A 50,632-nucleotide genomic window follows, 5' to 3' on the forward strand; every position below is an offset into this window, starting at 1 on the left:
GGATGAGCCGACACGGATAAGAGGCTCTGTAGTGTATAATCCTAAATCTTCCATACGAGGTGGTTGTTTCACAAAACAGCAAACCCACCCTTTCTCTTATTGACACATCATCAAAAATCCAATGGGATGATCTTTTGAACAGCTAACATGTATCCATGTCCCGCCTAATGTTTGAAACTTAATGTTTTTTGTAACAAACAAAATGGAAATTATGGTTTTCAGGTTTGCAATTGTGGAGCATATTGGATTGCAGAACTATAGGCAAAATAAGTCACATATTTTTAACGGAGGGAGAAGTTTACAACAGTGCTGCTGATTCGCTCCGACGTCGCTTTGATCCTCCCAAACCTTCCAAATTCTCACCTCCAATCGCTAGCTGCTGCCTAGCCTGCCACCTCGCAGGCTAAGACTGACTCCAATCCAGGAGCCAAAAGGCAAATGCATATTGCCTTCCATTGCGCACTGTAGCAGCAGCCATCCAACTCCAACCGAGTATGCATACCGGTCATGCAAAATAACTCCAAGAAGAGAGACAGTGCAAAATGCAGGGCTCTCCACCGCGATACAAATCACTCCCGTACAAACGGTCAGTCCACGGGAGAGTTGGACATCCCCACCGCGATGCAGGCGCCAAGAACTTTGGACGGGCTAGTAAAAGGCAAATTGCCTGCGCGCGTTGAAGAACAGCCCATGCAAGCTGGACCGCCAAAATACCGGAGCCATGCATCTCACTGGTCGCCTCGCTATGCATCACGCCGATTGGAGTTACTCTAGGGCCTTCAAATCCTGTCTTACATCGCTGTCGGCACCCTCCCCAGTTCCCACACAATGACACAACCCTACCCCGCCCATGCCAATTATTGCTTCTCCAACGAGCACTGTCTTAATCCTCAAGGGCCGGGGAGACTCGCGATCTCCAACACCGACAACCTACCTCGCTGTCGCCATCACCACCCGATCTTATGAACTCTTCAAATAGAGTAGCTCGCCCGTGATCTTGTTTCTTTGGCAGGGCTCCTCTCGTGCCAGACCATTAATCAGAAAACGTGGGGTCTCTCTCGTCTCTTGTTCGTCGGAGCGTGGATGTGTGCATACTGTATAGCAGGCCCAGGCTCACATGCATGCTCTGTAACATGGGCCAGCTCCGTCACGTTTTCCTTCTGACACAGTACGCGCGTGTCTCCGTCCATCCGGGGTCGTACGATAGTGCCGTCCATGAGAACAGCATAGTGTGTGCACATGATTTATGACTTAAGTCTTATTAGTTAGTGTTGTTGTTAGGTTCGCGCCTCTAGCTTGTTTGTAGCTATGTGCATGATTCTTCACGCACCGTTTGTTCATCCATCCTTTATTTTGTGGTAAGATACATGCATCCGAATGTACTGCAACATTTGTACTGGCAGCTATATATTCTAGGCGCCGTTCGCAGCCGCGAAATGTCAACGTGCCAAGGATAAACTAGCTATAATTAACGCCGTACGCCTATCTGCGGCATGCACCTACAGTTGTTTAATTTTCGTTTTTGCTTTTGTAGACAATGGACACAGAGGTTGGATCTCTTGCTGCCCGCTGGCCCGGCACTGGTCCTGTCGCCATCTGGTTTCTTGATCTCGCTAGCACCTGTCGCGATCGATGATTTTCAAGTTTTTGCATAGCAACGTACGCCAGCTCAAGCACGGCCTAGATCTATCCTCGCTCAGCAAGACGAGGCTAGCAAGGTAGACGAGCGTATATCCATTTGCGATTAGGAGTAGTACTGTGCTGTACAATAACAGCAATTAATTGCCTAATCTTCTTCACAAAAGGAACAACGTAACGATTGTCTATCTAGATCGAGCTGACGTACGCTATGGTGACGGAAGGGATCCCAGCTCAGAGATCATGATGCATCAATTAGTTATGTTCCGTCTCGTGCATGCATGTGTACCTAGATGTATAATTTAAATACAAATTTAGGGGTCATCTTGGATTATTTTAATAGTGACAGAGACGAGTCATATGATCTAGTAATGTGCAAATCTAAGGTACTACTTTACATATTTTTAATAATAATATAGGTGATCAGAAAAGTAGCTACTTCACTGTTGGTAAAAATCTCAGGCAGAGAGACCCTCTCTCCCATCTTCTCTTTAATTTAGTTGTTGATGTCTTTACCAGAATGTTAATTAAAGCTGCTGATCAAGGCCTTATTCAAGGGCTCCTACCTGAGATATATGATACTGGAGCAATTTGCAATTTCGCCATCATCAAAAGTAGGTTTCGCTGGAATACCATCCCACGTATGGGTTTCGCCGGTATTGCTATATTATGAAACTAGGATCTCCTACTATAATGCCTTTTCTGTCTTTTCCATTTCACTAAAACATTATTCACTTATTTTCCCATTGTACATTCCTGACGGAGGCTTTTTCTTCTTCCGCTCCTCTCCTCTCCTAGTTCTTGGCCCTAGCCGCAAGTCTACAAGGCCGGCAGCCACCTAGCGCCGCAAGACCCTGCCTCGGGTGTAGCAAGTCGGAAGCCCTCGACCTCGCCATCCGCCGCTTGGCCCCAAGACGCCGTCTGCCACCACGAAGCTGCCGCCGCGAGGTCGCGCGCCTCTCTTCGCATTGCCCTGCATGCCGGACCCCAATTGTCTTGCGGCTTCTGCTGCCGATTTGGCACTTGTGTACTGCAATTTTGGCTCGGCCACGGCCAGGGGAAAATGAAGTTGGAGAGGATTCGACTATGCTGGCTGCTTGGACTTTTGGAGAGGGGCTGGAATCGAGATGCCATGTCATTGCTAGCGCCCGCTGAGGTGCTGATTGCCGTGCAGATTTTTTTTCTTTCTTTGCTTGGCTCGGCTGATACGAGGATGCTAAGTGCAACCATTAACACTGCGCCAAAGCAACTTAATTTCGTGGACCACATCTAATTTCGTCGGCTAAATGCAAGCCGACGAAAATTACAAAATTATTTCGTCAGCTTGTGTAAGCCGACGAAATTAGAAGTGTTTTCGTTGGCCTGGCACGGGCCAATGAAACAAAACCTATATTTTCGTCGGCTTAGCACGGGCCGACGAAACAAAGTCCATATTTTCATCGGCCTGTCCGAGGCTGACGAAAATACATCTAATTTCGTCGGCTCAAATCTGACCGACGAAAATATCAGTAGCCTAAGTAACTGCCTCCCTTCGATTTGGTTGTCTTGCTTACACCGCCGCCCCCGCCCCGCCGCCCCCGCCCCGCCGTTGCGGCCCCCGCCAACCTGCGGCCGCCACGAGATCCCACGCCGCAGCACTGCAGCCCGCCGCCGCCCCCGAGGCCCCATGCAGTGCCCCCGCAGCCCGCCGCCGCCCCACAGGTCCCACACCGCGGCCCCGCGGGCCCTCGCCGCCGCCCGCAAGGTCCCACACCGTGGGCCCGCGGCCCGCCGCCGCCCCGCGGGCCCCCGCCACCGCACCTGAGGCCCCACGCCGTGCCCCCGCGGCCCGCCGCCGCCGCCCCCGAGGCCCCACGCCGTGCCCCCACGGCCCGCCGCCGCCCCGCGGCCCGCCGCTATGCTTGCCCATTCTCTTTCCTGCTAGTTTCGAACTGACCGAATAACTATTAAACTTAGTGATGCATTGTTATCCATTGCTCTAAGGCCAGAAACTGTATTACTTTAAAAATATTTATGTTACATATGCTTGATAATTTTTGTTTGCTTAGTATCGTTAATGAAGTAACATTTCTCACTTTCATTATAAAGTAGCTAGTTTGAGAAAATGAGAGATGATCGAAGTTGGATGTATGATGGTTGGATAAGTAACATAATGCCTACATGAGAGTGAATGGTCAACACACAAGCTTTTGTTGATCATATACTTTCCATGTCTCCTGGCGGTGGTTTGGTAAAGTGTCCATGTAACAAGTGTCAGAATTGTTCTCATCAAGTCAAGATTGATATGGAGCGTCACCTATATAAGTTTGGTTTCATGCCAAATTATGAGAGGTGGTACGAGCATGGCGAGTCACAGGAGCAGGAGCCATACAACCTAGTTGATAGCTTTGAGGAAAACGAAGATAGAATGGATGCAATGATGGATGATTTTGTCCAACAGGTTGAGAATGTGTAACATCCCAATTTTCATCACTTTGAAGAAGATGCAAGGCAACTCTCTAAGACCTTCTCCATTAAGCAAAAGCGAGATATTTTCAAGGCAACTCTCTAGATCCTTAGCCACTAAGCAATAGTGAGATATTTTCAAGGCAACTCTCTAAATCCTTAGCCACTAAGCAATAGTGAGATATTTTCAAGGCAACTCTCTAGATCCTTAGCCCCTAAGCAAGAATAAAATATTCTCAAGGATCCTTCTCCACTAAGCAAGGGGGAGATATTTTCCATGGAAGACTCTAGAAATAGTAATAAATAAAATTTTGAAAATGTTAAGATATTTTGGAATTCTCTAGAAGAAGGACACTTGTCCTAATACCATGGCTTCCCTTGACCTATAAATAGAGCCACCTTCTTGCCATGACATCCACCCATAAGCAAGGTAGATAGGTTGTGGTAGGGCTAGGAGGGTTAGTGCTGGACTAGCCACTTAAAGGCGCGTGTTCCTTAGGAACTTTGCCGCTCCAATAAGGTAAGTGTTTTTATAAGCGTTAGTCTCCTAGTTAAACTTAAGTACTTAGTATATAAGTTGTGATTCAAAAGGACCCGGTACACTAAGTAACCAGAAGCCTCTCAAGTCACCGCACCACGCCCTAATTCTCAGATAATCATAACAGCACCTACTTCCTTCGCAATAACTTCATCATCCCCCGGAAACCACAAAGTACTCACACCATTGACCTTGGAATAAACCGTCATGCACAGTGCCGGCCGAGAAATTTTTCCGCCGCGCACGCTCGCGCCTTCAGCACCGTCACTGTTTGAGTTGACGGCGAGCTGCCGCAGCCCACGCCGTCGCCCGTCCCCGTGCGACGCCGCTGCTACTCCCCTCGCCTATAAAAGGAGCGAGGCCGAGACGAACTCCATCACCAGCCCAAGCACACCGAGCCGCTTCACTCCGCTAGCTGAACCACTCCCCACGAGCCCAGCTCACTCACGAGACGAAGCCCCAACAATTGACCCTATTCCTCGAGCTGTTGCACGCCAAGGTGAGATGGCAGGCAGCCCCGACCATTAACTCCGCAATACTAATAAAGACCCAAAACATCCACCAGGCCGTGAGCACCTAACCCAAATCATTCTATTTACCAACCAAAACTATAAACCCAATATCTCCTTCATATCAATTCCTATTGTCATTTTCATTTGAGCTTGTTTTATAGCTTGCTTGTGTTTGTTTGCCGGTTGTGCCGTTTCCGCCCGTAGATCATGGAGTGACCGAGGAGGAGCCTGCCAGGGAGCCAGAAGACCCATACCGCGAGCAGGAAGCCACCGCCGATGACGCGTACATAAGCGAAGGCAAGTTTCATCGACCCCTATGTGAGCGGTTGCATCCATGTGAGGACGTCTAGTTGTAGCTCTGGTTTAGCATCAATTACATATACCGGTGCTTGAGTGATTGAGTGTGCTCATACATGCATGTGAGTAGTTATGCATGTCCAGAGTTGAGACTAGGATATGAAGGGTTCTGGTTGAGGCTAGGGCAGCTGGGTATGCTGGAGCCGGCGCTACCGTGGTGGTAGACTGGCAGGTGAGCGCTACCGTGGAGGTAGGCTCGAGTTGACATGTTGAGGAATGGTTGCTGCCCTGGTGAACCATAAGGACCGAGTTGTTTTGACATCTTACCTAGCTTAATTTAGTACGACCACAGGTTCCGTTATGGGCCGGACTTAGCCTAATTCCACTGGTTAGCCTGACGGTCGCAGGGATGGTTCACGGGTATAGACCATTGGGGTCAGGGCCCGAGGGTTTGTGCGGCCGGGCTGGGGCGTGACCACGGCTGGGTGTCGGCTATGTCGGTTGTCCGTTCGGGCAGTCGAGCTTGTGGGTACAGTGTACGACCTCTGCAGAGTGTAGAATCCATTCGAATGGTCCATGTCCACGGAATGGACAGGCTACGGTGTGGTCCTAACAACTAGTGAGCTACCTACTGTGGGTTGTGTCGGGAAGAAGTGCGTACCATGAGTTGCATTGCATATGCATTGTAGTTAATGTGTGTCATGCATGTCATTCCCCTCCCGTAGGGTGAGGTGGAACTTGCTGAGTACTTTTATACTCAACCCTTGCTGATTTTTTTCCAGAGGATCCCGACTTTGTTCCAGAAGACTGTGAGTAGATCGTGTCCGCACCCAAGCTGGTCGAGTGGAGTTGTGATGGATGAAGAGCTAGTCCTCCATGCCGTCATTATAGTCACTATCCTATGTTTGAGTTGTGTAGCTCTATGTTGTCGCATTACCCCTCGTGTATTTGTTGAATAAAGCTCTGTATGACTCTGGACTCCACTTGATGTAACATGTATTATGCCGGAGACTTTATTCGGTAATTAATACATGGTTTAGCCTTGATCTTCGGGTCGGGGCGCTTCATGTGGTATCAGAGCCATGCTTGGCTGTAGGACACGAATCGGTAGTAACGAGGACCGTAGGAGCCCTAGGATGGTCAATTCTTGAAACCCTATTACTCCTTAAAACTTCATCCTTATTATGCTAACCCTACCTTTGTAAGTTAGATGGCGGATGACTGGACCACCACCTACTGCATCAACGAATATGGATTCCCCAGGGTGCTTTATGCTGCCACGGTGCGACTAGGTATTCCGGAACGACCGGAGTACGTGGGTCGCGAGTTCATGGAGCATGGCACCGAAAGCTGTGAGGTCACCGTTCATATTGGCGCCAGCGATAAATACTTGGAGATGCAACCCTGGAGTGTCACCACCACTGGAGCCCGTATGCCTGACACCATTCAACTTGCAGCTCGCAAGGCACTGCGGCACCTGTGCCAGATGTTCGAATGGCACTTGGGTTCCACTCCCATGAAGTACTTTCCACCGTTGGATCGTAACCGTCCTGCTTGGGCGGCAAGGATCCGCAACCTAGAAAGTCCTGCTGGGACAGAGAAGAACCCCACAGTTGTCGCTATGTCGGGCTATTTGCTTAGCCTCGATGATTTGTGCGACCAACTGCATCAACGCGTGAGAAATTTGATCCAGCGTGCTGAGAGAGCGGAGTCCCGTTGGCATAAGGCTAAGCTGGCCTTAGCGCAGGCAGAAGCCCGAGCAGCTGAAGCAGAGAGCCGCCTCGCCATGGCCGAAGAAAACCTTAGGGAGCAGGCAGACCGCCATAGCCAGCTTCTTAGAGGTGTCTACCTAGTAGATCGCGCCAAGCGTAAGGGACACCATCCTGGGACTGCCGCTGAGTCAACCATCCTAGAGGGGATCCCACTATACCCTTTGTCCCAACCGCGCAGGAGGATTTGCGAACCAGTGCCGCCCACGCCTCCCGCGTCTCCCCGAGATCCCGAAAACAGTGATCCCGAAGACCGTGTTGTAGGGATCAGTAGTCGAGTCATCCCGGCTGACCCTTAAAAGTCGAGCCGCGTTATTGTAATCCGTCGTGGCATGTATCCCTGCTTGTTTGAATGAATGCTTGTGTGGTGCTTGAATGACTTGTTGATATTGTGTGCTGTTATGTATTTATATACATGCAAATCTACCCTAGTAATAAATAGGGAGAGCCACCTAATTTTATCCTATCCCTCCTTGACCGCAGATGTCCCGTCGTTCGAGCCGAGTCCAGGGACTCCATGCTCAGGAGGACGGTGACGAGGTCAATCCGAGGAACCAGGCCCCTCCGAATGTAGCTCCAGAAGAAAATGGACACCTACCGCAGCTACCTCCCCGTGCCCCCGCACCCATTGACCTAGCAGCCATACTACAGCAACAGAACCAACTCCTTCAAGTTCTTGTGACCACCCTCACAGCTCAAGCTCAAGGCAATCTTGGCAACAATAGACCTGCAATGCATCAAGGCAATGGCAGCAGGATTGCAGACTTCAACCGCTTGCAGCCACCTAAGTTTGGAGGATCTGACAACCCGATTGAGGCTGATGACTGGATCAGAGAAATCGAGATAAAGCTAGAAGTTGTTCATGCTGATGACCGTGATAAAGTGTTATTGGCCGTCCACCAACTGAGAGGACCAGCTTTAGCATGGTGGCAAAGCTACAGAGAGATGAATGAGGATGCTAACACCATGCTTTGGGACAGATTTGTCAAAGTGTTTAAGGAGCATCACATTCCTAGGAGTGTGATGAAGCTTAAGTTGGAGGAGTTCATGAGTCTCCAGCAAGGGAATCTGTCAGTGACAGAGTATCTGCATAAATTCACGGAGCTGTCCCGTTATGCCTCAGAAGTGCTGAAGATAGATGAACAGAAGCAAGATGCCTTCCTTCGTGGTTTGGATCCGGAGATAAGGACCCTGCTTGGAGTTTCTATTTACCCGGATTTCAACACCCTAGTTAACAAGGCCATCACTACTGCGAAGCACAAGAAGGAAGAAATGAAGGACAAAAAGAGGAAGTTTGAAAGCAAGAAGGTGTTTCACCAGGAGAAGGCCTAGAAAACTCAGCACCCAGCTTATTCTGGACCGAAGAGTCATAGTGTGGTGTCTTACAAGGTGCCTCCTGCATCATTCAGGCAGCCATCTCAGTCTGCACCTGCTAAGACTCAAGGTATTAACCACACTCAGTCAGCCGGAGGGAGCCAGCTGACCAACCCGAAGGCTTGCTTTAACTGCCGTGAGACAGGGTACTTTATTGCCAACTGTCCCTATAAGAACAAGCCAGCACCGTCTGTCTTCTCCAACTCAGTGAATGGACCAAAGCAAGCATCTGGAGCCAGCCGTGGAGCACCAGCAAAGAGTCAACAGTCATTTGGAAAGGCGAAGGTGAACCACGTCTACGCCGAAGAAGCTGAGGATGCCCCAGGAGTGATACTCGGTGAGTTCCTGGTCCAATCAGTACTTGCAACTGTGCTTTTTCGACTCCGGTGCATCGCATTCCTTTATCTCGTCAAGCTTTGTGGAAGCTAATAATGTTGATACGGTAGCCCTTAAGAGGCCATTAATAACTCAGTCCCGGGAGGCCACATACCTTGCCACTTAGGAGTTATCGGCATCCCTATTAACCTAAGTGGGGTAGTGTTCTTAGCCAACCTAGTGGTACTCAACTCCCAAGGGATAGATGTTATCCTCGGGATGGATTGGTTAACCAAGCACCGAGGAAGCATAGCGTGTGCAGAAAGGACTGTGACCGTGACCAATCATCATGGAGAAACGGTCACTTGCCATGTTAAGGTCAGTAGACCAGGCCCCATGCTGCACAACCTAAAGGCTGAAACACCGAAGGAGGTACCGGTAGTAGCGGAGTATATTGATGTGTTCCCTGAAGAATTACCGGGAATGCCTCCAGAGCGTGAAGTGGAATTCGCCATTGACCTAGTCCCCGGTACAGCCCCTATTGCTAAGAGACCCTATAGGATGGCAGCCCCAGAGCTAGCCGAGTTGAAAAAGCAATTAGATGAGCTTTTGCAAAAAGGTTTATATAAGACCTAGCTCATCGCCGTGGGGAGCACCTGTCCTTTTTGTCAAGAAGAAGGATGGAAGCATGAGGCTATGTGTGGATTATAGAGCCCTGAATGAGGTCACCATCAAGAACAAGTACCCATTGCCTCGGATAGATGATCTGTTTGATCAGCTGAAAGGAGCCAAGTTCTTTTCCAAGATAGACCTGAGGTCAGGCTATTACCAGTTGAGGATTAGGCCAGAAGATGTGCCTAAGACGGCTTTTGTGACTCGTTATGGTCAATACGAGTTCACGGTAATGCCGTTCGGTTTAACCAATGCTCCTGCTTACTTCATGAACCTCATAATAAAGTGTTCATGGAGGAGTTGGACCAGTTTGTCGTTGTTTTTATCGACGACATACTAGTCTACTCTCGGAGTGCCGAAGAGCACGAGCAGCACCTTAGAGTAGTTTTGGGCAAGCTTAGGAGCCACCAACTGTATGCCAAGTTCAGTAAGTGTGAATTCTGGCTACAGAAGGTAAGCTTCCTTGGGCATGTCCTGACTGCTGAAGGAGTAGCAGTGGACCCGGAGAAGTAACTGCGGTGTCAGAGTGGAAACAGCCAACCTCCGTCTCAGAAATCCGAAGTTTCCTTGGATTAGCTGGCTAATATCGGAGATTCATTGAAGGATTTTCTAGATAGCCAGACCAATGACGGAGCTGCTCAAGAAGGACAAGAAGTTTGTCTGGACAGAAGCTTGTAAGCGGAGTTTCCATGAACTAAAGGAAAGACTAACTACCGCACCCGTGTTGGTCTTACCTGACATTCGCAAGGACTTTGTTATCTTCTGTGATGCTTCCAGACAAGGCTTAGGCTGTGTGCTTATGCAAGAAGGGAGAGTTGTAGCCTATGCCTCTCGTCAATTAAGGTCCCATGAGCAGAACTATCCAACTCATGATTTGGAGTTAGCAGCGGTAGTGCATGCTCTGAAGATTTGGAGGCACTATCTGATTGGGAATAAGTGTGAGATCTATACGGATCATAAGAGCCTTAAGTATATCTTCACCCAACCGGACCTTAATCTCAGGCAAAGGAGATGGTTGGAGTTAATTAAGGATTATGATCTGGAGATTCATTATCATCCGGGTAAAGCAAATGTAGTGGCAATGCTTAAGCAGAAAAGCTTATTGCCACCACTTGGTTACCCAGGAGCCACGGTTACGTGAGGAAATGGAGAAGTTGAACCTAAGTGTTGTACCCCATTCCTATAATTACAACCTTAGTGTCGACCAGTCCTGGATGACCAAATCAAAGAGGCTCAAAAGGATGATGAGAAGCTAATGGAGATCAAGGCGCAAACCGGAGAAAACAAGGCCCCGGATTTCAGGGTGGATAAGGATGGAGTTCTATGGTTTAAGAAGCGGCTGTGTGTGCCAAAGCAAGGTCATTACCGTCAAAACCATTTGGATGAGGCACACAACTCAGCTTACTCTATTCACCCTGGTGCCACCAAAATGTACTTGGACCTTAAGGAAAAGTACTGGTGGAATGGAATGAAAAGGCGATATAGCTAAGTTTGTGGCATACTGTGATGTATGTCGACGGATAAAGGCTGAGCATCAGAAGCCTAGTGGATTACTCCAACCGTTGCCAATTCCAGTTTGGAAATGGGATGAAGTTGGTATGGACTTCATTATTGGCCTGCCCAGAACCAAGAGTGGTAATGATTCCGTCTGGGTAGTGGTTGACCGCCTCACAAAAGTTTCCCACTTCATACCTGTGCGCACCACTTACGGAGGTGACAAACTAGCTAAGCTGTACATCGACCGTATAGTGAAGTTACATGGAGTGCCCAAGCGTATAGTCTCAGATCGAGGGACCCAGTTCACCTCAAGGTTTTGGAGGAGTCTGCATGAAGCACTCGGCACTAAGTTGGATTTTAGTTCGGCTTATCATCCTCAAACAGATGGCCAAACTGAGAGGATCAACCAGATCCTAGAAGATATGCTGAGAGCTTGTGTCCTCACTTATGGTAAGGATTGGGAAGATAGTCTGCCATATGCCGAGTTTTCCTATAATAATAGCTATCAGACCAGCCTCAAAATGTCGCCGTTCGAAGCCCTCTATGGAAGGAAGTGTCGGACTCCGCTGATGTGGTCTGAAGTTGGGGATCGCATCGTGGAGCGACCGGATTTTATTGAAGCAGCAGAAGACAAAGTGGCCGAGATAAGAGCAAATTTGAAGGCAGCTCAGTCGCGCCAGAAAAGCTATGCAGATAAGAGAAGGCGTGAGCTCAGCTTTGAGGTTGGAGATCATGTGTACCTTAAAGTCTCTCCAATCCGTGGCACGCGCAGATTCCAAGTGCGTGGGAAGCTGGCCCCAAGATTTATCGGTCCTTTCCCGATCTTGAAGAAAGTGGGAGCCGTAGCTTATAAGATCCAATTGCCGGAGGAGATGTCAGATGTGCACAATGTCTTTCATGTGTCCCAGCTGAGAAAATGTTTAAGAGTGCCAGAAGAACAAGTGGTACAGGACACCATTGATCTGCAAGATGACTTGAGGTATCAAGAGATGCCCGTTAAGATTTTGGACACTGTGACTCGTAAGACCAGGACGTCCACCGTCAAGCTTTGACGAGTCCAGTGGAGCAGGCACTCAGAAGCGGAAGCGACATGGGAGAGAGAGGAAGCGCTGAGAGTCGAGTTTCCCCAACTTTTTCAGGACCCACCCGAATCTCGAGGACGAGATTCAACCTAAGTGGGGTAGGTTTGTAACATCCCAATTTTCATCACTTTGAAGAAGATGCAAGGCAACTCTCTAAGACCTTCTCCATTAAGCAAAAGCGAGATATTTTCAAGGCAACTCTCTAGATCCTTAGCCACTAAGCAATAGTGAGATATTTTCAAGGCAACTCTCTAAATCCTTAGCCACTAAGCAATAGTGAGATATTTTTAAGGCAACTCTCTAGATCCTTAGCCCCTAAGCAAGAATAAAATATTCTCAAGGATCCTTCTCCACTAAGCAAGGGGGAGATATTTTCCATGGAAGACTCTAGAAATAGTAATAAATAAAATTTTGAAAATGTTAAGATATTTTGGAATTCTCTAGAAGGAGGACACTTGTCCTAATACCATGGCTTCCCTTGACCTATAAATAGAGCCCCCTCCTTGTCATGACATCCACCCATGAGCAAGGTAGATAGGTTGTGGTAGGGCTAGGAGGGTTAGTGCTGGACTAGCCACTTAAAGGCGCGTGTTCCTTCGGGACTTTGCCGCTCCAATAAGGTAAGTGTTTTTATAAGCGTTAGTCTCCTAGTTAAACTTAAGTACTTAGTATATAAGTTGTGATTCAAAAGGACCCGGTACACTAAGTAACCAGAAGCCTCTCAAGTCACCGCACCATGCCCTAATTCTCAGATAATCATAACAGCACCTACTTCCTTCGCAATAACTTCATCATCCCCCGGAAACCACAAAGTACTCACACCATTGACCTTGGAATAAACCGTCATGCACAGTGCCGGCCGAGATATTTTTCCGCCGCGCACGCGCGACACGCCGGCCCCATGACTGGACCGCGCACTGCCGCCGGCACCGCGCCGTGCCGCCCACCTCCGTGTCCCCACCTCGCCCACGCCACCGCAGCGTCCTCGCCGGCTTTGCCGCCTCGACGCTCGCGCCTTCAGCACCGTCACTGTTTGAGTTGACGGCGAGCTGCCGCAGCCCACGCCGTCGCCCGTCCCCGTGCGACGCCGCTGCTACTCCCCTCGCCTATAAAAGGAGCGAGGCCGAGACGAACTCCATCACCAGCCCAAGCACACCGAGCCGCTTCACTCCGCTAGCTGAACCACTCCCCACGAGCCCAGCTCACTCACGAGACGAAGCCCCAACAATTGACCCTATTCCTCGAGCTGTTGCACGCCAAGGTGAGATGGCAGGCAGCCCCGACCATTAACTCCGCAATACTAATAAAGACCCAAAACATCCACCAGGCCGTGAGCACCTAACCCAAATCATTCTATTTACCAACCAAAACTATAAACCCAATATCTCCTTCATATCAATTCCTATTGTCATTTTCATTTGAGCTTGTTTTATAGCTTGCTTGTGTTTGTTTGCCGGTTGTGCCGTTTCCGCCCGTAGATCACGGAGTGACCGAGGAGGAGCCTGCCAGGGAGCCAGAAGACCCATACCGCGAGCAGGAAGTCGCCGCCGACAACGCGTACGTAAGCGAAGGCAAGTTTCATCGACCCCTACGTGAGCGGTTGCATCCATGTGAGGACGTCTAGTTGTAGCTCTGGTTTAGCATCAATTACATATACCGGTGCTTGAGTGATTGAGTGTGCTCATACATGCATGTGAGTAGTTATGCATGTCCAGAGTTGAGACTAGGATATGAAGGGTTCTGGTTGAGGCTAGGGCAGCTGGGTATGCTGGAGCCGGCGCTACCGTGGTGGTAGACTGGCAGGTGAGCGCTACCGTGGAGGTAGGCTCGAGTTGACATGTTGAGGAATGGTTGCTGCCCTGGTGAACCATAAGGACTGAGTTGTTTTGACATCTCACCTAGCTTAATTTAGTACGACCACAGGTTCCGTTATGGGCCGGACTTAGCCTAATCCCACTGGTTAGCCTGACGGTTGCAGGGATGGTTCACGGGTATAGACCATTGGGGTCAGGGCCCGAGGGTTTGTGCGGCCGGGCTGGGGCGTGACCACGGCTGGGTGTCGGCTATGTCGGTTGTCCGTTCGGGCAGTCGAGCTTGTGGGTACAGTGTACGACCTCTGCAGAGTGTAGAATCCATTCGAATGGTCCGTGTCCACGGAATGGACAGGCTACGGTGTGGTCCTAACAACTAGTGAGCTACCTACTGTGGGTTGTGTCGGGAAGAAGAGCGTACCATGAGTTGCATTGCATATGCATTGTAGTTAATGTGTGTCATGCATGTCATTCCCCTCCCGTAGGGTGAGGTGGAACTTGCTGAGTACTTTTGTACTCAACCCTTGCTGATTTTTCTCCAGAGGATCCCGACTTTGTTCCAGAAGACTGTGAGTAGATCGTGTCCGCACCCAAGCTGGTCGAGTGGAGTTGTGATGGATGAAGAGCTAGTCCTCCATGCCGTCATGATAGTCACTATCCTATGTTTGAGTTGTGTAGCTCTATGTTGTCGCATTACCCCTCGTGTATTTGTTGAATAAAGCTCTGTATGACTCTGGACTCCACTTGATGTAACATGTATTATGCCGGAGACTTTATTCGGTAATTAATACATGGTTTAGCCTTGATCTTCGGGTCGGGGCGCTTCATGTGGTATCAGAGCCATGCTTGGCTGTAGGACACGAATCAGTAGTAACGAGGACCGTAGGAGCCCTAGGATTGTCAATTCTTGAAACCCTATTACTCCTTAAAACTTCATCCTTATTATGCTAACCCTACCTTTGTAAGTTAGATGGCGGATGACTGGACCACCACCTACTGCATCAACGAAGATGGATTCCCCAGGGTGCTTTATGCTGCCACGGTGCGACTAGGTATTCCGGAACGACCGGAGTACGTGGGTCGCGAGTTCATGGAGCATGGCACCGAAAGCTGTGAGATCACCGTTCATATTGGCGCCAGCGATAAATACTTGGAGATGCAACCCTGGAGTGTCACCGCCACTGGAGCCCTTATGCCTGACACCATTCAACTTGCAGCTCGCAAGGCACTGCGGCACCTGTGCCAGATGTTGGAATGGCACTTGGGTTCCACTCCCATGAAGTACTTTCCACCGTTGGATCATAACCGTCCTGCTTGGGTGGCAAGGATCCGCAACCTAGAAAGTCCTGCTGGAACAGAGAAGAACCCCACAGTTGTCGCTATGTCGGGCTATTTGCTTAGCCTCGATGATTTGTGCGAGGGTTTGGAATTAGTTCTGGGTACTTTTTTATCATAACTTGTCTAACTTGTATAACTACTATCTATTTAATTTATTTATAAGTTGTCTAACTAATTTATTTTTATTTTTAGGAGAGATATGTTTGCCGGAGGGGGAGGAGCAGTGCCTAAAAGCTAGGGCTCATTCTGTGTTTGACAAGGCAGCGATGAAGGTGGTTCGGGACATGATGTCCAATGCTCGTATACAGTGTGTTTGCTTATACTACAAGAAAATAAAGCTGCAAGATATGAATAAGAAACTGTACGCTTCTGAGATATATCTTCGAAAGGATGAGTACCTTCATGTTCATATTAGCGGTTTGCCTTGGTTGAGAAAGTGTCCAGATGCTTGGCGAGCATTTTGTGCTTATTAGGTTTCACCTAGCTTTGTGGAAAAATTCAGGATGAAGAGTGTTAATCGTCAAGCAGGACCACGGGTTACACAATGATATGGGGCTGATGGACACCTTGGTTTGGCTCGTCGAATGGTAGGTGTTTATTATTTCAATTTGATTATTATGTAGTTACTTGCAATATCACAATTTTTTATTTGCCAAGAGGCACAAAGTGGGGTGGCCCTAAGCTATATTGAGACATACAATCAAGGCCACCACGGCGCAGATCCTACACAACCAGAGTTGCTTTGCAGTGAGAATGACACACAGACTCTGCATAGAGAGACGATGCAGAGGCAAGAGGAGTGGGTAAGGCAACAACACAAGTACATGTAAGGTTTTTTCGCTCAGCAACGATAGATTCAGGTACTATGCAAGTTTGATATTTTTTCAAGTCCTTGTTGAAACGAACCGGATTCCCGAATCGAGGATTCCGACTCCCTATATCATCGTGATAGTCCCTGAATCAAGCGCTATCACATACAGAACTCATTTCAGGCATAATATCACAGTCATACTCATTATAAGGTCAAACACGGGTTTAATTATTACATAAATCCAAAAGATATGTAATACGGAATTTATTACAAGCCTCTTAGCTAGATCGAACAAGCAGAAGGCGCAAAACGGTAGCTAGGTCTTCGGCCGTTCATCATCTTCGGGAACCTCCCTCACAGGCGACTTGAGCGTAGCTCGGGCCTCAGTCGTACCATCCGTCGTAGTTGGGGTCGAATTCCGGATCGGATCCTGCATCGTACCAGGCTATCCCCAAGGGTTGGGATAGGTTCACGTCACCATCTGTATGCAAGCTTATCGTAGTCTATACTACGGATATAACAGAGTTCAAGAGGTAAGGCTGGGGCTTCCCTATGCATGCAATATATATATATATATATATATATATATATATATATATATATATATATATATATATATATATAAGGATACACATCTCCTTTCATTCCCAACTCGGCCCTTCCGGCATCCCGGACTCCCGGTCACACACACCTTCCAAAACCACCAAGTCGATGCGAGGACTCCCTCTCCTCGCATCTCAACTGCCCCCTGGCAGTAAGTTATTCTAGAGGGAGGTAGAGATCATGAGTAACACTAACTAATAAGAGCAACAGAGGAGTAGGGATGTCCATAACCGAGGACGCGGCTATATGTATAGTTTTCACCCTGCAGGGGTTGTACACCTGGACCCACTCGAATCGACATTAGCCGGAGATCAGCCGACTAATATACGAAACACCGGTCTACTGAAACGGAATTAGGAGCCACGGCACCATCCGGCTTTCCCGGGTCTTGGGCGCATCCTCCCACGGGAGGTCGCCCCGGGACTGTGAAGCCTCCCATGCATCTCGGGAAACGTGAGGTCAGCACCTCCTTCCCCTGCACCGATACTCGATCCTCCTACCGGCTTGGTACCGCGCTTGCTAACCCCGGACCGGGCCTACCCTCATAATGGCTAAGTGGTGTGCACGCTTAACAAATTCCCACAGATCATAGTTACTCTCACCCGGTCCTTAACTGCCGAAGCGGGCATCTTCGTCAAAGCGTATCCACCACGGTGGTCCGCGACCGCACCCTTAACGGGTGCCTCAAACACCTCAAATACGTAACCAAAGTTGTACCCGCCACAGATACTCCGTAGGGTGTGCCAAGATACACTCCCCAAACCCTCGATCCACGATCGAGTTAGGTTGCCCACTCCCGGCTAAAACCCTAATCACCAACTCCTGAAGAGAACCACTTCACACACGCCAAGACTATCCATCCATATCCCACACATACACATTCAAGAATTGACAAGGCATTTCATATAATAAACAAGTAAGATAGGTTGGCAAGGAGCAAGGTACATAAAAGGGGCCATGCAGGTTGATCTCGATATAAATACACATATAGCGATAGCATATCTACAAGCAAATGCCTAATAGGGATTCATGTCGTAGATGGGCGTAAACTTGGCGTCTCTTCGAACTCCTCCTAGGCCTCCGGGTAGTCCTGGCCGTCGGTCAACTCCTCGTGGTCGGGTCCTATTCGTAATTACGAGTAAGAGTAGGGTCCAAAGTGCAAATATGCACAAAACTCTGCAAATAAGATCCAAATCACCACAATGCCTACTCTACCGGGTGGTTCATGATTTTAGAAGAATTATGGAACTGGTTTCATAATTTTTGGAGGTCCGGTTGATTTATTATGAATTTTCTAAGGAAAAACCTATTTCTGAAATTAATAACAGAATTTCGGAAAAGAAAATCATTAAATAGTGACACGTGGCAGCACCAGGGCGTGCCACGTGGCATGCTGACGTCAGCATGACGTCATCAGGGGGGTCCGGGTCTGCTGACGTCAGCAGTGGGCCCTGCTAACGTCAGCGTTGACCGGTCAACGGTCAACGGTCAAGGTGGGTCCACGGTCAACGGGCCCCACTGGTCAGCCTCGCCCTGAGGCTGACAGGTGGGCCCCTCGGGTCAGGTCTGGAAAAGGGAAAAGAAAAAAAGGGCTCGGCTTGGTTCTGGGCTTAATTCAGTTGAGCCGGCTTGGTTGGCCCAACAAGGCTCGGCTCGGCTCGTGGTTCAGCTGAGCCGCAGGTCGGCTCGGGCAGGTGGGCTAGCTGGACCTGCAGACCGGCTCGGCTTGACTCCCTCGCAGGCCGACTTCTCTCCTCTTCCCGCGGGCTGGGCCTTCTTCCTTCTCCTCCTCGCGGCCCAGCGGCTTCTGCTCTTCCCCTTCGCGCTGACAGGGCGGTCCCACGTGGCGGTCTCGGCAGGATCAGGTGCGGCGAGGCTGGATCCGGTGCGGCAGAAGGGCGTGCGTGTGTGCATGTGAGCGCCGTGGCGCGTGTGCGAGTGCGGACGCCCGAAGGGTGCTCGGGGAAAAGCCTCAACGGCTTGGCCGCGACGCGAACGCGACGTCGCGGGGGTGGACGCGCACGACGAGGCCGTGGCGCGGGCATTCCAGGGCTGCGGCGTGGCCGTGCCGTGCGCGGGGCACCGGCATCCCGGGCCCGCGGCACGACGCGGCGACGGTAGGGCGACGGCGGTAGCGGGGAAAACGGCGGCGCGTCGGCTCCTGCACAAAAGACGGCACGGCGGCTGGAAGGGGAGTGGGGGTCCCTAGGGCTTGCTACAAAAGGCTCCTTGGCATCGCCGGCAGCATAGGGGGGAGGAAAAAGGGACGGCGGCGGCGGCGCTCACCGACGGGGCTGAAGAAGAGGGCGCTCGGGGCTGCGGAGAGGCGAGGCCGGTGGGTCGGGGCCGTGCAGGAAGGGCTGCGGCGTAGATGTCATCGTACGGGTCGCCGGCCTGGTGGAGCTCCGGTGGTGGCGCCGTCCTCGCTCGGCTCCGGGTCCTCCTCCGCCTTGCGCTGTTCCTCCTCCTCCTTCCCTCTCTCTCTCAGGTGCGGCGACGGCGGAAGGGGAAACAGGGGCGCGGGTGGCTAGGGTTTGGGCGGCAGCCGTGGGGGTCCTTATACGCGGCGCCGGGGCTCGAGTGCAGCTGCGGCCGAGGCTTTTTGGCGTCCGCGCCAGGACGCGTGGCGGCAGCGCGGCGAGGCTAGGTTAGGGTTCGCGGTGCGGGCGGTCGGGGTGCGGGCGGTCGGGGTGCGGGGAAAAGGGCGCGCGCGGCGGTTGCGCTGCGCTATCGCGGAGCGGAGATAGGCGCGCGCGGCTGGCAGGTGACGCGAGGGAGCGGGGCCGCGACGGGGGAAGAAAAGAGGAAAAGGGAGGCGCGGCGGTTGGAGACTCTGTCGCGGAGCGGGCGACGCGGCGGAGGCGAGCGAGCGGGAGAGAGCCGGGGTCGCGGGCGGTCGGGAGGAAGGGGAAAGCTGACGGGTGGGGCCCGCCCGTCAGCTGCCCCGGGCGGAAGGGAGGCGAGACGTCGCGACGGATCGCGAAGCTGGGCTGGGCCGGTGGTGCTGGGCCGGCTCGCGCGGGCTGGCGCGCGTGCGGGGGAGGAAAGGGAGGAAGGGAGAGTGCAGTTTGGGCTTGGGTCGCGTGGGCCGGTGGGTTGGTGGCCCATTAGGGGTGTTAGAGGGTAGGGTTTGGATTTGAATTTGATTGGTCTATTCAAATTCAAATCTCACACATTTAAAATAGCAAAATGGGAAATTCCCAGCAAGTAAAACCCATCAACCAATTCAAATCAAGCTAATCAGCAAAAAGTTTTTGAAATTCACAAATTTTGCTATCTAAACACCCTAGGGTAAAACATGGAATGTTACACTTGTGCACTTTTTATTGCTATAAGATATTTGATCTATTATCGATTTTTAGGAAATGCTAGCAGCTACCTTGGATCACAATTTAATTTGCCACCTCTTCCTTCGCCTCCTCGACCACTGCCGACTTTTGTACCATACGTGCATCTACCATCTTCACAAGTGGTAATTCTTTCGTATAACTGGCAATGCTCAAATTTTCTTATATATATATATACTGTATACATTTAACTTTGTCTTAATCAGGGTTCGACGAGTAGTCATCCTCGAGTAGTTTCTACCAGCCCGCCCACGCCACCATCAACAGCGCGTAATATTTCTGGAGGTGACGGCTGCAGCGGATATAATATTACCCCTCGTTGATTTGTGTTTTCGCGTTTCGTTGACATATATATATCATTTAGACTATGGATTTTATGATTGTACTTATTGGATGTATTTGATGATTTTTGTGATGATGTATTTCATAATTTTGCTTATGGATATGTTAATTAACTGCTTATGGATGATTGCGTTTCATCATTGCTATTATATGCAGCTGTTTTTTTAGCAGGATCCCAGTATATTTATCGGCCAGGTGGCCGACGAAAATATTGGAGCCTATCTAGTACTTTCGTCGGCTTGCGGAGCCGATGAAAATATCTACCATGATTTTCGTCGGCTCCACCAGCCGACAAAAATATCTACCATTGTTTTTGTCGGCTGGACAGGCCGACGAAAATATCTACCATCGTTTTTGTCGGCTGTACGGGCCGACGAAAATAGTTTTATTTTCGTCGGTTTTATTCCATCGGCTATTTTTAACGGCTTTCGGGCTATTTTTGACGGTTTCTTGCCGATGAAATTATGCTATTTTCTTGTAGTGTAATAGCCCATTTATTTTACACACATTGCTAAGTGCAAGCAAGCAAACAAGCTCACCATCGAGAAAGGTAGGCAACGAAAGTCTCGCTTGCCGAGAAGCAGTTGGAAACACTCATTCCGCGGTATGGTTAGGTCAGGCTCCTGTGTGTGTCACTGATCTAATTGCCGCCGATTGTATCCAGGAACAGTCTAGTTAATAAAGCTTTCTCTTTACCAAGAAAAAAAAAAGAGAATTACAAAATCTAGAGGCGGTTTAATTCAGAGCGTTCAAAATATCCACGGCATGGTATTATAAATGGTCTGGCTCGGGCTCCTCCACGCGGTGCGGTGTTCCTCAATTGCACAAGCTCGATCGTGCCTTGCGTTGGTACACAGAGAGGCATGGCCAGCGTCGGGAAGAAGCAGGGCGGCGTGCCGGCGCTGGGGTGGTGGCTGATGGCGGTCGGCACCGTCCGCCTCGCCTTCACCTGGTCCTGCCTCTTCGGCTCCGGCGCGCTCTGCTCGGCAGCCTACCCCCAGGCCCAGGGTGAGTCAATTACTGACTTGTTGCCGGCCTCTTCGTCTTGCTGGCCGTCTTGGACCCCGGCCGTAACTTAGAAGAGTGTGTTCAATTCAATAATCCTGGCTGGGTAGTGCAGTGAGCAACGTCCATGGTCGAACGGTGGGTGTGTGGACGCTGCTGTCGTGCACGTTGTGCTTCCTGTGCGCCTTCAACCTCGGCAGCCGGCCCATCTACGCGGCCACCTTCCTGTCCCTGGTCTACGCCTACGGCCATTTCCTCGTCGAGTACCTGCTCTACCGCACCGTCCGTCCGGCGAACCTCGTCGGCCTCGGCGTCTTCGCAGGTACGTCGTCGGACAGATGGTTTGTTTCGTATCACCTGTGGTCGGTCCTGCCTGTGGTGCTCTAGCTTTTTCATTAATTAATCTCCAAAGATCATAGCAATCCGAAAGTAACTGTTGACTAGAAAAGAAAACGCAATATGCTCCATTAGCGTTGTTACTTCAAGAGACTGCGTGGTGCATACAGTATATGCGAAACAATGGTCGTAGCGGCAATTCAGAAGTAATTGCTGACTAGAAAGACAATTATTGGATTGACGAATGGCAATAAGCACTTGCTAATTACTGAGTACCATTTATGCATCGTTTTGTACGCAGTGCCGGCGATCGTGTGGATGCTTGCTGAGTGGAACACCCATGGGCTTCGGCTCCGTACTGCTGCCACTGCCAAGCAGCCCTGAATCCCTGATGAAGGGCCGCCTGTTAGCGTGTCAATGAATTAGCTAGTAGGCGTGAGCCCTTCAAGAAAAATCTGTGATGGCGCCTTCGACCTAGTATATATTATGGACCGAGATAATATAGAGGACATCGTAAAGCATGCAAACCTGTAGATCGATCTTAGCATCTCCTGCTGCTGTTCTTCCTTCATTTGCAGAGAGTACATATACATACATACATACATACATACATACATACATACATACATACATACATACATACATATATTTATATTTATATATAGCTGTTGCCAATCATGCATCAGATCCATTATTAGCAACTTCATATTTCGTGGCTTGTACGCTTCGATCTCAAGGCACTTCTAAATTCTTTTTTTTTTTTGAGACGAGGCACTCCTAAATTCTACAGTTACTGGTGAACGCGATTCTGTTCCTCACTGGCATAGTAAAAGCTAGCTAATCACTGGGCTGAAAGCCATTACTACTTTCTTTGCCGGGATGCTAGCTGATACTCGAATTAGCTTTCGTGTTAACACGGAAATACAGAGAGAGCACTGCAAAATGGGCACGCATGCGATGCGAAGCAGAAAGGAAGAGGTAAGGTCAGAATCGGAATGTTTCCCGTGCTCTATGGTGGGTGTGTTGGGGGAAGGAGGAGGGAAGGTTCCAATCCGCCGCTCCCCTGTTTCTTCTTCTTCTTTTGCCGGGCCCTACAAACTTCTAAGTTCTAACCCTGACAATGTTGAAATAACCATTTCCCATCCCACTGAAGTTGGCTCTGTTTTATCTGCCAAGTTCATGCATTCTTCGCATTTTCCACCAACCACGCCTCTACCGAACACTACTAATCATAGGACTACTGCTATGTGTATCATCCGTGCCATCATCCATGCATGTGATGCGAGGAAGTTCCATACGCCATGACGCCGGCCAGGCCAATAGCCGGTGCACATGCGGACAGACGGGACCTTCCGTCACGGAAGGAAATACATACAATGCCGTGTGCACATCTAGGACCGACCGCTACGTGCAACTGGCCTAGCTAGTTTACCAGTTTAGTGTGGCCGGAGAGAATCTAAGAGAGATCGGATCGGAGAGACCGTCATAGGAAAATATAAATGGGGGGATGCATGTAGCAGCCGGTGTGTCGTGCGTGCGCCTATGCATTGCACCTAGTATTAGTCAGTATTAGGTGACCTGCGGTGCTACCTGCCACGATGCCCGGCGACGGCCCAGCAGCCAATGAAACGCGAAGCGCTCGCAGCACAAGGACACACACCCGGGCCTGGCTAGAGCTCGCGCCCTCCACCCTCCGATCTAGCTCCTCCGGCCTCTCTCCGGTGTGTCCACGCAGGCAGCATTGTTAGCCGCGCCCACCATGGCCGCCGCGGGGAAGAAGAGTAGGAGGCAGCAGCATGCCGGCGCTGGGGTGGTGGCTCATGGCGGTGGGCGCCCTCCGCGTCAGCCTCACCTGCTCCGGCTTCTTCGGCGCCGCCACCTACGCGCAAGCAGAGAGTACGCACGCAATCGAGTGATGAACTAGCTAGCTCTTTATTCTTATTATATCAGCCTCATCAAGAAACTAATAAAGCATGCATTGTTTAACAACACTACTACAAAAGAGTTTTTAGAGTCAGGTAAAAAAACATATTTTTAGGGTTATCCGTCCCTACTTCTCGTAGCTAGAAATACTAACTTTAGGGGTGGGTAATGCGACCCGCCCTTAAAAATAATTAGAAATTAATTTCCTACGAATCAATTTCCAAAAAAGAAAAAATTAAAAAAAATTAAAAACAGCAAAATGAAAAAGAAAAAATATTGTGCTATCGAGTTACAATTTTTTTGACGAAATATGCACACTTAAGTCACCCAGGGTTCGAACCGTATACCTCAAGCCTCACGCGTACCTTTCTCTCCACAACACTACGGAGTCACTGTGACTATATAGGGCGTGTTATTCTTTTATATTAACTCTAAAATTGATTTGTAGAGACAGGTGACGCCATCACCCGCCCCTAAAAGTCATATCTGGGGGGTGATGCCACCACACACCCCTAAAAATATGTTTCTACTTTATTCCGAAAAATTTTATTTAAATCTCTACATATAGCCAAATGAATAAAAAAAGTAAAACTTCTATACTATGGTTATTGTAAACTCTAGATTAAAAAAGTAAGATAAGTATATTTCAGTATATATAAAGATTAAGATTGTGGAAATCTCAAGTATAACTTAAGTTGTATGAGATACGTATAGTCATAGCTATTAGACAACTTATAATTATTTTTTGGACTATTAAATAACTTTAAATGAAAAGTTATCAACTGTAGAATTGTAGGTCTCGTCAATATCTACAATTTTAGTATAAAGTTTGATTTCATTCAAGATTATATGAAAAAAGTTATAATTTTTTTTGCGTGGAACTATATGTAGGGATGGGTGACGCCATCACCCACCTCCTAAAAATGTATTTCCAGATATGGGTTAATTGCTACTGTAAACTCTGCTCTATTTGTTCTATTTGTAGAAATGAGTTATATTTTGACCCGTTCTTAGAGAAAAATGGAATGGTGCTAGAAATTTTTTTCAGCAGCGCTAACGACGTGCGTGCGTGCAGTGACCGGCGTGCACGGGCGCACGTTCGGGGTGTGGACGCTGCTGTCCTGCACGCTCTGCTTCCTCTGCGCCTTCAACCTCGGCAACAGGCCGCTCTACGCGGCCACCCTCATGTCCTTCGTCTACGCCTACGCCCACTTCATCCTCGAGTACCTCGTCTACCACACCTTCACCGCCGCGAACCTCGGCAGCTTCGCCCTCGTCGCAGGTACGACGTACTGTGTACTACTACTACTACCCCGGCCCGTTGGTCGTCGATCGTTCACCTCGTGTCCTCGTGGGAAGATGACTGATCGTTCGTTTGGATATGCTGCCTGCTGCAGTGGAACTCCCACGCTCCCCGTGCTGCTGCCAAGCGGGCCTGTGAGCTTCTCCTACCTGCTCTATCTGGATACCAGTCTTGGCCTGTGCCGGCCGTACAGATGAAACACCAAATAATGCTTCGACAAATTTGTTGCTCGAGCCCCGCAGTCTCACAGCTGTGTGAATCTGTAATATTACTGTTCTCTTTTTCTAAAAACATGAAGGACCGAAGGCACGCATGACTTCTCCATGATCAAGCAAGACACCATCATTACTGTAATAATACTCGACGTTTCCCTTAGCTTACCTCTCTTTAGTTTTTGAAAATAATAAAACTGTAAAACCGTTGATGAGCAGAGGTACTATTGGGCCCTACTTCTAGCCTAGGTGTGGGCTGATGGACTAGCTGGGCTACTATCGGGCCATACTTCTCGTGCCGCGCCATGCTGATTGGAATGAAGATTTGCGTATGCTCTTTTTCAGCATGCCAATCAGGCAATGACTCCGCCGCACTTGCAACGTTCTCTGGAGTCTAGACCTTTCCCTCCCCTTCGGCCGTGTGCGGTGTACCTGCACACATGCTTGGAAACAGTAGTGCAGTAGCGTTTGATTCCTATTCCGGTGGAATCGACATGGATACAAATTAAGAACAATAGAACGTCTGAAATAACAGACTTAATTAGGATGGATAACCTTTTGATCAAGTAGTTGTTCCCTCGCATGTAACTAACCGTTGCAACGGATGGGTATTAGTATGGCTAGTATGTACATTCTAGTAAGCTGCCATGATGTCAATTTGGTGTGGACTACGAGTGCTTGAAGCTTCTGAATAGAGAGAGAGAGGTGGAAGCGGCGAGCCACTGCGCCGACGCTTTCCAATAAGTAGCCGGTCCCGGGCTCGCCCAATCCACACACCCACGGTGCAACTCGGATCATCTCTTTGCCTGGTCATTCTCCCGTGCACCTCCGCCATGGCCAAAGCCAATAAGCAGGGCGGCGTGCCGGCGCTGGGGCGTGGTGGTTGATGGCGGTGGGTGGGCACCGTCCGCCTCGCCTTCGCCTGGTCCTGCCTCTTCGGCTCCGCGACCTACCCCCAGGCACACGGTGCGTTGCTAATCACCGACGTGCATTATTGTCCCTTGGTCTGCTTGGATCCCATGACTTCGCAGAGTGAACACTGAGCCGAGCTCAACAAATCCTGGGGTTGCAGTGAGCGACGTCCATGGTCGCACGGTGGGTGTGTGGACGCTGCTGTCGACCTGTCGTGCACGCTGTGCTTCCTGTGCGCCTTCAACCTCGGCAGCAGGCCCATCTACGCGGCCACCTTCCTGTCCTTGGTCTACGCCTACGGCCATTTCCTCGTCGAGTACCTGCTCTACCGCACCGTCCATCCGGCCAACCTCGCCGGCCTCGGCGTCCTCGCAGGTACCACGACGACTGATCATCACTTGCATTAACTGCTCCTGGTGAATTATTCCATGTTTTTTTTTGTTTGCAATCCGGCGGCACTGATCACGTTGAAAGCAGTCGGCCGGGGTCACGTATGCACCCGGCCCGTTTGATCTTGTCGCTAGTAACTGGCCTTTGTCTCTGCTCTGCAGTGCCGGCAATGGTGTGGATGCTGCCTCAGTGGAACTCCCATGCTCCCCGCCGTGCAGACAATAATAAGCAGCCATGATCACGGGCTAACAGGTCTTGCTTTGCCTCTCATCAGAGATGAATAATCAAGTAATGTTTCGAGAGACTTGCTGCCTTACTGGTAGATAGGGGAGCACAGTTTGGTTTGCAACCTGAAAATCAGAAAATATCCAATGTTACTATTCTGCCAGATGTTATGATACTCCAGACCATTGTGGGCTGCCCGTCTATCTGAGATTAAATATCCAATGTTTCTTTAGAATTTTGTTCGCTTGGAAAGCTTTGCATGCAAGCATTTGTTACCTAACAAATTTGGGCCGAAAGGAAGAGCCCTCCTGTTGGGCCGCACACTAATCTCGTATGAAAATTTGGCTATTGCCGCAGCATGCTTGGCCCAGATGGACCAGTGCGCCAGTTGCGGTCGCAGGCTCGCAGCGTTGCAGGTGCTCAGCCGCCCACGGCCCACCGAGGAGATCGTCACGTGTCCTAAAAAAAAATGGAAATTGTCACGTACTGGCGGTACCGCTTCGTGTCTCCGTTTCGGAACCTAGTCTCTTTTTTTTTCTCACCCTGACACGACACTGTTGAACTGGCTGTAGACTGTTTCTGTGGTCTGCACACAGTGTTGTTACTCATGACTCTGTACACTGTTTTCCCGTTGTTTGAAATCATCGTTCCATCGAGATACAGATACAGTACTCTGAAGCGTACATGAATGTGTAATGTAATTGTGTACACAGCCAGTCAGCCAGGACGGGCACCTGGCGGGCGGTGTCCGGCACTCCGGCGTGCCGGCCTCCGGCAGGTGGCAACGGTCGACCGCCTGGGGTGTCTGAGGCGCCCTGGCCCGCCTCCGCCTGGCAGCAAGCACACCCGAGTACCCGGCGTGCCAACGGATGGGAGCTAGCGAGTAGTGACGCGCGTCCACCGATCCGAAAGCCTCAACGGCTTCAAAAAAAAAAAAAGCCCCAACGGTCACAAGGACGGATCGCGAGCACGGTATAAGAGCCAGCTAGCCGTTACATATCGGGAAACAGATCCCCTTCCCTTCCCTCGCTGCCGCCTCTATTTCTCCCCCAAAATCTCCGCATCCTCTCTGCTCCCTTCCCCATAACCCACGCCCCCCCTTCCCAAATCGAGCGCGCGCAGCAGCCCCGGATGTCGGTTGCGGCGGCGAGGTCCCCGTCCCCGGGCCCGGCGGCGAGGCCGTGCTGCGGCCTCAGGCGGAGCGCCGACTCCAGCCCCTTCAGGCCCGCCGCGTCCCCGCTCGGTATGCACGTCTTCCTCCCCTCGCCGCGATTCGTGGCTTCCTCCTTCGTTTTCTACCCCGATCTGCTGATTCCTTACAGATTTTGGGGGTGATTCGCTCGCAGATTCTCCGCAGAGGAGCTCCTCCGTCTGCAAGAACGGCAGCGGCCGCGCCTCGCCGCGGCCCTTCTGCGCAGAGAAGGAGAACGACCCGCGGGAACCTGCGAGGACGCACAAGGTCCGTTCCAGCGGTGTCGGCGGCGGCGGCGGCGGCGCGAAGAGCTTCATGGCGCCCACCATCTCCGCGGCCTCCAAGGCCGTCGCGCCGTCCGCCTCGCCGAGGAAGAGGATCCTGGGGGAGCGCAACGACCCCGTCCCCTCGTCCCCGGGCGACCTCGCGCACTGCGCCAAGCCCAGGGGCGCGCCTCAGCACGATGCCGCTCCTCTGGGCGCGCCCCACCGCCTGCGGCTCTCGCTAGACGGGGCGCCCGCGCCTCCCCCCGCGGCCGCGCCGCCCGCCTCGCGCTCCTTCGGCGGCGACGAGGAGGCGGGGAACCCCGTGTGCGAGAGCCGCCAGGACGGTGGCTCGGCGGCCGCCCCGTACGACCCCAAGACGAACTACCTCTCGCCGCGGCCTCGCTTCCTGCGCTACAAGCCCAACCCCCGCGTCGAGATGTACCGCCACAGCGGTGGGGGCGGCGTGCGGCGGCTCGAGGAGGGCTTCGCGTCCGAGAGCAGCAGCGACACCGCCACCACCACAGAGGAGGACGTGTCCGAGGAAGAGCGAGAGCAGACGACGCTGTCGTCGGTGCTAGATGACTTCACGGAGGAGGAGACGTCGGCTCTGGCTCCTGCACCTGAGCCCGGAGTCGAGCCTGCTGCTTCGGCCGTGGCTGGCGTCCTGCAGCCGCATCCCGCGCCGGATTCGCCACTAGCTCGCGTGCTGACAACGGAGCAGATGGAGTCCCCGCGAGCTGGTGGCGTGCTGACACCTGAGCAGGAGCCTGCAGCGAGCCCCGCGCCCGCTCGTCCCAAGAAGAAGAAGAGGTCTCCGCTGAGGTTCCTGCTTGCCCCCTTTGCTCTAGTTCTGTTCGTGGCTGCAGCGTTCATCTGCATGCCACCGCCGCCGGGTTCCCCGGTCATGCTGAACACCTCCCATTCGAAGGTGTCAGACTTTATTTTAGTTCAAGAATTGCATCCTGTGGAGTTGGCTGCTAGGCTCAAGCAATGGTCTAGCAGTTCGTTGGACTTTGTCACGTCCTACTGGGAGGCTCTTGCGCCTTCCCAAGAACAAGAGGTCTTTGGTCCGCACTTTGCAGCCAATTTGAGTGCTGCACCTGCGGTAGATGCAGATCATGCTGTTGGTTTCTATTATGGTGCTGCTCAGACAGGCCCAATCAGTGTGGAGCAGAAGTTGGAGATTCAGGAGGTTGTTTCAGAGAGTGATACTGAGATGATTGCAGAGCCTGATGTAGAGAAAATGGCAAACTTTGGTGATGCTGAAGTAGAAGAACCTATTGATGATGCTGAAATGGAACATGAATCTGCAGTACCAAGTCTCATTCAGGAGCCAAATGACTCTGTTGATGCTGAAGTAGAAGAACCTATTGATGCTGAAATGGAACATGAATCTGCAGTACCAAGTGTCCTTCAGGAGGCAAACGACTCTGTTGATGCTGAAGTAGAGGAGTTTAACACTGAGATGGAAGAAGAAGTTTCAGGTAGTAGTGGAGAAGAGATGGCTCAAGAAGTTTCAGGTAGTGTTAGTGAAGAGAGGGCAGCCTTCATTCAGAATTCAGACATCCCTTCTCAATCTGCTGCTGAGCCTGAACAAGCAGAGGACAAGGCCAAGTCTTCCTTGCAGCAAGATGTTCAGACTGAGGACTCTGAAGGTGATCATGCTGATGGCCAGGAGGATCAGGATGCGCACCAGGGCGAGAAGTTGGGATCTGATATGTGGTCAAGTTACTTGGACAAAATCTCAAACCCTGCTGCACTTGGTGCTGCTCTTGCTGCCATTATTGTTCCAGCTGTTCTGGCGCTCCTTTATATAAGGCAGAAGCAAGCTCGTGTTGCCTTGGACTCCAATGAACCAGCTGAGCAAGTTGAGCTGGTTGAGCAAGTTGAAAGTCTTTCTGGTTCAGGAAGCAGCGAGGGGTATGCTGCGGCCAAGAGTTCACAATTTCAGAATCCTGTGGTAGAAGAATCTGAGAAACTTGGTGGCTCTGGTGCCTCACAGTATAGCAGCAGCTTGTCTTCTGGGCTTGGCAGGAGGAGAAAGGCCAGGGAAGAAGTGAGTTTAGGCCTTGAGCCGGTGGTGTCGAGGAGGGATTCCACAGCACAATCCACAGCATCTTATGGTAGTTTCACCACATATGAGAAGATCCCTGCCAAGAAGGTAAGCTGTGCAATTGCTATTTTTCCATCAGTTATTTTCATTTAGCTTGCTGTATTTCTTGTTAACTTCTGCCAACCTTGTTCAAATAGGGAAACAAGGAGGATGAGGCCATGACCCCAGTCCGGCGTTCCAGAAGAAATGTAAAACCACCAGAAGCCTAAGACGAGGGCAGCCGGTCCTCTTAACTACTTCCTAGAGGATCTAACTCTTTAGATATAGCATACTTGCCACTTTGCTTAATGTCATGGACATGTTTTAGTATTGGACAGATGTCAGATGTGTATGGCGTGATAAACAGCTCTCTGCTGTTTTTCCTTCAAAAACGATTAGGACTTGTGTGTTTAGCATAACTGCATAAGATTTCATAATTGATTGTTAACTTGCTTGTTGTACTGTTCTCTAATTGAGACGAACCATCTTCATTTCTGTGTTTCCTACTTGAATGAATGGTGATCTGAATGCATGGTATGTTTCTTGTCATCTTCCCAACTTGGATGTTTCTAGCATCTTTGCAACATGCTTGAATGAATGAGTGCTTTGGATTACTTTTCCTACTTTTACAGCCAAAATATTTTTCTAGGATAGCATCATCATTGTATAAAGCTTTCTTTTTGGTTCGTTTTACTTGGTGCTGTATTCGCATTTTCGCATTTAAGCTATTACTCCTTTCACCGTTGAGATGCAAATAATATGGGTAGTAGCAATTTCATGAATACCATGCCAGTAGAACTAATTCAAGCTTTAACCCTTTTTACATCAATAAAATCTGTATAATCTAGACGCACCCATCAATAAATCCTATTTTCACTATCAACGACTTGAACAGAGGTATCTGGATATCTAGAATGTCCCTTTCACTGTTAAAAGCATGCTGCATGGGTGAACTTCACAAGAATCGTTTGGTGGTGAAGAATTAATTCAAGCTTTAACCAAATAAAGTTTGCAGCGGTTATCCATTGACAAATTCTGCACAGATACAAAAGTTTAAATCTGCTGCAGCTTATGATTTTTAAAAAATAAATTTTAAATAACCGGAGAGACCAACAAGAGTCAAGAGGCGGGAAAGCAAATAAAGAAGAACTCAAAACAACAGCTAGGCCCACGGATCCCACACGTCAGGGTGTATACTGGCCAATCGGGCAGCTTCCAGCTAGATTGGACCCACATGTCATTGCCTACAATCCTTCTGCAAGCAGCAGCACAACAACTACTCGCGGAAGTGGTCTTCCCTCGCATCATCCGCCGGCCCACCACCTCCGCCGCCTCCTCCTCTGCCCCTCCGCCGCTTTGCTCCTGCCCCGTCCCCGGCACCGCAAACCCTAACCCTAATGGCCGCCAACGCCGGGACCACCAGCTCCTTCCCGTACCTAGTCGCCGGTTCCTCCCCGGCGGCCCGCCGCCACGGGGCCGCACACCGGATCCGCGCCTCGGCAGCGGGGACGACAGGGGAGGCGGCGATGGACGTGGTGTCGGAGGCGGAGCTGCGGGAGAAGGGGTTCATGGGGATGCGGAAGACGAAGCTGGTTTGCACGGTGGGGCCCGCCTGCGTGGAGGCGCTGCCGGCGCTGGCGCGCGGCGGGATGGGCGTGGCGCGGGTCAACCTCTGCCACGGCGGCCGCGAGTGGCACCGGGCCGCGATGCGCGCCGTGCGGAGGCTCAACGACGAGGAAGGGTTCTGCGTCTCGCTCATGGTCGACACCGAGGGCTCCCAGCTTCTCGTCGCGGACCACGGAGGCGCCACCTCCGTCAAGGCCGAGGTAGGTCGCTCTCTGCCATTCTGCATTACTTCTCTGCTGGCTGTTGCCCTATTGTGTCCACGAGGTCCCGGGCGCCACATCTGATCATGATGTTGAAGTGAGTTGAACTCGCGGCATGTAGGAAATTAGGGAATAGGGACACGATTTTTTGAACCAACGGAATAGGGACACGTTCTGTCTCTGTTGTTGTGCAGTGAACTGGTTGTAGTAAGTATTACCACACTGCTTTAAATAGGTCAGAAGCATTCAATTTGGTGTTCTCCTGTGATGGAAGCAACCATTGCTTTGTGATTAATTGCATTGATCTGATGGAATCCATACTCATTTTAGTGCGATTGTAATGTAATCATCCTGTTTAGATATGGTTAATTGTTGGATATTTTATGATTGTCTTTCTTTGCTACAAGACAATAAATTGATAATAATATAGTCCGAGTCTTCTCCTGTTTCAATCGCTTTGTGATTAATTGCATTGATCTGACGGAATCCATATTCATTTTAGTGCGATTATACTGTAATCATCTTTGTTGTTTACATAGGATGGTTTGGATATTTTATGATTTTTTTGCTTTGCCACAAGACGATAAATTGATAATTATATAGTGCGAGTCCTCCTGTTTCAATTATTCTGATTTGATGTATGATCGGATCAGGCTGTTGGTCCACCTGATTGTACAAGAATCACTTATATGCTGGATGATACCTGGACTTCTCCTGTTGATTGTACAAGAATCACTTATTCAAACATAATAAAAGGAATTCTCGTTTCTGTGCGTGTGCAATAATGAGATATCTGGACTATGACTGATTGACTGGATTTCGTACCAGAAAGGCTGCTAGTGATATGTCCAGCGAGACATTGTCATTGTGCTGAGGTGCTTTCATGTTATTTTGGAGTAATAGTCCTTATGGCTTCATATGTATTAGTCTAATATATTGGTCTGCCTTCATTCTTATCTGCTTGATCGTATGTGTCTATGTCTGAACCATGACAATTAGTGGGGAAATAGCAACCTGCTGAATACATATACATGTCACAATAATACAATTGGTGCTGCCACACCAACCACCTGATTGGTCACTGCAATGGCACTAGCACCAGTCCTGAAATCATTTGGTCTTACTACATAGCTTTGGCTGTCAGGATGTATCTATTTGCATGTGGGTTAGTATAAGCTCTGACATTTCCTGGAATAATTGATCAATGTGGGTTAGTATTTGCATATGGGGTGGTGAAAGTAGGTTGAGCTGTTGTTACCTGTATGGCAAAATCAATTGAGCTGTATCAAGAGTGTGCTGTTTTTTTTTCAGTCCTTAGAGAATAACATGATTTCCTCCAATACCAAGATATATGGGAGCTGTATCACTATCTAATGTGTCATGATATTGACACTGTAGTAAACTAAAGTATTGAGATAACATAGACCCTTGTCCCTGAACTATAATAGTTCACCCATCAAGGTTTTGTTTAAACGATACGCTTCACTCATTTGTCAAACCATCTTGGTTTGTGAATCTTGTAAGTAGTAGTAAAAAGCTCATAGTTATAGGTCTTTGTATCTGTAGTGGTATCCTGTATCTTCTGGAGAAGTCATCCTAGGTTTTCCTCTTTTTGTGATATACTGCAGGATTACTCAGAGTGGCTATTTACAAACAAAAAGACTGATGAAGCCCATCCATTCACGATGCATGTCAATTTTGAGAAGTTTTCTGATGGTCTGAAGATGAACAGGCTTTCTTTGTTGGCTGTCCATACTGAGTTCTAAACATTGCTCGTGAAAGAAATAATATTCTACAAATTTCAGGCATTCTAGTTGGTGATGAGCTTGTGATAGATGGTGGAATGGCAACATTTGTAGTTACTGAGAAAATTGGGAATGATTTGCGCTGTAAGTGCACAGACCCAGGTTTGCTTCTTCCTCGAGCCAAGTTGTCATTCTGGAGGAATGGAAAATTAGTTGAAAGGAGCTTTGGCCTTCCTACATTGTCGGCAAAGGTTAATTTATTTGAAAGCAGTACTTTGTATTATTTCAAATTTGTAGTTCCCTTCTAAAGCAACATTTTTTTGGCCTATTAAGGATGTATCAATCTTGACATATATGTTTGATTATGCTTCTTTGATCAATCCTGTTGAGTCTCGACATGATGAAATTTCTGGCTATGTATTTCCTGCTTGCTGACTGCTTGCATTATCTTGTAGGATTGGGCAGATATCGAATTTGGGATAGCAGAAGGAGTTGATTGCATTGCTCTATCTTTTGTAAAGGATGATAATGATATAAAGCAGCTGAAGGCTTACCTCTCCAGAAGATCATTAGAGTGAGTAGATAACTACCATATGAAGTCATTTATTGCTGTTCCTAATATAACTTACTGCCCACTGTTCTAAAATATCGGTAGAGTTTTGTAGCTGTAGTTCAAAGTATATGTACAGATATATAAAAATGTATATGTATGTTATCCGGATGCTGAAGGGAGAAATGCTGTTGCAATTTCAAAATAAACAAAAGTCATGGAACAAAATGCCAAAATGAAATCTTAACAAAGAAAAGTAGAACTTACCAGCAGCAGGGTTCTCCAGTTTAGCCATTGATATTGTACAACTTCCAATAAGTACTTGATCCATTTTGTATGTAGTGAAACACTTCCTCTAATCAGGAATATGTGAAGCTGATGTAGCAATATTTAAAAATATGCAAGCGAGTAATGATTTTTAACTTTTGTCAGTGATACTAAGTTACTAATGCGTTTTTGTCAGACTTAGCAAGTGAAGCAATCTCTTTAATAGAACTCAAAAGTATGGTTGTAATGATATTACTCTTTATTATATTAATTTTGAAGCTGCCAATCTTATGCATTGTGGTGTGACAGGCACATCAAAATTTTTGCGAAGATCGAGAGTCTGGAATCTCTCAAGAACCTGAAAGACATCATAAAGGCATCTGATGGAGTTATGGTAGCACGTGGGGATCTTGGAGTTCAGATTCCTCTGGAACAAATTCCAGCCATCCAAGAGTCAATTGTTACTCTGTGTAGGCACCTGAACAAGCCTGTGATAGTTGCTTCACAGCTTCTCGAATCAATCGTTGAATATCCAACACCAACTCGAGCGGAGGTAACCTAACTATAATACTTCAGAAGCATAGCTGCATAGATCTCATAACATGTTTCATTTCATCTAGTCTTTTCATTCATCAGTCCACGTGCCTGAAACTTGAACTAGAGTTTAGATCTATATCACTATTGATGTCTTTTAATATTTCATTTAAGTTTTTCCTTTTTGTTAGTGGCTCTTGTTGGGTTTCATCTCTAGCCTACCCTATCTTGCTAGGGACTGAAAGGCTCTGTTCTTGTATCCGACTTTTAACTATCTACTCTCCAATGGTGTGTCACTGGGTACTTCTTTATGTAGGTGGCTGATGTTTCTGAAGCAGTGCGGCAATATGCAGATGCTGTGATGCTATCAGCAGAGTCAGCTATAGGTGCATATCCCCAGAAAGCTCTATCTGTCCTCCGTGTGGCCAGTGAGAGGATGGAATCATGGAGCCGTGAGGAGAGCATGCAGAAACTTCTTCCACAACATCAGCTTGCAATCGCTCTGCCTGACCGGATCTCAGAGCAAATTTGCAACTGTGCTGTAGAAATGGGTAGTTTATTATTTTCTTGTTTGATACATTGTAACCAATCTTTTCTCTTGAATTCTCACAATGTTACTTTTTCTGCAGCAAACAACCTTGCTGTGGATGCCATATTTGTTTACACAAAGCATGGTCACATGGCATCACTTCTATCACGCAACCGGCCAAACCCTCCCATACTTGCGTTCACTGATGATGCCCATTCAAGAAAGGGCATGAACCTCTACTGGGGAGTGATACCGTTGCATCTTCCATTATCTGATAGCATGGAAGATAACTTTAAGAAAACCATCACCCTGATGAAGTCAAAGGATTCTGTGAAACCTGGAGACACGATCTTGCTGGTCTCAGACTCTGATCTAAACCGACCTTGTGCTGCCACATCTGTGTTCCAATCCATTCAGGTCCGGTTAGTGGACTAGGTTAGGCATAATTGGACAAATAACTGTTCCAGGATGTTGATGGCTTTTTACAAGTACAGGGGTTGCTGCAAATGTATTACTGTACCAGACTGCATAGCTTGTACATTTCTCCATGGATTACGTGTGTCCATTCTCCAATAAGGAGCTATTTAAAAAACTGCTAGCATTTTGGTACATTTGTACATGAAAATTACTCTTGTTAAAGGATAATTGAAAGGGGTTGTAATGTTTAAGGTGAACGGCCAGCATTTTAGTAAGTGGTTTACAATCTCACATGAACGCAAACGGAGTATGTGCTGGTGATCGTATTTTGGTATGTAAATATGTACGGAGTATGTTTTTCATGCAAACCACGCAATGAAAGCATGGAAAGTTTGAGTGCGTATCTTGGCAGACTGGCAGCATGTACGCAACTCTGGATCTCAACATGAATTTTGGAGCGAACAAATTTAGCGTTACAATTTATTGTTTGAAACTTCAGTTTGATGCCTACTAGAAAGCCCTAGGCGCGGTGTTGCCGCACCATCTTTGAGCTAGCCACCTAGGGAACAATTGCAGGCTGTAAAAGCATGTATGTTCATTAAAATTATTACGTACCATCAACAATGGTTGCAATATGTAACATAACTTTATATATATAGAGGTACCTATCCCAAGAGGATTCATGTCTCCATATGTAGATTGAACTCTCTTTTCATCATCCTTTTTTATTCTTTAAAATGGCGGTGCTTTAATGCCTAGGCCTAAGCCACATTGTTCATATAGGACGTCAAAAGCAAAGCTTGTTATTTCAGTACCACTCTCCAGTTTCATTCTACTCAAACACATAATCAGAGAAGTTCATGGCTATAGTTAAAATAAATAAAATACATTTGAACTGTAACCATTACATATGGACGAAATAAGATGAATAGCAGAACCTGTAAAGTACTTCTGAATGTCTAGTATTTGTGAGTTCTAATAGATATGATGCCGTCAGTTTATTCTGTCAGGAATCTGAATGGCGTCACACAATACAACTTATGTTAATCTATATTACTATATATGTTATAATAATTCCATCATAAAAAATAATAAGAACAGAAAGATTTCATATCAGCGTTCGACAATAAAAGCTTGAACTCTTGTTACTAACAAGTGCATCAGAAATAGATTTTGCACATAATAAAAGGGTAATGTAATTACACAATATTTGTTTTGGATGAGCATTGAAGATGTACTGCCATGTTAAGCTCGACAGGCAATATTTCTCACCGGTTACCATATGATTCTGCCTTTTCTAACATCAAACTTATTATATTATCGCACACAATTAGGAATATGCATTCGGGTCTACAACCGACTCAACACCTATATAGCTGATATACATGTTCTTTGGCTTTTACCAACAAGAATCGTCATCGGCCTCCTCATTGATCTCCCTGCAAGCAGGGACTCCAGGACAACATTGTTCTACTTTTGCAGTGATCATCATCAAGTATTTATTAGACAACCCAAGCAAGACAAATAGTCAAGTTTTTTAATGTTTAATATGCAATCAAAGAAAGAGCAGTGCATTCACTATTTATAATATTAAGCTGCTTCAACAATCTCCATGTGTGGTTATCAGAAGCATAATATAGCGACAACATGGATCTTGTAAATTATCAGAATTAGCTATTTATAAATATGTAGTTCAATCTTAAAAATTACACAGCTCCAATAAGAGTTGTCTGCACTATTAAATTGCAGCCCTTGCAATTCAATTTAATCTCACTAATCTGACAACCAATTTATACGTTTATTGTTCAGATAGTTTAATCAAACAATCTAATCTTGTCTTATTTTTTGTCAACTTCAAAATTGATATCATACATATTTCAGATTTTTTTTTTTGCTCTCCCTAATATTCGATCAGAACACATGCTACTCAATAGATACTTTACTGGATTATAAACATCTTGTCTTATTTTTTGTCAACTTCAAAATTGATATCATACATATTTCAGATTTTTTCTCTCTCCCTAATATTCGATCAGAACACATGCTACTCAATAAATACTTTACTGGATTATAAACACATAAAGGATCAGAACACATGCTACTTAATAAATACTTTATTTAGCATTGTATGAATAGAACTACAATTCAATACTTCACACATGGCAGATATATTTCACCCTTGATCTAATAACTATAAAAATGTAAATGCTTCTATCAAACCATAAATACTGAAACCTCACATTTCAACAGTCGAAACTGTAAAGGGCACATCAAAAATTCAGAGATCAAAAGGTTTTATCAGTTTTGGCTGAGAGACCGGAGAGTGTCCAGATGTGAGAGACATACCATAATTAAGGTTTTCATGGACCATTGGCAAGGCATTTGGTCGTGCAACTTATGGGTCCACAATGGGTATCGTCCCTGCAGCCTGCACGAGGAGCTACAACATATGCGCCGCTGGCTGCCTGCTCGTTTTAGTATCTGCTGTCCGTGTTGATACACACGCCAATCATGGTGGTGCAACTTGTGCGGTCGCACCCGCATATCGCTGTTGCCGGTGCTCGCGTCCACACTCCGGCGAGTGTGCGACCGTTCAGGTTGAGAGGAGACACTGGTAAATTGCTAGAGCCATGTCAGGACTTACGATCCTCATCACCGTCGTGGATGCCAAGATCATGGACTCGGCCGGAATAGGAAGCCGGAGCTGTCTGTCTCATGGGGTCCACCCAGCTGTGCTCTCTTCTCAAGCCCATGGTCTCTCCTCCGGCTACCGCTGTTACTATTGAGCTAGTTCTCATCGCCGCCGCCGCATTCGCTGATACAACGCAGCGAGCTTGGCGATTTGTGCCATCCCTGGGCAGGCGCAGCGGTGGCCTCTCCTTGAGCCCCGGCAGCCGGATGAGGCATAGGTGAATGGTGCAATATGTCGCGACTTGCTAGGGGAGGAGGGGTGGTGGGGGGAAGAACGACCTCGCGCAGCTGCCTGCTAGCCGCCCACGACGGGAATGCAAAGCGTCGAGAGGGCGCAAGGCCACGCGACTCTTTTTCTCCATTGTAGATGAAGATCAAACGGCCGAGAATTTCACGCGACGTGGCCCAATCCCTGGCCAGGGTTTGGACCCAGGTTTCGTGTTAAGGAGATAAGGTTATAAATTTTCTGTTAATTCGGCTCAAAATTTGGATGCTTGGAGTATTACTGTGCTATAGATTACATAGATTTACCAATAAATATAAGCTTTTGAAAAATAATGCATCGAAGCTTTCGTAGCTCAGTTGGTTAGAGCACCCGTTTAGTAAGCGGGAGGTCTTGAGTTCGACTCTCAACGAAAGCAAAGCAGGCCTTTTTTGCTTTTTTTTATTTCTTCCTAGAAGAAGCTTGTCTGGTGACCCCGGCGACCGGCGAGTACAGGTGCGCCACGCGCTCCATCCATCTCCGTTGCCCCGGCGAGTGCACCCCGTCGCATCTCTCTCTTCCATCGTCGCTGCACGGCAGGGCCTAGCTAGCACCATGCGCTGAGCCTGCCCCGCGTATTCTCTGCCTCCACTGATGTCCCTTAGACAGTTTTTCATGATTGAGTTTTTGCTTACAACTCGGTCCCCGGTGGTTCCAATTCTGTTTCTTTTCTTTGATACTACAAGTTGGCCCTTTTGCTCTTTCAGGTTCCAGGTTCTGAAGCAGCATTTTAACCATGGGTTGCTCTCTGAAAATTTTGTTAGGAAGATTGGTCATTGCATGCATGGGGCATGCCGCTTACCTGTGTAGGCATCATGCCATATGATGTGACTAGGAATGGATTCTGTGTCTATGTCAGGCAAGTTACGCTACTCTCTGATCGTTTATCAAAGAATGCAAACGATATGATATCGTACAGATCTTATGACAGATAGCGCAGATGGAGAGGACAAGCTCACACTGTCGTCCGCGACTACCATGGACTGGTGGTTTCAGCAATCAGCGTGATGCTTGCGATCTTGGTCAACATGGAAAATGTAGCACGAAAGGATTTCTGGATTCTGAAATAAGGTAGCCCGTTTTGGTAGTGAATCTACCGTCATGCAGGGGATTGTCTGCTTGACGTTTCGCATGTACGTATGATGTACCGTCACATACTCACATTCAGACAAGTAGTTCATGGATGGAGTTCACTAGTAGTCTGTGAATATTAGTAGCTGCAGAAGGTGAAGGCTAAGAGTACCGTTTGGATCCCCTCAGATTACTAGATTCTCATAATCCAATTTTGGATTCTCGGATTCTATGTTTGCACGTTAGAATCCTGACATGTTTGGATCCCACATACATTCTAGAAGCGGGATTCTAAGAATCCGGTGAGATCCAAACGGGACCTTACTTTTATGTGTGTGGGTGGGGGGGAGGGGGGACGCGCCACGGGATGATGAGAATTGAGAAAATAAATACCTTCCTGTTTGATAAACCGATGTACTAAACAAAAACCAATTATTTAAATTTTATAAACAGCAAAGGATTCTAAGTTAGCTCAGATGCTTGTCTCGTCCATGAAAACCGCGAGCATGGCGATGATTCCCATTGCTGACCAACTAACGATAGATCACGCTTGCTGCTGTACAGCTGCAGTGTTGCAGATGCATTATAATTATTGTGGCTGATGAGTGCATGCTTGAGAGGACATGAGTGACCAAGAAATGAACACGCTTCGCTGCACTAGTTGCAGACGCATTGATGGTTTGCGTCTGACCTGATCTGATGCATGCATGCATGCTCGAGAGGACAGCGTGGCCCGGGCGTGCCAGTCAGCTGCAGGAACTTTGCCCCCAAATAGCAAGTGGCCGTCGTTCAAAAACTGTTGACGATCAGATGATTAAGACACTACCTCTCAGGGTGCGTTTAGATTGCAACAAAGTTGCAATAGTAACACTGTAGCGTTTTCGTTTGTATTTGACAAATTTTATCTAATCATGGACTAATTAGGCTCAAAAGATTCGTCTCGTGATGTACAATTAAACTGTGCAATTAGTTATTTTTTTTACATACATTTACTGCTCCATGCATGTGTCCCAAAATTGATGTGATGGAGAGAGAGTGTAAAAATTATAACATTTGGATGCATCTAAACAGGCCCTCAGTCTCAGCGCTGTGTTAGTGCCCTGTCGCCAGTGACGTGGCTGAGCTAGCAAACAAAGCGGCCCAGAAAATGGGGCCCTGTCAGCACTGTGTTGCCGACGCGGCGGAAGACATGCATGCTTGCCCACAGTACCTCGCCGATCGACCGATGTGCCACGACTGCACGTGTTTCTGCCCCGGTTGGCGGTTGCTGTCGGCTCTGCATCGGCGGCGGCAGAAACACATGTCTCCGGCCCCCATGAGGTCTGCAGCATCGACCCTCTTAGAGCATGTACAGCGCTATTAAATTTGCCGTCTCTAAGAGCCATCATTAATGAAAATAATCCTACGTGAACAGTCATCACGGAGGAGAGAGAGCGTAGTCGTCCTTTCGTGAAGCGACGGCTTCGTCTCGTGCTCCAAGAATCTACCGACAGGCGAAACAACGGCTGTACGGCGAGTCGACGAGTCGACGGCGACGATGGATCGGCTGCGCGGGAGAGTTTTGGCGGGCGGCAGGGATGGATGTTCTTCGGATTCGCACCATTTTTCCTGCTCCCCATATAGTTTCGCGCCTCTTTGTTTCACATCGTCATTCCATTTTTCCCTAATCCAGATGGAGTCCGAAGCGGCGGAGGTCGATGGAGGTTCACCGGCAGCCACCTTCGTCTTCGATGAAGCGCAGGCGCGACGGCTCCTGGTGGCGGCGGCAAGCAGGGAGCTCCGCGCGGAGTCCTCGGCCACGGAGAGCCGAGATCCGAGCACCAACTTCACGGCGGCGGCGGGGAGGGGCCGCTGCGGCTAGGCTTCACGGCGGCAGCGGGAACCGGGCTACTGCGCCCAGGCTCCGCGGCGGCTGCGCGGATGGGGCTGCCGCGCCCAGGATCCGCGGCGTCGGTGAGGACGGGGCTCCCGTGCCTAGGCTCTACGGCGCCGGCGAGGACGGGGCTGTCGCGCCCAGGGCCCGTTGCGGCGGCGGGGAAGGGGCAGCCGCGCCCAGGCTTCACGGCGGTGGCGGGGACTTTCCAGGCACGCCCAGGCTCGACGGCCACTTTCGGCCGGCCGCACACAGGCACCACGGCGGGTGCAGGGCTACTGCGCATAGACACCTTCCATGGTAGCTCTGGTTCATCCTTCGATGGTAGCCCTGGTTCATCTCCTCCTGTTACTCCTCAATCAGATCCTACAAATTGGTAATTACTCCATTCATCGATATGTTTACCTTGTGTGATATACGTTTGGATGCTCCATTCATCGATCTATTGATTCAACATGTTAACTGCTATTCCATCATTCTGTTTTTAGGGATAACAATCCACACCCCCTGGTGGATTTATGAACCTAGTGAATGATCAATCATCACATAATTTCCATTTTGTTGGTATGAGTATAGATGATTCCACTGCAGAGGCAAACCACATTCAAATTGATGTGGACAGCGAGGACGGAGTTGTCCGAACTGAGAAAAGGATTCTTTGGACGCAAGAAGAAGATGTTCGACTGGTTAGTTGTAGTTTATTCTATTTTTGTTGTTATGAGTTGCTGCCATTTAGCTTTAACATAGATATTTTTTTGTAGATGAGTGCTTGGTTAGAGAATTCGATGGATTCAATTCATGGAGCTGATAAGAGAAACGAACAGTATTGGGGTGATATTGTTAAGAAGTACAACATGACAACACCAAAAAATAGAATGAGAACTCAGAAGCAAGCTAAAGACCATTGGCATAAGATTAACAAATGGACTGACTTATTTCACGCTGCTTGGTTGAAGGCTCGCAGAATATATACAAGTGGCTATTCAGATCAAATGTGGATTGATATGGCACATAAGTTCTACCTAGAGGACAACAAGCATCTCAAGTTGGGTCCTTTTGTGCTAATGGATGTATGGTACACAGTTAGAGGTGTGGCAAAGTGGATTACATACAACAGTGGCCTGAAGAGAACACGCGAAAGCAAGGGCTGTGTAGATGAGGGAAACGACACTCAACCTGTTGATGAAGATCCTCATGAACTGCCACGAACTATGGGTCAGAAGAAAGCAAAAAAGATGGCATTGGAAGCTAAAAAGGATGGACAGTCAAAGGAAAGGGCAATTGATGTTGATCTTGAAAAATATAGCCAAATCCAAAGTGAAGCTAATGCAAGTCCTCTAAAAGTTTTAGAGGTTCAACAGAAGCTTTCAACAGAGAAAGTTGAGGCATCAAAACTAAATCATCGAGCAGCAGTTGAGAACAAAGAAGCAAAGTTGTTGGAGGTATACACCACTATGCTATCAAGAGACACCAGTGGGTACTCAGCAGAAGAGAAAGAAGAGCATATGGCTACACTTAGATGTATGAGAATGCGACTTTTCCCTGAAGGTATCTAGTTCCTTTTATATGCTCGCATGGTTGGTGTGAACTGCTGTCATTTTATTATAAACGTGTTGGTGTGGACGTGTTGGTGTGGAAAAAACTGCTTCATGTGAACGCGTTGGTGCACTGTGTGTATAAAATGCCCTGATGCAACGTCACACAATCCAGCCAGCCACAATGTCACACGAACCAGACTCAGATCAAGAAAACAATGATTTGAGTGATGCCTATTTTGATCCTCTGGACATCTACAGTCTGGAGGGTTTTATTGCAGAGGAAGAAATCTTGGATGAAATTGGAAGGCAGGTTGGAGAAAAGTTGAAGGCTCAAATCAACGAAGAATACTTGCGACCTGAGGCTCGTGGTTTTCCTGATATGATTGGAAGTATTGACTGTATGCACTGGCGTTGGAAAAATTGCCCTAAAGCTTGGGCTGGCTTTTTCACACGTGGTGACAAAGGTTGTCCTACTATGATTCTTGAAGCGGTGGCATCACGTGATCGTCGTATATGGCATGCTTTTTTTGGAACTGCTGGATCTCAAAACGACATCAATATTTTGAATAAGTCACCACTTTTTATTAATCGGCTAAAAGGGGAAGCTCCACGAGTACATTACTATGTCAATGGGAATCCATATGACACACCATATTATCTTACTGATGGAATATATCCTGAGTGGGCGGTGTTTGTGAAGACAATACATCGTCCTCAAACGGAAGAGGACAAGTTATATGCAAAATATCAAGAAATGGCAAGGAAGGATGTTGAGTGTGCTTTTGGCATTTTGCAATCCCGTTTTGATATTATTCACAGAGATGCTCGTTTGTGGAAGCGGAGGGATGTTGTGAACATAATGCAAGCTTGTGTTATCCTTCACAACATGATTGTAGAAGATGAAAAAGAAGAAGTTAGAATTCCATTGGATTTAAATGAAAATCCAGGAGCAACAGTTGTGCTACCGCCGGAAGTGCAAACTAGTGACAATCCTGATCCTTGCTTCGTTGAGGTGCTACAGAGAAATTCTGCTATTCAAGCTCGCTCGACTCACACTCAACTGAAGAGAGATTTGGTTGCAAATATATGGCAAAAATTTGGAAACCATCAAAATAGTTCTACATAGAACTATCATGCTATGTACTAATTTTATCAATTATGTCATGTCTTTTGAATTACAAATGGTAATACATATTATATATATATATATATTATATTTCTTTGCTTCCATAAAAAATAATGTGTTTATTTTAGTTTCTAATCAAGAAACATAGTGGTTACAAAGATGACATATATATAGGATCTTTTGTAACTTTAAAAGGCCTCATATATATTAAATATCATATAGACAGTGCAAATAGACAGACCACTGTATGAACTGTCTATTAGGTTGTCTATACACGTCTTTCTAAGCACTTACGGACAGCAGCTGTCTGTGCACTGTACATGCTCTTAGTCGCTTGTCTCCGGCTGCCCTGGCCGGGGGGACAATATCATGGTGCATGGTTGAGTTTAGGTGCTGAATGAATACAGCCATACAGGCATGCTGCTGCTACAGGCAGCCACTCGTGAGGACGCATCTGGCGTTCATATAATAACTGTATGGAAATAGATCCAGGTTCCAAGGTCGGGCGAAAGCGTGCCAACAAGTACAGAGATCTAGAGAAACGCTGGACGGTTTCTTTCTCTTTTTGAAGAAAATGTTTGGACGATTTCGTGGACGAGGCTTGTTGAGCTGTTCCTGTCAGAAGAGAACACTGGAAAGCAACGTGCGCATTTTGATTTTGTCACAGCATCATGTCTTAGTTTCGTGCAAGCGCGTATCATTTAGCGCCAGCCAGTCCCAAGAAACGGCGTGCGTTCGCGACCAGTGAAGGGATGCCGACGGCGAAGACGACGACAGAAGAGCTACCCTGCTTGCCACAAGCAGCTGAAATCCTCCCACCTGGGCACATTTCCGTGGAACAGCGAGCTGCAGCATGCTGAAACCTTTTCTCCTGATATTTATACATGTATAAAGCCCATATGCATGGGCTATAATTAATTAATCCTGCTGAAACCTTCTCTAATTTTTTTAACATGTTATTATCATAAGTATCAATGTCCAAAGAAATACTGCCAAGATCATACCGATGTCGAAAACGCGGCTCCATTTTTTTAAGCAGTGGGACAACATGGATCTGATTGAGCATGACGGCTGTGGATGCTATCATCAAGACGATGACCAATTTGCACAGATACGAGTACTATCTGCAGCTTGCACGGGAAGCTAGCAGCCGGCGTGATTAATTTGACCTGAGCAATGCTGATGGTTGGGAAGTTTTAAGCATCACACTTATTATTATCTTGAAGATGCGTGGTAGGTGCCGAAACTTTGATCAACTTGGACTCATGCATGTAAGCTAATTAAGCACGCATGCACGGCCATCAAACCGAAGTTATTCGCATCGTGGTGGACCAGACATGTGATGGGACGCCGGTTCACCATCATAGATTATTTGGCGCTAGCCAGTTCTTCAGCAGCAGCTTCTTGTTTCTTCCGCGCTAGCTACTACTGGCACGCTAGTGGTAGTGCGTGCAGCGCCGCGTTGAGCCTCCCGACAATGTCGTCCGCTGTGCTGCTGAAGCCCTGCTCCACCTGAGGAGGCACGAGAGAGGAAAAGGACACGTGCGTCATTATATCGCCACTGGATTCATGTTTGATATAAGAGCATTTAGTTTACATCACGAGCACTTAACTGCTTTTCCTAATAATTACACCAACAACCTAACAGTGGCTCAAATGTCAGTTATGAGCGTAGGAGAAATTGCTCTATTCCAAAACTCACGAGAAGTTAAAAAAAAAACAAAAGGTCAAAACAATGGCACTCTGTCCGTTGAGGACTAGCTAGCTAGCTGGAAGCAATGAGTGATAGAAAGAGAAGAGAAAAACGCAAGGAATCGCCAATTAACCAAGGAGAAGAAAATAGAACATCTACTATGGACCCGACTGTGACACTTGTAGGGAGATTGGTCCTACACATTTATATAGGTACGACATACCTAAATACATTTATGTGTAGGTACGACGTTTCTTCAATTTGTTAGGAAGCAAGATTGGTCCTTGCATGCATAGGACCATTTTACATTTGTAGTTGTGGTACTGGATGTAAGGAGGACACGTTGAGGTGCAGTATAGCTAGATTCCAGGTCGAGGTTAAAGCAGGATCTATCTACTGTTGATTAATTGACCGGGAACTACTACATTTTAGAGTACATTCATTCCTTGCTTCTAAGTGCGGTAGGTGAAGAGAATCAAAGATTCAATGGGATGGATGAATATTATTAGGTGGGACCGGGTAATTAATGTATGTCGGAGATCAATGTATAGCTGTGAAAAATATTTACTTTCAGTCACTTGGAAATTAATTAGCAAACCCCATTCGATAGAATCTTGAAAATCATCGGAGGAATCCCCTCATCGATCAACAATATGTGGTGATTAGTACTTCAAAAATGTCGATACATCTCACGAGAAGATAATGTTTCTTTTTCTTTTTGATTACCAACAAACCAAATTCATCATCTCCGAACCAAATACGAGAGGAGAAGGTTGACGAACTTGCCTTTGCCATGACGTTTACGATCAGAACGCTAGCGGAGAACTGCACGACATTGGTGTGTGTGATGCGGAGGTGGAGCCCCTCGACCTCGGCCAGCAACCTGACGACCACGCCCTTGGCGTCCCGGCAGTGGATCCTCACCATCACGGCGTCACCCTCCGAGATCCTCACCTCGATCTCCGGCAGCGCGTTGTTGTTCCCGGTCGTCGCCGCTGGCCCGCCTGCCGCGTAAGGATGCGCGCCGCCGTCCTCGTCGTCGTCCGGCGCCGCAATGCGCGGCTTCTTGCTGGCGAGCACCGCCGACTCCATGCCCCGGCCGCCGCCGCCGCCGCCGTCCTGTTGGAGCGCCCTGAGCTTTTCCTGGAGCTCCCTCACGTACCTCGTCGCGTCGGAGAGGATCGTCGCCTTGTCCATCTGATCAAAGCAGTATTAATTTAACCGTGAAATCTGCGTCGTCAGAGATTCACGAAGAAGACGTTCGGGGATTTAATTAACATGGATGAACCGGACCTTCTTGAGGCCGGGGATGACCGTCGAGAGCTCGATGAAACGCTGGTTGATCTTCTCCCGCCGCTTCCGCTCCGCGATGATGTGGTCCTGCGAGTACGGCGCTGACGAGGACGACGCGGAGATCTTGGCAGAGGCCCTCCTCGTCGGCGGTGACCCGTTCCGTGTCATCTGCGGCACGGCGCCACCGCCACCGCCGCCGCCGCCGCCGCCCCCGCTCTCTGCCTGCAGTGCGGCGGCGGCGGCGGCAGAGTTCGGGATAGCTTCTTTGATTAGCTGCGCCGACGCGGAATTGAAGTCCCAGCTCACTGGCTGGTTGGTGCCGCTACTGCAGCTGCCGGGGGCCGTGGCGACGGCACACCTGATCGAGGAGTGCTGCGGCGGCGACCAGGCAGTGGCGGACGCGCTGCCGCCGCCACTCCCGCTGTCGGTGTCGACTGAGCTCCAGCTGTTGGTGGCCCGCTGGCCTTCCCGTGCGGGTGGCTCCCCCGGTACCATGCTGTCAACCGACGCGGAGTATCCCAGCACCGGGATGGACGAGACGGTGGTGCCGCAGCCATCGTCGTAGGCGCCGGCGGCCGGCGCCGGCGTTCCCGGCGGCAGCTGCTCGTGCTGCAGCGTGCTGAGGGCCCACTGCATGAACTGGGTCGAGTCCTCCATGTGTTGCCTGAATTCCTGATCGATATTGCGCTGCCTAGCTAGTAGAGAGATTTATAGTAGCATGCATCAAAGACCAGGAAATCAGGGGAACGATCGATGCCTGATGATGCGCTGTTTCTCATCTGATGTGTGAAGCATCTGTGCAAAACATCCTAAGAGAAAAAGGTTGCCACCGACGCGACAGTTCTAGCCGGCACGAGATATATTTGGAAGTGGATGAACTGCGCCAGCATGTTGAGGAACTGCTTAGCTGCTGGCTGGCTATCTAAAGCTGACTGGCAATCCGTACAAGATTCGTCGTCTATGTTGCATGCAGACAGAAAAGGAGGTGACTGGCGAATAGTGATGATCGCAAAAGTCTTGCAGGTTCTTTCAGAAAAAAAAACAAGAGTTTTGCTGGCAGCAGCGAAGACCAATGTGAGTGTGACACCTGATCGAGCAGGGCCCCTGCCCGACCAAAAGGCGGAGAGGGAAGAAAACAAGAGCTCGTGAAACACAACAGAGGGAGGACGGGATCAGCACAGGGATATGCCTGCCTCGCAGATGTGTTTTCCAAGGTGTAAAATGCCTATATATAGATACAGTATTCCGCAAGGATTTTTGACTGGAGAAGAAACCAAATGATTTTGTTTTCTGAATTGAATCCCTTCTCTCAGCTGTTTCCCAGGTTGAGGGAGCCATGTTCTGCTCTGCTGCGTGGATCCAACTGCTGCCCCAACTTGGATGTCATCATTGTACACGTCTTCCGCTACACCGTCCGTTTGACCTAATTGGTGGAGTTCCCTCTCTCTCATGAAAGGCCAAGAGAAGGGAATGAAATCATTTTTCGATGGATCGCGATTATGCACCAAAATCCCACCTAAATGATATGCTATGCCGCCCAATGTGTCACTGAACCAAAATTAATACAGTAGCCCATGATTTGATGTGACCTCCTGTCTGAAACATGTGATCCCTGTCATGGGTACAACTAGTGACTATCTAAATGAAACCATTGATTGATAGGGAAAATATGCAAGGCCTTGTTTATAAAATAAAAGATTTTCCTGCTGAGATTCTGGGGATATTGCCCATTCGCCTATAATTTTTGGTGGAAATCTGGTTATCCGACTGCCGTGTGAACAAGTTTTCGGGTAAGAAAAATAGTGCTAGAATTTTGATTTGCTCGTACATAATATTTGTTTTTGTTCTGAATTGCAAAGCTAACTGAATTTGCAAATTGGTGTACTACTTTAAGCTGGCAACAGCACAAATTGGTTTCCCATAGTAGGCCCTATTTGAGAAATGGCCATATCGAGTTGTTTTGTTCTGTCAATTCTTTATAGAATTCATGTATTCCATCCGTTTCTTTTTGTAAGGCATGCATGCAACCTAAAATTCGAACTCTGTATTATTTGGCCAACAGTTAGTCTAAGAGTGTAAAAATTATATACCACACAAATTCAATATCACTGGATTCATGTTTGAAAAATGGTTTCCTATGATGTTAGTTGATTTCATGGGTATACATGCATACTATAGCATTATATATATATATATATATATATATATATATATATATATATATATATATATATATATATATATATGTATATGTAAAAGATAGTAACGGTCCAAGTGTAGCATCGAGTATGCCGGATCAAACCACGCCATGTGTTAAACAATAAAGGAAAAGGAGTGAGTGTTTGAAATCAGGCCTGTCGCTGCCACTATGAGAAGAAAAAAAAACTCGACCGGACCGTCCCCACAGTTCTTCTGATTGAAACCAAAGATATATAGAGATTAATTGCCATCAGCATCTGATTGAAACAAGCACATTGCCATCGGTAGCCACGTGCCTCAATGCGACGTACGGTTGCATAGGCTTACACGAGTAGCACCAACCACAGTGCGTCTGCTGGCTGGTTTTAGCAAAGCAGCATCTTTCGTCTTTCCTTGAGACTCGCATAAAAATACACAAGATATCACCAGGACATAGTTAAGGCTGATTCAGCCTGTGCCAACTGCCAAAACAGCAGCAGCAGGAGGGGGACTGGGGCAGAGACTACAACAATAATCTTTGCTGTGTGTGCGGCTGTGGCTTCTCGGGCGATGATTTCCTACTACCTTGCTCAGCTTCGTGCGTGGTCGTGACCTTGCCACGTAACCAACAACAAAATGTGCGCCTGCTGCGCTGAAGATGACTGTTCTCTCTATAGCTTCGGGCGATGTTTTGAAACGATTTGGTAGCAAATAACCCAGTTTCCTGCGCACTCATCAGTGTGCTGTGCTGTGCTGTGCTGTGTCGCGACGTGAGCAGGTCCAGGGACCGAG

General features: G+C 48.2%; 5 protein-coding genes, 1 non-coding gene and 1 pseudogene across 6 annotated transcripts; 6 read left to right on the plus strand and 1 right to left on the minus strand.

The window, feature by feature from the left end:
* The first annotated feature begins 21,254 nt into the window (after positions 1 to 21,254).
* LOC112877953 (ergosterol biosynthetic protein 28-like) lies at positions 21,255 to 22,236 on the plus strand. The gene is made up of 3 exons (XM_025942326.1): positions 21,255 to 21,399; positions 21,512 to 21,718; positions 22,034 to 22,236. Exons 1-3 carry the CDS (start codon positions 21,255 to 21,257, stop codon positions 22,114 to 22,116), a joined length of 435 nt encoding a protein of 144 aa, XP_025798111.1. The 3' UTR covers positions 22,117 to 22,236.
* A 1,292-nt stretch (positions 22,237 to 23,528) lies between these two features.
* LOC112872706 (ergosterol biosynthetic protein 28-like) lies at positions 23,529 to 25,096 on the plus strand. Its single transcript, XM_025935777.1, has 3 exons — positions 23,529 to 23,628; positions 24,731 to 24,937; positions 25,053 to 25,096. The coding sequence occupies exons 1-3, from the start codon at positions 23,529 to 23,531 to the stop codon at positions 25,094 to 25,096; spliced, it is 351 nt and encodes a 116-aa protein (XP_025791562.1).
* A 907-nt stretch (positions 25,097 to 26,003) lies between these two features.
* LOC112872707 lies at positions 26,004 to 26,710 on the plus strand (annotated as a pseudogene).
* A 1,118-nt stretch (positions 26,711 to 27,828) lies between these two features.
* Positions 27,829 to 30,704, plus strand: LOC112878049. The gene is made up of 3 exons (XM_025942443.1): positions 27,829 to 27,940; positions 28,044 to 30,316; positions 30,406 to 30,704. The coding sequence occupies exons 1-3, from the start codon at positions 27,829 to 27,831 to the stop codon at positions 30,475 to 30,477; spliced, it is 2,457 nt and encodes an 818-aa protein (XP_025798228.1). The 3' UTR covers positions 30,478 to 30,704.
* An 834-nt stretch (positions 30,705 to 31,538) lies between these two features.
* Positions 31,539 to 36,372, plus strand: LOC112878050 (pyruvate kinase isozyme A, chloroplastic-like). The gene is made up of 7 exons (XM_025942444.1): positions 31,539 to 32,073; positions 33,702 to 33,789; positions 33,879 to 34,069; positions 34,274 to 34,392; positions 34,945 to 35,188; positions 35,486 to 35,720; positions 35,799 to 36,372. The coding sequence occupies exons 1-7, from the start codon at positions 31,645 to 31,647 to the stop codon at positions 36,131 to 36,133; spliced, it is 1,641 nt and encodes a 546-aa protein (XP_025798229.1). The 5' UTR covers positions 31,539 to 31,644; the 3' UTR covers positions 36,134 to 36,372.
* A 3,001-nt stretch (positions 36,373 to 39,373) lies between these two features.
* Positions 39,374 to 39,447, plus strand: TRNAT-AGU. Its single transcript has one exon. It is a non-coding gene; the product is annotated as a tRNA-Thr (tRNA).
* A 6,083-nt stretch (positions 39,448 to 45,530) lies between these two features.
* LOC112873692 (transcription factor bHLH18-like) lies at positions 45,531 to 48,862 on the minus strand. Its single transcript, XM_025936714.1, has 3 exons — positions 47,663 to 48,862; positions 47,156 to 47,566; positions 45,531 to 46,188 (listed from the first exon to the last, which is right to left on the minus strand). The coding sequence occupies exons 1-3, from the start codon at positions 48,317 to 48,319 to the stop codon at positions 46,102 to 46,104; spliced, it is 1,155 nt and encodes a 384-aa protein (XP_025792499.1). The 5' UTR covers positions 48,320 to 48,862; the 3' UTR covers positions 45,531 to 46,101.
* Positions 48,863 to 50,632: the final 1,770 nt, after the last annotated feature.

The sequence above is a fragment of the Panicum hallii genome, chromosome 9 (assembly GCF_002211085.1).
Source record: "Panicum hallii strain FIL2 chromosome 9, PHallii_v3.1, whole genome shotgun sequence".
Lineage (NCBI taxonomy): Eukaryota > Viridiplantae > Streptophyta > Magnoliopsida > Poales > Poaceae > Panicum > Panicum hallii.

Bases quoted from the DNA above. Each gene is read 5' to 3' on its own strand.
- LOC112877953 (XM_025942326.1), top strand. From the start codon at position 21,255: ATGGCCAGCGTCGGGAAGAAGCAGGGCGGCGTGCCGGCGCTGGGGTGG. The intron at 21,400-21,511 runs GTGAGTCAATTA...TGGGTAGTGCAG, and splicing joins AGCCTACCCCCAGGCCCAGG to TGAGCAACGTCCATGGTCGA. The intron at 21,719-22,033 runs GTACGTCGTCGG...TTTTGTACGCAG, and splicing joins CGGCCTCGGCGTCTTCGCAG to TGCCGGCGATCGTGTGGATG.
- LOC112872706 (XM_025935777.1), top strand. From the start codon at position 23,529: ATGCCGGCGCTGGGGTGGTGGCTCATGGCGGTGGGCGCCCTCCGCGTC. The intron at 23,629-24,730 runs GTACGCACGCAA...GCGTGCGTGCAG, and splicing joins CACCTACGCGCAAGCAGAGA to TGACCGGCGTGCACGGGCGC. The intron at 24,938-25,052 runs GTACGACGTACT...TGCCTGCTGCAG, and splicing joins CAGCTTCGCCCTCGTCGCAG to TGGAACTCCCACGCTCCCCG.
- LOC112878049 (XM_025942443.1), top strand. From the start codon at position 27,829: ATGTCGGTTGCGGCGGCGAGGTCCCCGTCCCCGGGCCCGGCGGCGAGG. The intron at 27,941-28,043 runs GTATGCACGTCT...ATTCGCTCGCAG, and splicing joins GCCCGCCGCGTCCCCGCTCG to ATTCTCCGCAGAGGAGCTCC. The intron at 30,317-30,405 runs GTAAGCTGTGCA...TTGTTCAAATAG, and splicing joins AGAAGATCCCTGCCAAGAAG to GGAAACAAGGAGGATGAGGC.
- LOC112878050 (XM_025942444.1), top strand. From the start codon at position 31,645: ATGGCCGCCAACGCCGGGACCACCAGCTCCTTCCCGTACCTAGTCGCC. The intron at 34,070-34,273 runs GTTAATTTATTT...ATTATCTTGTAG, and splicing joins TTCCTACATTGTCGGCAAAG to GATTGGGCAGATATCGAATT. The intron at 34,393-34,944 runs GTGAGTAGATAA...GTGGTGTGACAG, and splicing joins CTCTCCAGAAGATCATTAGA to GCACATCAAAATTTTTGCGA.
- LOC112873692 (XM_025936714.1), bottom strand. From the start codon at position 48,319: ATGGAGGACTCGACCCAGTTCATGCAGTGGGCCCTCAGCACGCTGCAG. The intron at 47,567-47,662 runs GTCCGGTTCATC...TGCTTTGATCAG, and splicing joins TCATCCCCGGCCTCAAGAAG to ATGGACAAGGCGACGATCCT. The intron at 46,189-47,155 runs GCAAGTTCGTCA...GTGCCTCCTCAG, and splicing joins TCGTAAACGTCATGGCAAAG to GTGGAGCAGGGCTTCAGCAG.